Source organism: Ixodes scapularis, unplaced genomic scaffold (assembly GCF_016920785.2).
Source record: "Ixodes scapularis isolate PalLabHiFi unplaced genomic scaffold, ASM1692078v2 PGA_scaffold0__279_contigs__length_252992795, whole genome shotgun sequence".
In the NCBI taxonomy this organism is placed as follows: domain Eukaryota; kingdom Metazoa; phylum Arthropoda; class Arachnida; order Ixodida; family Ixodidae; genus Ixodes; species Ixodes scapularis.
Genome location: NW_024609835.1, coordinates 182,032,787 through 182,104,875, shown reverse-complemented (window position 1 = coordinate 182,104,875; position 72,089 = coordinate 182,032,787). Strand labels below are relative to the sequence as shown.

General features: G+C 43.7%; 2 protein-coding genes across 2 annotated transcripts in view; both read right to left on the bottom strand.

Moving 5' to 3' along the window:
* LOC121837821 (alpha-tocopherol transfer protein-like) overlaps window positions 1–9,818 on the bottom strand; it is a 19,785-nt gene extending 9,967 nt beyond the window's left edge. The window contains exons 1-2 of the mRNA XM_042293647.1: window positions 9,707–9,818; window positions 2,647–2,886 (exon numbers count right to left, since the gene is read on the bottom strand). Coding sequence (XP_042149581.1) covers window positions 2,647–2,886; window positions 9,707–9,818 — 352 coding nt within the window. The remainder of the gene's footprint in view (window positions 1–2,646; window positions 2,887–9,706) is intronic.
* Window positions 9,819–29,247: 19,429 nt separating this feature from the next.
* Window positions 29,248–63,988, bottom strand: LOC121837819 (alpha-tocopherol transfer protein-like). The gene is made up of 5 exons (XM_042293645.1): window positions 63,874–63,988; window positions 60,401–60,640; window positions 37,993–38,186; window positions 36,824–36,934; window positions 29,248–29,460 (listed from the first exon to the last, which is right to left on the bottom strand). Exons 1-5 carry the CDS (start codon window positions 63,986–63,988, stop codon window positions 29,248–29,250), a joined length of 873 nt encoding a protein of 290 aa, XP_042149579.1.
* Between the last annotated feature and the right edge of the window lie 8,101 nt (window positions 63,989–72,089).

The window sequence follows — 72,089 nt, the reverse complement described above, 5'->3', positions numbered from 1 at the left end:
AAATGAAGCGAGCACTTTCTTAGACATCACGCAATATTCGCTGTAATCTTCCTTCTATACTAGACGTTCACCCTCAAGCTGAGGCTAAAAGTTCCGCCTTCAGCACGAGCTCGCTGGCTTCCGCAGTGCTTTGGTTGCGCGTGCCTGCACGTTTACACTTGTGTTAGCAAGGGCAGAAGCTCGCGCTGAAGGCGGAGCTTGTAGTCTCAACTTAAGGGTGAATGGAGTAAAAGAGCGCTAATATCTCGGGCAGTAGTTAGCGTCACAACGCTAATTCGCTATATCGGAATTATGACGAAAGATGTCCCATTTACACCACAGGCTTGTGCTGAATTGGGGTTTGTAATGAATCAAAATAAGTAAAATTATTAGGCTTTAGTTTGATTTTACACGAAACTCTCGCCCACTTCTTATCCATTGTCATATTTGAATCTGTTTTTTTCTTTGAGTGCGCGCAGAAATTTAATTGACACTTTTTTTGACAGCAATAGCTACTATGGGCTCTTCCCCTTACCCGAAGAGATGGCGTAGGAAGTACGTCGTTGATATCGCGAAATGTTTAAAAAATTTAATCTCCAAAACCGCCGCGGTTTTCACAAGATCTGCCCCCGGTTCGGCTTATTGTGTAAAGAGAGCGCGAAACCTCGAAGCCACGCCAGCTGCTTCGACGTGCCGTGTAAGCAACCACATGTGTTGGCGGGAGCTGTACATATTAATCTCGCTAAGTGCCCGCTAGATGGCCGCAGTTACAATTAAGTCGCATCACGCAATCTGTATCTCCTGGTGCATCCATTAGAGTGCTTCTGTGCTGAAGAAATAGATAAACGTATCACTTTCCAAGCAGACGTTAGAAAGGACCCATCCAGGTAAGGTGCCGACCCCGACATAAGAATATATTAGGGTCCGATACTTTGTCGCAGCTATCGCTATGACTGCCTAGTGGATTCGCACAGGATTGATTACTTTGAAATTAGCGTTTTTAAGTTCGAACACATGTGCCGTATTCAATGGAAAGTAAGACTTTACAGTTAACATTTAACAGGACGTTCACTATCTCATCAGGTCTTTCTCTAACGCATACTTCTTAAGGGGGCACACACCCTAGGAGGGTCAACTTTTGAATCCTTGGCTTAACATTGATGAAATTTACAGGATAGGCTTGCGGTCATCCTAGAGGGTGCATAACAAAATTTCATGTCTATCGGTTAAGTGGGGAAGGAAATTGGGGCAGCTTTCATCAGCAACACGCCTACATTGTTTAGTTAATCTATCGTCGGAAAACTATGACGATATTCAAGATATTTATTCGCTAGATATGTAGCAGAATGTCTAGGAGGTGCGGCTATGGAATGCTTTTTGTAAAAAGTCATTTATTTCTATCAATTTTCTCTTCTGCGAAATTGGTCAACTTTTTGGTGTTCTGTTTTTACAGGCGTCTGTAAAGTGACAAAAACATTCCATAGCCGCATTCCTTATTAAATTTATGTCAGGAAAAGTGAAGAACGAGCCTTCCCTGTATTGCCATTATCAAACGATAGGTTGACTAAAATAGAATTTATACCAAAAAGTGGAACGAAGAAAAATTTGTTCAAAGTGCTCCAAACCCTATTTTTTCTTTAGCTTCGTTGGACAGAAAATAATTTATAAAAAATTAACTATGCAGTGTAAGCTAGTGAAAATTTCTGGGAATACTTTCTGAATGTAGATGGATGTAAATATGTAATTTTTCAAACTCGAAGTTTTTTGCAGAATTTTTTTTTTCTGGGTAGTGTCCCCCCTTAAATATTTTTATTTAGTTTTATTAGTGGCTATGACGCATCGGTAGGCCTTCTTTAGTTATTGTAAATTAGTTAAGGTTTGAATGAATGAAAGACGTTTACAAATATCTGTAATCCAAAACATAGAGCGCAGCTCTTGAGGAGGACGAGGCGAGGGTGCGGAGGGGAAGGGAGGCACATCCTCTTCCTCCATACCCTGCTCTCCTACTCCTCCCTTCCTCGTCCTCCTCTTCTCCCTCCTCCTCTTCGCCTTGTCTCTCCTCCTCCAGCTGAATTTGCTCACTTAATGGGTGACCTGACACGAAGTCGTAACGCCATTTTCCCCGCTAAATTTAGCGGGGAAATAATTCAACGCGCGGGGTTACGCCGACACCGACTGCGACGCCAACACCGCTCAACCCAGAAACGGGCGCCTAAGAGCTGCGCTCTAAAAGACGTGCGAGTAAGCATGACAACATTGTATTGTTCCTTGCTGACAAGTTCTCTCTTTTCCACTGAAATAAATTCCACAACCTTCCACGATGCCATATCTTAGTTTTACAAAAGTCCAGCTTGGCTGGACGTCGGCTCATAGAGCAATATTGTTTGTTTGTTTTGTATTTTGATTCAGGTAGCGTGGTTATCTCAAACTTTCGCATTCTAACACCACCCGTAGCGTCACATTCTCACTAACGCTCAGCCTTCTGCTATGAGTACTTTATTTATTCGTCGGAAAAACGGCGTTTCGTATTCTCTGACAGACCCAGTAGATTTTGACAAAAACCTCGGGTGTATGTACAAGTACCGCCTCGAATAAGAACACTTGTATGAAGGATACTTGAAGCGGCGGGGACACAAGTTTTAAAGTTACCGGGACACGAGAACTCACCTGCTTTTAACAGTACCACCGGCCGGCCGTGAATATCTGGTTGGGGGAACACCATCATCATATTTCTGACATCGAGTTTGACATTTGATGGTACAAAGTTCTCGAAGACACAGGGGAAGTTTTTTCGGGTCTTATAATACTCCTTGACTTTCTTCTGTGCTGTATCGACGTTATACTTGCGAACGCGAAGAAAGCGAAGCAGGAATTCGTCATCCCTTCTTGAGTGGAGATCAGGCTCCTCTGAAATAAGAAGAATAAATATAATCATAGGTTGGGAGATTGTGGCAACCTATATAACATATTCGTACAACGCCAAATATTTATGTGAACGCCTGTCTTCTACTAGCAAACATAATAATTTTGGAAGGTAAATCTCAGCCGTTCCATTCCTCTGGTAAAAGTTGCAGGTGTAGCTGAATTCGAAACAGATGTGATTCATCTTTAATACACTACGACTAATCTTAATATGAATAAATTGGCTATAAAATTTCTCAAACGCAAAGTGATGTTTTCAATTTTAGCGGTATAAAAATCCGACAGCTCCAGCGTACCTTTAAGAAAAGACTACCCTTACTGCATCTATACAGGATTTTATGCAGGTTGCTTCTGGATAAATCAGCTTTGAGACCCGTTATTGTGATATGTGTTGTGTAGGCTGATATTTTTGAACTCGAGCTTATTTGTTTGGCTCTTGCGTATCGACAACGTGATATGTACGCCGCAATAAAAATAAGAGCATTTCATCTTACAGAATTATTTCGGCAAATCTAGAGAAATTTGAAAGCTGGGTGATAATACAATAAGATGCTGAACAAGATAAAATTTCGCTCAAATATAAATAAAGAAAGAAGTCAATGACTTCAATGATTACAAGCCTTTCCTCGAATAATTATTTTTGAGCCTTCTGGCTTTATAAAGAAGCTCAATCCGGGGTCAGTTTTGCTCGAACTCCATCCAGAATATTATTCATTAGAAAAGCTCGGCCTTCGTCTTAGTGCTTAAGTATATATATATATGTATGAGTGTGGGGCAGAGTAGTTTGAGAACGATGGACCGGGAAAATGTAATAAGTCAGAGATGCTCACTTGCGGAGTTGCTATGCTAGGAGAGCATTCTATGTGTTACGACAGTTTCGCCGAGAGGCTTGGCTTCGACAGGATATATATATATATATATATTACATTTATTTTTTTTTCAAAGCTTTTGCTGACATACGATAAAATTATTTGATTTTGCCAAGTAGCTTAAAACAGAAGCCTGCAACCGATTCCCTTCCAAACCGACATATCTTATCGAGCCTACGCTACCATGTGTGTATAATTTTGCGTCGCGAACGGAGTACTCAAAACTCCTTAAATCTCATTCAGTGTTTTCTCTGAAAAGAATCCACCAGAATCACACTTCGGGTATCTTTTTCCTTAATAAACTACACAACCACCATAACCCTCTGCCATTACGGTTAGGAAACAAATATTATCTGTAAATACCTGGTCTGTAAACCGTTTACCATAGCTTTATCCCTCAACACAACGAAACTCCGAGAAATTGAATTCTCCAAATTGTAAAGAAAAAAATTACATTACGCGTGGTTCGCTTTCTAACTTGTTCTTTGAATACTGCTTCGCAGAAGTGTAATTAATAATATTGTAGTGTTTTAAGATTCCATTGCAGGACGCTTAGATTTGGCCTTTAAGATAGCCAATCAGGGTTCAATCAAGGTACGACGCGTGTCCCACAAACAAGATTTACACCTGCTGCATGAAGAGGGCCCACATTGACAGCCCTCCTCGGCGACCCACGGTGAGTCAGCTGAGCCAAATTGGTGTCACACAAGAGCAGTCATGGGTAAGTTACTTTTAAAAAGTAATTCGTTACAGTTACAGTTACTTTCACAAAAAAGTAACGAAGTTACCGTTACAGTTACCGCAACAAAAAAGTAACTCGTTACAGTTACAGTTACTTTCAAAAAGTAACGACGTTACTTTTCAGTTACTTTTCTATAACACAAAAATTAAGGAAAAACTAATGTTTGAAAGAAAAAAAATATACGAATTAGTCGGGCTTTCACCATAGCGGAAAATTCAAACTTATTAATTTAGCTGGAAAATTAGTCAATATTATGAAAAGAATAAAGACAAAAATTTAACTGGATGTGTTTTCTCAGATTTGAACACGAAGACTTGTTGTCGGAGTACTCCTTGTTGCAAAGTTTGCATACTGCGGTCAAATATTTAGCAACCAACTTCAGCACAGAAAAATACTCTGTACGCCGGCCATGCTTGTTCTTTGTTCTGTTCTCATCAATATCCCTATCCTTGTAGCACTAGCACATTGCTGGCTCGTTGACGGTTGCGCTGTGTTCGTGGACTCCTTTGATATATTTCAGTTTGTACCCGGCAAACCAGAAACAAGCCCTGCGCAAACAACAGTAAGTTTTGCATCCACCCTTGAAACCACGCCGGAGTAGTGGCGCAAATCAAAATACGAAACATGGGCAGTGCGGAGTAGTGGCGCTAATCAAAATACGAAACATACGAAGTTCCCTCCGCGTGTATTGTTGTTTCACGGTTGATTCACCCGATTAAAATGCGTGCGCCGAAAAGAAAAAACCGCAACAGAGGTAGTGCTTCAATATACTAAGATGTAAGTGTTCAGTCCCAAAGTACAAGCAAGTGCGTAAAGATAACTACATTCTTCTTTTTTTTTCTTCATCAAATCTACACGTGGCTATATTCGGATAGTGACTCGCGAGAAAGAACGTATTCTCAAGTTTGTGCAAGGCCAACTGACACTCAAAATGACGGAACAGACACTTTGGAAAGTGCGAGGAATAGCAAGATTATACTCGTTTAATGATATATTATTCACAAAGAACTGAAAAGTAACGATAAAAGTAACTTCATTACTTTCATCGTTACCTCAGAAAAAAGTAATAGAACTACAGTTACAAGTTACATTCTTAAAAAGTAACTCGTTACAGTTACAAGTTACCGAAAAAGTAACGAAGTTACAGTAACGCGTTACTAGTAACGCGTTACTACCCAAGACTGCACAAGAGCCCCTAATCAGGCACCCAAGAAGGGCCGCCCTTCTGATAGCTTGGGGGGCGTTCCTTCTCATGAGAATCACATGCCCACAGCAGACCACGTGTATAGGAAGCCAAGCACCTCTTCGCATTACCACCTTGAGGAAGTGAGCGCGCTGGGATAAAAATGACCACGGAAAGTGAAACTTCGTTTCAGTCGTGTGTGCGCTCAATTGTGTAGAAACCTATTACTTGCCAAGCAAATGAATATCATTGTCCAGAGGGTCGTACCATGCCAACGAGCCCGCCAATCCGGAATGGCATATATTTTTCAACTGGTGGTGCTCCCAACATTAAATTAGCCATTTTTAACGACAGTGTCCAAAATTGTGATTCGTTCCGATTCAAAACCGGTAGTGATCTTAAAAAGAAACGCACATGGTCCACTACGTATAAATGCATCACTATCATCGGCGCTGAGAAAAGTCCAATGACTATGATGCGTGTGCGAAAATCCAAACGTGTTTTCTTTTTTTCTTTTTAAATCACCATTGTGTGAAAATTTCTTCAAGAATATTGAGTTCAACAAGGTATACCACCTAAAGGTTTCGGTAGTTATATACCCAGGCGAGTTTGTGGACTTAATCGCTGGAGATAATTTGTATGTTTTTAAACATCTCAAGTTATACGTTATCATTTCTGTCTCGGGAGTCGATGCCGGAATCCAGCTCAAAATTGCTTTTTCGTCTGGCACAGCTCGGGTATATTCGTCTCGGAAAAACAAGGCGCTGTTCCTCTCGCTATATCAAACTCGATATAAAGTAATAACTTTTTTTTTCCGCCCTGCCTCATTAGAGTGTGCCAGAAATACGTATTGTACTTATGCATCTGCACTGCGACACTCTTCCCTATAGTTACTCTCAGCTTAAGAAATGCAGGATATGAGGTTTTGTATTGACGCGTCGTGGTCTCTTTCTTCGCCGATCTTCTCAGCTATTGCCGCGATTTCATTGGCAGCGAGGCGGTAATAAAATGCTCTAAAATCTCCACGCTCTGCGTTTTCTATACGGAGCGCAAGTTCGTCTGCTTCTTGCAAACGGGTTGCGATGATATCAGAACGCCGAGTTCTTATTGACTGATTTAACAAAATAGTGGGTAGACCTCAAGGTATCCAGCATTGAGGTCTACCGACTATCCTTCCAATCGAAGCCAATCAGAAATCGGCGTCGTTCTGATGTCACAGCAACCGTTGCGCAAGAAACAGACGACTTGCTCTTCGCGTTCTTAAGTTGTCAGTGAATACAGATTCTCTTACAGAACGACATCGACCCAATCCAACTCAGGAATAAGATAAGAACATGTGTAATCACCACCCGGTAAATTACCAATCTGAAGGCGAATATTGAGCGCGCGTTTGTGGCCAATGATTGCGAGAGGAAAACGCCGAGCTCTAAGAAGGTTCAGAGCCCACCACGCACACTGACTACCGCTAGCCGAGGCACATGTTCGGATTAAACAAAGGCGGAAGATGCCAGTGAAAGCCCAGCTAACAGCCTTATCTATGCCATGAATTGGGGAGGTTACGATTTCTCGATTTTCCCTGGTGTTTCTTTGTGTCAGTTTTCATGGCCCGGGGATGTAAACTAGAGCGGTGAAGGTCGGGGGTTAAGTAGAGAAGCCACTTAAGAATCAAATAACAAAGTCTGTTTCAAGAATGAACCTAACGTGTCACAATTTATCAAAAATGGAGCTCATCACCTTTAACTGCGTAAAAAGAGTGGCCTTTCCTCATGCTTCCCAGGTCTGGCCCGTGAAGAATTAAAGTATCTCAAAGAGTAACCAACATTTTACTCCTAAAACTAAATTGATCGAAGATGGGATAAAGGTCAGTATAAGCCTAACTTTTCCAATTCATGCAAACACTGTTTTTTTTTTTATGTTGCGTGATCTGCTAGCTTTTAACTATAAGCCGTTTCACCTTACGTCCGGATGCAGCGGACGCTACGAGCTATCCTTGCCAATCGCGCTCTATTAGCCCGTGATACGCTTTCCGCGCTTGGCTGTGTCCCCTCTCCAAGGTCACGTGACACTCACACGGCCCTGGATTGGCTCCGATGGCTCGTAGCATCCGCTGCGCCCAGACGTAAGGTGAAACGGAGTATAAAACCGAACTAAGATGGATTGTTAAATGCACCGCATCTCTTTTTTTTTTTTTTTTTTTTGTATGACAAGAGTGCGAGGATTAGGATAAGGAAGTTTAATAAAACATTTAAGGAATAAATGTGTAACCTGACGAAATCATGTTTCTTTTTTTTTTTCGGAGAGGGTCCGAAAGAAGTTTCAGAGGCTACTAAGCCTGACAAGCACTTCTTTCTTGCGAAAGAAGGGCTTGGTAGCCTTCAACGTTGCTAAAACACTCAGTTGGGAAACTCTCATAGAGAAAGCTTTCAAAAAGTGGCCCCAATCTGTCTCCGAGCACCGAGTTAATGACGAACACAACGCCACCATTTCTTTCGCAGCGGCCACTCGAGGAACTGCACGTAACTTCTATTTTGGCTTTAAGAACAGATACAGCGGAAGAGGTTACAGGGGTGCCACTCCCGTCTCCCCGGCGGACGCGCCGCGTCGAACTATTGAAGTTAAAATGCACCTAGGTCGGGACGCGCTACCTGAAAGGACCGCTGAGGCATGGTTCTATAAAAACATTATTAATTGTGCCGCAAAACCCTGCAAACTAAAGATTTTAAAATCATAACGCGCCCCTCTTTTTGTACTAAACTCCAATAAATTTCATACAAAAAGAGTATTTTCCGTTTGTTTTTACGCAAAAACAGGCTTTCAAGAACCTTAAGGTTACCACAATACAGACAAATGATAAAGAGTGGCGCTGTTGTCGCATTTAGCTCGGTCTCGGTGGACGCCAGCGGCCCAGGTTTCGACGGCGAGTTTCCCAACTGAGTGTTTTAGTAACGTTGGTAGCCTTGTTAATATAATATGTTATTTTGACGATGGTTTTATATATATATATATATATATATATATATATATATATATATATATATATATATATATATATATATATATATATCTTCAATGGTCAAATCATTACTCTGTGCTGCATTATCCGAAAACTTGTTTTTATTTAGGTTGTTTTTATGTAAAACACACGAATTAATATTTTTTCTTGAACTAAAAATTACACTCGTATTAGGCAGTGGTAACACCGTTGGTCACGAACCGGCCAATAGAAAATAAAATAAACTGTAAGCTATTGTTTGGTATTGTATGATTTTGTTGTTTTGTGTGCGATTTCTTGATTGGCGGATCTACAGCAATATTCCTTATCTAATTTCCTTTGATCCATTAGGGTTTAAAACATATTAAAATATTAATAAATAATTACAAATTTAATGATCTTTAAACCAATCGCTTTTAGAGGTCAAAGCACTAAACTTTAAAGAAGGAGTCGCCCGACTATTTGTGACTTTAATAAATACCATTAACCGAATTCAGCATTCACAAATAGATGCTAATTAAGGTGAACAAGCATTGAAGCAGCATTTAACACAACTTTTAAACATGCATCCACACATTTTCGATATAGCAATAAAATCAAGATCTGCATATACATTTAAAGAAAGAATAAGGGACGATATCTTTGAGCAAATATGAAATACTGTGCAGAAATGCAGACAGTCATTTCATTTCATTGTATTAAAAATGTTTAACTTTGTTGGGTTTTTTTAATGTTTTATTTTAGTATATACTGCGTTTCCCATGCAAGAGCTGCACCGCTTTTAAACGTGTATGGCTTTGGGACCTGGATCATATGTCGTACAGGGGTACTGGACATGCGCTTTTTTCCCTTTCACCCGAACATAAAATTGCAAATAAATAGAGCACAACACAAATCCGTGAAAGCGCATTTAAAATGAGGTGATTGAAGTCGCCATTACGCACCGTATATTACAGTCTGTTCAATGTACGGAGTCAAAAGAAGAACCACGAACCGCAAAAGAGCTTAGGGACACTTACCATCCAACAGCTGATTAAGCTTGTCCAACGACTCAATTTTCCCATCCTCCGTCTCTCGAAGTTCGGTTTCTGCGATCAGCTGAAGCTCCGGTGGTAGGCAGTTGCCTCTCATTTTATATGCCCGCACTTTCGAGTCAGGAATAGTCGGCTACGCTCGTCGTACGATGCGCCCAATCCGCACGAGTGTCGAATCCTGAGTGAACTTCTCGCAGTCAAACCGACCAGCAAGCACTAAGTGGAGTAATGCGACCTTGTTGATGCAAACCTAATTTGTAACGTTTTTTTTTTTTACATAAACACGTCATGAAACGACAAGCAACGTAGGTAACATCTTTCCGAGCATCTCAGACGGCAAGCATCTTTCCGAGCATCTCAGACGGCAAACCGGTTACATGCGCAAGCAAAGCGGTCGACCTTTCACTTTCTTTGAAGGGTTATCGCGCCTTGAGATGGCCCAGCCAACCAATGGGTATTTTTGGTCTCCCTGCCTCGAGAAGTAATGCGGGAGAACTGAGAGAGAGAGCCATTTTTTTTCTCCATTTTTGTGCATTCTTTTTTCTTTTCCTTTTTTTGCTCTTTCGAATCAGTTAATGACGTCAGAGAGGCAACCTTGAATTGTTGTTTGGCGTTCCTATGTTTTGGGGGCACGCATCGCAAGGGAGGCTCCGCCCAGATTGAAACGAGAAGCGGCTGGGTTATGAAAGTGAGTGCGAACACCACGGGGCTTCGCCCAAACGGTCCACTGTAATCAAGGCCTTCGATATACCGCCGACGAGCAAAGTCCCCTCGGGAGCTTCATATTTGTTTTTTTTTCTTTAGCATGTGTAATTGTCGTTCATTAAGCAGCTCTGTTGTCTCGCGCGTTCTCGGTTCTGTTTTGTTAAAGACATATAGAACTTCCAGAATGAGACGCTACCGCCTAAAACAATTGGGGCGAAAATAAAATGTAACCACCTTGCGCAAGAAATATAGCACTATCCTTAATAAACAATAAATAAAATTGCGACATTTTGCCGCGTGCGAATAGCTGAGTGAGCATTGTGCTCGACTTCCACGCCACTGGCTGGGGTTTGATCCCCGCCAGCGATTGTCCTTTGTATCTCTCTAGTTTGAATGACTGGAATGTTCCAGAGGTGTCGAGAATTTTGTTGCTTGCTCGAGCTAATAAACTCCTAGATACCCACGTCCTTACCGAAGGAGCTCCGCAAGGCTGCTTGAGTCAGTCGTCCTTCAGTCGCCGTCAAAGTATGTATACTGTCTTTGTTACTTTATGTTTTTCGGCACAAGTTCGCCGCATTCAACATTAATTAAAGTTTCACTAACCAAGTTTGTTTTAATTACTGTCATTTCCTGTGCGGGGTAACGCAATTTATGCCCACGATGCGTTCCAGCTCTGAACAAGATAACTCCGAAAACGACGACCGTGAAGGCGACGTCCCCGAAAACATCCGAGGATAACTCCAAATGTGACATCAACGACGACCTCAACTATGGACTTGAAAGCGACCCAGACTGTGGACTCGACAAACCCTGGCTGCGACGTCGAGCGAACCCTACTACGGCCTCGACGACAAACCATGTCTTCGGCACTGACGTTGAGACTGACGACGACACTGACGACGCCACAGGCGACGACTCGAACGACGACATCGACGACGATCCCGACTATGACTCTGACGGCAACCCTGACAACGACTTTGACGGCGACCCAAAGACGACCCGGACGATGACTTCAACGACAATTCCGACTGCAACCTTGCCGACAAACCCGATGACGATACCGACGACGAGTGGGATGTCGACCACAAAAACGAACAGACGACGACGCTCTGCTCGTCACTCAACGATAGGAGGAAGTTCGCCAGTTCGGCAGCATTTTGATTCAAACCGCACAACTTGCTGACGATAACCGGTACTATCTTTGTCGCCACGACGCCCAGTTCCAGCCCGGCTACCAGGTGTGGATCCGAACACCAATTCAACGTAGCAGCGAGGAACTGTTAAAAAGGTGCTTCAGCCTCAACGTTATTCGCTGCCTGAGCTGCCAGCCGCTGCCCGGCGGAACATGAACATTGTCACGCCACCCTCTGCGACCCGACAGTACGATTCACGTCGTCCGACTCGAACTGAACTATCCTCGATACGGCCGCGAAAATCTGCGCTTCAGGTGACTCTGTAGTTTGCCCTTCTCTTGATTTGAGTTGTCAATTTCATTTTGTGTTGCATCGGGACAATGCGTTTTTGACAAGAGGGGAGTAAAACTGCGTGCAATAATAGCTGAGTCAGCATCGTATTCGAGTCCCACGCCGCTGGCTGGAGTTCGATCCAAGCCAGCGCTTGTCCTTTTTATATATCTTGTGTTTGCATGACTGGGATGTTCCAGATGACTCAGAAGTATTGTTCTTTGTTCGAACTCGAAATCTTTTAGATACTCAAGGGCTAGCAAAAGGAGCTTCGCGTGGCTGCCTGAGTCAGTCGTCCTTACGTCGCCGTCAAAGTACGTGTTTCTCGGGACAAGTTCGCCGCATTAAACGTTCCTTTTCAGTGTTATTATTAAAGTTTATGTTTTTATTCGTTACAATTTTCAGTAGGACAATTCAAACAAACTATAGAATTAACCTCAGCGTTTAGGGTTTTCATTAAAAAAAAAAAAAAAAAAGTCGGCGTTATTTATTTTTTTTTTTTAGAAAGAAAGGTTCAGTTTTTTTGGGGGTGTATACACGTATAATTAAAAGTTATCCTGTTTCTTAAAAAAAAATTGGTACAGGTGATTGTGCGGTGTGTCCATTCAACCTAAAATGATGTATCGTAGTTGTTTTGTTCATCTTTATGTAAGCACTTGATCAACAGCACTATGGGGAGGAGATCAAACAGTCGCTCCTCTAGCGGTACACTTCAGCTGTGGGGACAATAAACCGTATTTTATAGTTTGTTTCCGACCCGCAGAATCGACGATGACGATTTGAAGGCCGCTCCTAGTGCTACCTACACACTGGTCAGAAGGAAGCGCTCGTGCCCAGACCGTGCTAGGCGAAGATCAATTTCTTTGTTGTGCCGTGTTAGTAAACACCGGGCTGTGGGGACAACAAGTGGAGTGCCTTCATACACACGCGCGCTTTTGCTCGAGTGGTGACATCTCAGGCATATTTCCGCCCAATAGCTTTTTATGCATTTTGAAGTGCGCGCAATCCGGTGTCACTCAGCTCGAGCGCGTAGATTTGGCTAATGCATAGACACCATTTTACCGCCCAAGTCACGCACCGAGTGCGTGGAAGCGTCACTCACTGGCATATTCAGGGCAACAATGAATGTATTCACCCTCAGACAGACAGACATGTAGGCATCCTAACAACAAGCTCGATAAAGCGCCCCTTATAGTTCCATATCCTGCCCAACATCCGCTTGAATGGTCCGCAATTGCTAAATGAAAAAGTGACGACCCTAAAAACTGTTTGATAACAAAAAAAAAAGATAAATTAATAAATATTTTTATCTGTCGAAGTGGCATTAGTGGCACCCATTAGTGGCACCCATTAAAGTTGCACCAATTAAAATAGCGACGAAACAGGCATGGGCAAATCAGGCATATTTCTACTGGCCCTACCTTGCGTGCACTTCTCTCTAGAAATAAGCAAGAACCTTCGAATTCAGTGGCTATCTATATCGCATTTATTTTATACATTTCTATTGCATAACCTGCTGTTTTCAAGGCTTTCGATATTAAAACTTGTGTGTGTGTGTGTGGTTTTCACAGCGCAGCTCTTAGGGGCCCGTTTCCAACTTGAGCGGCGTCACCGTCGGCGTCAACGTAACCGCGAAAAGTCACGTGAGCCCCCCCCCCCCCCCCCCCCCGAGGTCACGTGACCCCCCTGAGTCCACGTGGTCACGTGACCCAACCGAGGTCACGTAACCCCCTGATGTCACGCGACCCCCCGAGGTCACGGGACCCTCCCGACGTCACATGACCCCCCCCCCCCCCCCCCCCCTGAGGTCACGTCACCTCAAGGAGTCACCTATCCCTCAGTACGCTTCCATCCTCCTCAAGAGCTGCGCTCTAATCGGGTGTCACAGGGAATTGTAAACGGCTTTCATTGTTTATTATTTTCCTGTCTAGAACTGTCTGTTTATAAAACGTCATTTTTTCATGCACCACACTACGCAATTGCCTTTCGTACGAGCGGCCGTGCATTTACACCGAAAAGAAGAGAGCTGTTGAATGAAGTACAACAGCAGCTAAAGCTGGCCAATCAATCGAATACGGTCGCCACTATGCAACCCGTATCAACCTTTCGAACACTCCATGCTTCATGTACGCGTGAAACTGTAACTGCAACGAATGAATCTCGCCACTGGTGCTGATAGAATCTGAAAATTCTCCATACAATAAAATTATGGGAAACATTTCCCACAGTGAAATCAATCCAGACCCATCCTCAAAGGACAGTGAACTTGACAGACGTAATTACGAACCTCGGGAGCATTGCAATATTTAGTCAAGAAAAGCCGAAATTTATATTTTGTCAATGTGGTCCTAAATATTCAATGCAGACTTTACGCCTCTAAAAGTTTCACGTGAGGCGAAACTTCTGCGGATGAGCGGTGACGACAGCAGTGCCACCGCAAAGACGTGACTTCAGGGAGTAGCGTGCGTGTATAGGGAGTATTCACTGGCGGCCATATCCACGTGCGCTGCTGCTGGGCGCGCGCTGACGGCGAGCCTCCGCTGTCCTTTTGGAGCGTGCATTTAGCACCATCAAGGTTGCCGGTCTTAGCAGGCTATTAATGTGAGCTTGTTGTGAGCATGCGCTCTAAACATTGCCCTCAAATATGGCGTCCAGTGAATACCTCCTATACCAACATTCCACACTAATGGAAAAAAAAAAAAAAACAGACACCACAATTGTTGCATTAAAATCTATCAGTGATAATCGCCATGTGCAGAAATTACTGCCCTCACATCGAAGAGCGAGAGATATTCTTGGCAACACGGGGAAAGGGCCCAACTAAGATACCATCTGCCGTTAAAGGCAATTGGATGACAAAAAAATGCATCGCGAAGACGATGCCCCGATGGCAAAAATAACCTTCGGAATGCCGGTGAAAAAAAAAAAAATAAGTCGCGCTGAAATACGTTAAGAATCAAGAAAACGTTTTTATGGGTGTATTTATTTATCTACTCCTTTAGGGCAGCAAGGTGTTGCGTATATGACAGATAGAGACGCCAATCAATCCTCAATTGCGTCACGAATTCGAGTAAACTAAATAAAAATAGAAACAGCGCTTCTCAAGTTGACCTTATGATACCTGTCAGATGACGAAACGTCGTACAGGAAGTTTGAACTCAATGGCCAAATAAGCTGTGTCCTTGTCGTCTTGCTGAAAGGCTATATTAGGAGGTCATTGCTCTGCGCAAGACTGCTGAGAACATGCTGATGGCGAACTTCCACAGTTCTTTTGCAACGTCCATTCCACACCATCAAGATTGCCGCTCTTAGCAGCCTATTAAAGGGAAGCTACGGAGCTTCTTGAAAAAAATGAGTTAGAAGTGAATTCTAGTGTATTCTTACCTCGTGAACCCGAATACCAAAACCATTTGCCGCGCAAGTATTGTTAAACGCGAGAAAAACGCGAAAGACAGTCGCTGTCCGTGACGTCATCGACGGATCTTTTGGCTTGCCAAGGCTAGGGAGGCGGGGCTTCAGCACTATTTTCAAATTGCTCTTATGGCTCTCCGGCGCGTCGCATTGAAACATAATTGTGATATCTGTTATTCTGAAGGTCAAATGAACGCAATTCAAGCGTTTTTTCTCAAATGTAGAAGTGCCCCATCTTCCCTTTAATATCAGCTCATTCTGAGAATGCGCTCCACACTCTAAAAAAAGCCCCTGCTTCTGCTTTCCCGCACAAGCCAATCACCGCAACTTAGGCAGACAACTCAGCTAATGACGATGCCAAAAACATATGTTTAGACCAAACAATGCAGTCTGAGTTGTGACATTAAGCAATGCAAAACGTCACGCTTGCAATTGCTTAATGTCATAACTCAGACTGCGTTTTTTGGTCTAAACATACACTTCGGCATAGTCATTCGCTGAGCTGTCTCCGTAAGGTGCGGTGATTGGCTCTTCTAGTGTTGTGCTGGAACTAGACGCACGGGAGTGAAACAGCTTCCCGAAATATGGCGCCCAGTGAATCCCCTGTATACAAGTTATATGTTACGAAAGTTACTATTCACGATGTATTTAGAGTAATCACCAAACTCGTACCGCACACACCAACTGTGTATTTTTTTATGGGGGATAGAGTCAAACCGTCAGATATAAAATAAATCAATAAATAATGTCGTAAATGATAGGCCTGTTTTCCATGTGAGCGGTCCGTCGCGACTGGCCCCGTTACCTGTATCGCCACCTCACAAAACAGAAAACAATAAAGCTAACTAACCTCTTCTAAAAATACCGTCTATAAAAGAAGAGGAATGCGCTATACCGATGGCACGATGAAATTATCCGACAGTTAGAAGCAGTGAAGAATCCACGAGACAAATTTACAAATACCCTAAAATAGTTCCAGACGGATCCCTATATCCTTCGAACCGTTTATAAATCAGCGTACGTTATTCGCAGATGTGTGCTGATTACATTGCATAAAAGTAAAAACAAAAAAATAAACTTTGCTGGTCAAATAACTTTGCTATGGTTGACTTTCGTTACTTGAGCTTAAAATCGCATCGTTAGTTACCTGCCACTATAATAGTAATAAAAATACTTTTATTTATTGTGCCCAGTAACAGCCGAAGCCTGAGTGGTGCACTCGTTCGTAGTAAACAAGAATGCAAATAATAGAGAATAAGAAATGCAAACAACCAATAGAACCAAATAATCAGCAGTGACTACGTATATACATCAACGACATGCATGGCACAAGGACTATTCTGCACTCTGGAAGAAGTAAATGAGCAAATATTCGATTTGCTGCTTTCCAGCGGTACATATGATGATCCCAAAAATTTGTATAGCCTAAGTTGGCATCAGCAGGATCTGCAGACTATTACTAACACAAATGTTAATAACGCGTTGTTGTTGTTGTTTTTACCAAGCAAAGTTAGTTTGTTACTTATTTTGGTAGCGTGCATAGCACTGCCGCCTATGTATACATCTTTCCAAAAGAAGCTCCTAGATCGCCGCCATGTTGCTGATGATGATGCACCTGACGTGACCCTCGCTTCTCCTATTAGCTGGTCATTTTATGCCACTCTCTTGGATTGTTGAAACATGCTCAGTGCGATTCTCCGTCTCTGTTTCTCGGTTTGGCATTCCAAGTTTTCCGGCCTCTCTCGAAAGTCTTACTTTTATTTTCCTTATCCAAGCTGCGTATCCTTTTCCTGTTATCTTTCACTGTGAGAAATAAGTTCCAAAAATAACAAGGAAAAAATAAACACAATAAGTTGAAAAATAAAACAGTGAAATTGTATGTAGACAACATTTTCTTACAGCTTATACCTACCAAAAACCAAAAAGGCTGTAGTTAACCTAAATGATTTCAATGTAGAGAAAAAACGCACCACTGACAAAATTGAAAAAAAAACTTTTTTTTCATTTTAACCTAAATAATTTTTTTAGAAACAAAATAAAGCACAAAAACGAAGACTAGAAAATAAAAATAGGGTAATATTTTGTTCCTTGGGCTTCACAAAGTACCATAAAGTTATCCTATATAAAAAAAAGCAGAACACAAATAAAATACACGCCTTTGATCAAGCCCGCTTTCTCAGCTAGGGTATCACTTTAACTATTTAGTTTTTTTTTTTTCTTCCTTTCAATCGGTTTTTAATTTCAGAATAGTAACATTTCGTAGATTTGACAACTATTTTTCTTTTTTATTTCAAATTGGGTTTAAAGCGGTTCTGCTTTCCCAGACGGGAAGGCACAACCTATAGAAGTATAATATTTTTATTTGGTTTTTCGTCCTCACCCTAACTTATCTGAGAAATTAGGCTGTCATGTGCGTGCCATTCAAGTGTTTCTGCTCGGTAAATCACGGGAAACGAAGGAGGAGAAGAACTTCGAACGGCCCTTGACGTGATTTCGCGAACAATGATAACTGTTTTCCCCACTCCCAGAGATAATTCGTGCAGTGACCTTCGCAGTCATAGCCAAAAATAGCTGCTCGGGTCGGGGTAGGGAAATAAGCAATCGGAATCGATCTTTTGCCTTGGCGCTGGTGTTGGGAAGAAAGGAAGCTGCCTCTATTTCCTTTTTAACTACATAGCCACAATCAACAAAAAAGGAAGCTCTCCCTAACATGCGCTCCAAAATGAGGTCCTTTTATCTTCTGTCCAATCGTCAAGATGTGACTGTCGTCGACACTCTTGTGCAGCGTTATACGATTTTTAAATATTTATCATTCTTCGATGACACAGCACAGTGTGGTGCGTACAATATATTGCTCAAATCTTGGCACTTGCCAAACTTCATGTCCGAGTCCTCTCGTGTAGATCTGTAATCACGTTATTTGTGCGCGTGCGATATGCATGCCTTTCGGCCATATTGTGTAGTAAATTATTTCCGAAAGCTATGCGCTTTGTCGATTGACACGGTTGAGTGGGGGACACCGTTAGGACTTCTCATCAAATAAAATGAACAATATAGTGGCAATCGCCCTGTCACACCCCCCCCCCCCCCCCCCCTCGAAAAAAAAAATTTATTTTGTTTAATTTTTCTTCTAACTGCGATACAGTGCGTTTTTAATTTCCTCCGGAATATGCATAGATCATGACGCGCAAACGAAAAGCTGGAAAGGGCAAGAATTTAACCACCAGTGGTGTCTGAAATGGCGCCTATTGAAATCAACGGTCCATTCGGTTAGGGTTGGCAGGGACGCCGGTGATAGACTGAACTTCGTTTCAGCTTTAGTCCAGACGCAGCCGACGCTACGAGATAATGGAACCAATCAAAACAGCGTGAAATACGCAAGTCATTGGGCTTTTTCTGTTTATGATTGGTTCAGCAACTATAGAATACGCACACAAACATGACGAACACCACGATGGTGCCCTTTTGACGTTGTCTGCTTGGCCCCATCAGCTCGTAGCGTCGGCTGAGTCTGGACTTGAGGTTAAAGGAAGTATAGCCTCAAACCCAGTGAGTGGGCTAAAAAAGGCTATCTTGTCCCTGGGGCCGAATGTTTCTTGAAAAGATGTATACTCAAAGCTCACCTCACGTCTCTACGAATCAGCTTGCGATCCAGACAACATTTGTCGCGCGTGGAACGCGCTGTGCCAGGTGTGGCGCGCGTTTATTGACCGATTGAGGTATGACTTGAACAGTAAAATAGAACCTCCGTCCAAGCTTTCCGAAACTTTAATTAAAACAAAACCAATAAAATATCAACATAACAAAAAGCTTTTTTTGTGTGTTGTTGTTATCATCGTAACATAACGTAACTGTATTTTCGTGGTCGTTGTGTCACCCAAGGTGGATTTGTTTACTCGATACATTGTTCTAAAATGCGCCGTGAAAAAAATCGGTTGCGTCCAGTAGGCTGTAATCAGTGACACCAATCAAGTGATTTCTATTTGTCTTCACTAAGTCATTGTAAGTACAATCAGCTACGTCCTTCTAGTAACCTGTGCAGTCCTTCTTTAAAATAAGTATTGACGAAAATATTACACAGAAATCTTGATGCGCAATGATAGCTCACTGGGTGCGAGGCATGCTGCCAGCATGTGGATTCCTTGTCGGTAGTTGCATACCCCTGCCGAAGTGCGCAGAACACGACTTTTTATGCACAACTCCATCCCCGAGTGGATATTCTTTCTTCGATGTTCCCCCACGAGGGGCAGCAGCTGTCCTTTGTTGATTCTAAAAAACAAGCCAAACACGTTTTATTCTTAGCAAATACCCCGAAAGAATTTCGGTACTTTTTTAGGCTCAAACATCAACTACGCATTGCCGAATGCTCCGTTTCTGCCAAAATGTACCTCGAACGGCCCGGACCAGATTCTCTAGTTTGTGGGATTTCCCTTGCTGCTACCCGTCTCGGGGAATGACACAGCCACACCGGTTCAACAACACGTAAACATTTAATGACCGCTATATCCTGTACCGCGATCCCTACAGCCCCCGCGCATCCGCTGCGACGGCCTTTCATCAGCCGCGGAGCGCCGCTCGCGTGGCCAGTTGCCCTCGGCCCCCTCGTGGTCAAGATGACCACTTATGACTGTCGGAGGGGCAGCCTGGGCCAACCGCTTGGAATCTCCAGGTTGCCCACAAGTTTCAGAGGGGACCATTAACTTCTTCAAAGTTAAAAGCGAATTTTTTAAAACTTTTCTTTGGAAACTTTGGAAATTGCTGCCCGTCACCGATAGTTTGCGTCAATCAGCCCGATATTCATGCGCCTTGTCAACCATCATTTTGCAACTTTTTTTTCGGCTAAACTCCTTTAAAATTTTTGAATAAGAGAACGGATAGCTATCAAACCTTGCTACCTAGTCCGGACCGCAAGAACTACATTTTCTTAGAGACTAAACGATTGCCGACACGTAGTTTATGTTTGTGCTGAGAAAACACAATTTTTTTTTTCTCGGGGACACGCTGTACATTGTAGTTTACCGTTTGGCTACATCGTTACTGTTTAGGTACGTGTTAGAGTACAAAAAACTTCTTCAATATTTCGAGCTAAATGTATACTTTTCCTGTGAGGCTCGTCAAATCATATCAGCCGCTGGTGGAAATCCGGGATTTGTGTTGATTTCTTATGCCTAATTCTTTTTGTTCACATTCCAACAATTCAAAATGCACGCGAAAGCACCCAGCTATACGCACCTGATCTCGCAATCCCGTCGTCTCTTTCTGCACGATGAAGGCCGCCTGCTATGGTCAGCGCCTATAGTTATTATAATTAGAGGTTTAGCTGGCGCTAGTATGCTGTTTCAAATTGGAGCAGGCAACAACCAGTTGAAAACTGACACCGGGTAATCCATTCTTTTTTCCACGCTTGTTTATAAGAGGAAATAGTATCAATAATTCTAACGTCATGAGTAGCTTGGAACGTTTTTAGTCCCTTAAATCTAACAATTGGTCAGTTACGGTGTTTTTGTTTTGTTTTTTCTCGTTCATTGCAATGCATTAAACACAGCGGTAAAAAAGCTTCATGCATTCATCTATGTGCGCTGTTGGACAGCGCAAACACGGTGTCGGCGCTTTTCTGGAGGGGGGATTTACGTGTCAAACCAGCGAAGGGCATCTGGAGAATCAAGAGAGACGGCAAAATACACGGTGTAACACTTGATCAGGAGCTCCATGTACGTATAGGTGATAAAAATAAAGTGAAGGCCAAGTAAGTATAGCCCGATATTCAGTAAACGAGTTTCACTTTATTCTCTCTGCTCATGCATATGCGCGAGGTTGTTTGTTGCGTTAAAACACCATCCGCACACTCGAACTATTTGGAAAAATAAGGTGAGGCCAGACAACTGGTGCTCCATAAAGGCTGTGGGGATTATTAAACACCAAAAATATACTTTTCATAGCTCACTACTTTATTATTTACGTTTTCGGTGTTTTTAACCACTCGTCAAATTGCACGACGAGGTGCAACTTGACGAGTGGTTTTCGTGTAGTAACAGGAGCTGGGCATATTAGCAATACACTGGAGTCATCGGAACGTCGGCACACCTTCAACATAATCTACATTCCCTTCAATTGTTATTTGTTTACATTTGTCGCTTGTCTTTTCATACCTGCTGTGGAACACAGGTTTGCGCCGGAAATACAGCGAAAGTTAACATATAGTTCACTGGTCAAAATGATACCGTGACTAAAGCAGTTACAATTTTTTCAATGAGGTGCATACTATAAGCTGCAACCAAAATAAAAAAGGTGACTCCCGTCACTCTCTGACGAAAAGACAAAATGCACGCGCGTGTTCCCATAGGAATGCGCAGGAGCACAGTAAAAGTAAACTGGTTGCTCTCTGCTTCTATTATGGTGCCTGGTGCGCGTTTTCAAATGGTGCACCATTTGAAAACGCGCACCAGGCACGATAGGACGCTGAACACATATGTGTTCAGCGTCCTATCTCGCCCATACTTTAAAAGTGGCCCCGAAGTGGTAGCAAATGACGTCATAAAAGCCGGAGTTCCATGCTGTTGGATGTCCCAATTTTGGCGGTTGGTCGTAGAGGGCCGGCGAAAAGCACGAGCGAACGCGAGTGTGGCTGTAGTCGCGGCGTCTCAACTTCTGGCTGCCAAAGCTTCCGTGTACTGTCAAACCAGAGAGCGACCTGTAGCAGAACAGGCGTCTGCCACATCCAGCACCGCTGCTGGGACACCGCCAGGATCACGGCCGGCGACAGCACGGCACTTCTATGACGTCATCGGGTGGAGATCGAGGGTCCATTTTTCTCTTGGACGCGGTAAACACACCAGTCGGAGACGCGATCCAGGCGCCATACTTATATCAGCATCCCGGAAATAACGTAAACAGGAAAAGCCAAAACACATATAATGATGTTCGGAAGGTGCTTCACACCAAATGTACCTTTTCAAAACGCTATATAGTTTTTTTTTTTTCACAATATGTGTAATAATTTTGCTACACCTATTGACAGTGTGAGAGAGGTTTTGTTACACCTTTTGCCGGCTTCAGAAAGGTGTTAAAATATTACACATTTTACAAAGGAGGAGTCTCCTCCTGAAAACACTTTTTTTTTTCTTGTAAGTTCGCGGGACAGATTATTGAAATATTAGGCCGGTACGTGCCATACTGGACTCTGCGGATGTTACAAGTTTTTGGGAACGCTGGGTGAGAGGGGGGGGGGGGGGGGGGGGGGGAGACGAATCGGCTAATCCAACCAGAAAGCTACCATTTTTCAAAGCTTCGGTTTGGGCCTCTAAACCGCGGAGACACCCTATCGTTATCGCTATGAACAAGAAGACATGGCGGTTGTCGAACGGGCAGATAGATAAAAGTGCAGAAGTGCGTCATCTGTCAGTAAAGAAAAGTCGTTTTTTTTTTTTTTTTTTTTTTTTTCAGGTTTCTGAAGGATGTATACGACTTGGAAATGTTAATAGGTACCATGTCAGAACTTGCGATCTTTGTGCCACAGTTTTGTAATCGTAACCGTACTAGAATGCTGACTACAAACATATTTCTTTTTGAAGTGGCCGATAAATGGAACTGCCAGTCATATACTGTATATTAGGAATATAAAAATGATGGATTTCGCTTGGTAAATTGGGTGTCGTTATTCGCGATATTTCAGTCAGTGATTCCTCAAGACGTCAGTAAGAACTCGTTCGCGTTTCAGTAATGAGGCTGTGCTGGTGCTTTTGTTTACGGTTAAAACCCAAAGTATTCGAATTAGAGAAGACAGTGGCGTTTCATTTCAATTTCAATTTAGTTAATTTTCCAGAGACTGGAGGGACTCTCAAACAAAAAGCTGTGACGGGGTCTGAAATCCCGTTACAGAGGTAACAGCGTCGACAAGTCTGTTTACAGTTCATACGGAATACAATAAAAGTAGTAAGAAACAAAGGAGTAGCTATCTTAAAACATACAAAAAATACAGCAGAGGAGTATCTGATATAGCAACCAAAAGGTGTCTAACTACGCAATATACAAAATTCAAGTAGTTCAACACGTGAAATGCTCGCGTAGATCAGCTTTTGAGAGTGCAGATATATCGCAGTTATTATGAGGTCATTTATTTAGCACTGTCGGGAGGTTATAATGAAGTGATTGTGAATTCTAATTCTTACGGCTTCAGGGGGCCATTCATCTCTCCGGGTGACGAGTACTGATAATACATTCATACCTTATTATTTCGAACATAGTAGACAAGAAATTTATGAATGGCTCAGATGAAAAACAAATGGAATAATGTAACCAATATTTATACTTGTTTTGGATGTGAATTGCTTTATATTTACGAAAATAAAGGTTCTGAAGAGTAATTTTACGGGAAGTCTGCAATAAAACTCAAAACCTTCTTTTGAAGCAAAGAATTTTTATGTAAGCTTGTTTTAGTAGTGGTTCCACAAAACGAAATGGCAGTAGTTTAGCTCAGAGTTTAACGGGGCGCACTCTACCTTCAGTTTAATATTGGTTGGTACGAAATTGCGGAACCTGACGATCACACCAACTACCTGAAACAACGTTTTAATATAAATAGTTAATATGAACATTTAGCTACGTTACGTCGAGATACGACGTCGTTACTGGGACATTTGTGCTTCGTATGCCGCGTCCCGAGCCGCTCGTTCAATTGATTGCCTCGCGTAGTATACCAAGCACGAGTGTATCGCTCTTGCCTACCAAATCTCAAAAAAAAAAAAAACGCTATTACGTTTGGCGGTAGTTATACTAGCGCCTCCTCAAACCCTAACGCTTCTAAATTTATTAACATTCATAAGCCTCCCCTACTGGCATTAATGCCCTTTAGACGCTGCGAGGTAACCCGAATAAATAAACAAATAAATACAAATATGCGTCTCGAAGAAATGCTTAAAGAGCGGAACAATTCTATTGAAGGCTGATTCAGTCTCAGCATGCGGCATAGAGATAAATGGTGTTGGCTGCAGGAAAAGGGTCCCATTTGCTCATTATAAATTTATTAATAACTCTTAAACCTTTTGGACTAAATAACAGCAAGCTTTGTAACTGGCATCTCGTCCAAACCGCCAAGAAGGAGCGTTTAGCGACGCAAAGTTTGTTTTTCAAGTTGAAGAAAAATCGCAATATTTCTCAGAGACACATGAGACATATTTGTTTGCAGTTCAGTTGTGCGAAAGACACATAAGTATGGTACTTTTGTTTTTTGCAAATTACTTAGTCAATTAGTATTTTATCTGCAAAAACTTTCAGCTTTTCCACTTTGGTGAAGAAAAAAAAGCAGGGAAGCTGTAGCTTCTGTTCTCGGCGGTGGCTTTCCAGGCGAGCAATCTGCTCTTCTCTCGCAAGGAAATCGGAAGCGCTGGACGCAGTGTAACTTTAGGCGATAGCGCGGCCTTGCGGAGGTTACAAAACCATTCGCGCTGCTGCGCCACGCCTCTCATTCCGTTCCCGCCCTTCTTTTCCCGAAGAAATGTTGCCGCGATCTATGAGCGACGACGGCAAGCGGACAACCGGCAAACACAACACTCTGGACAGCTACCGTCATCTATGAGCAACGGCGGCAACCAGAGATTTGTTTCGACATTTCTTTGCGGGGGACACGATCCTGGGGAAACTAGCCCTTAAAGGGGCGGTGCAACGATTTTATGATTAAAAGGATTTGCATCTCGTCACTTTTACGTTGTTTATCGTGTCCCAGAGGATAGAGAAAACACTTCCTTCATTAAAAATGTCGCGATTCCGCTGCATAATTGCAAAGCAAAAGTCGAGCTTTTTCCCCCACCTGCAGCCCCAAGTGGCAGCCGAAGGAACTACGGCGAAAAGATTACGTGACCTCGCTCGGCTCTAAGCTGCAGCCTAGCGCCCGCTAATGTACGCAGAGAGAGGGAGGGGAAGCGTCCTCCGAGATAGCACACGGGAAGCTACACGGCACTCCGAATGACGTCACTGGGAGTGCGACCAGGTGTGACCCTGAAGACTGGGAGTGAGTTGAGGGGTGCCCGAAATGCCAGTCTTTATCTTTTTTTTTACGCAACAACTAGGACACGCAGGCGAAATCAGTTTTCTGTTCTTTACTTCAGAAGTGTCAGGGGGCAACTTCCAGAAATCTTTGACCGAAGTCCGAAAATCGTTGCACCGCCCCTTTAACAGCTCCGCTGTAAAAGGCAAGCTGTTCATAGTGGGACAACTTCTCGCAGTTGAAAGTCAAAACCACTCGTGCATTTTGAAGTGAAATCTACTGAGGCATTAGCTTATAAATTATGCTTCACTTTCAGAATGCCACATTTTGATAAAGTTCTAATTGTAGTTGCGCAAATGTCAAAACTGCATTTCATTTCTGACGTCCCAGTTATTGTTATTTATGACTCTTTCCTGCTTGTACTACAGAGTGAAGACGCACTCCATGCGGCCTGCCTTGTGTTGTGTTCCATGGAGAAGGACTACAACTTTCCGAGCAGCTGTTCGTCCATGCAGAGTCAACCGAACTCTTTAGACCGATTAACATCACTGAAGACCTAGCACCTCTGATGGCAGCCTTCTGGATGTTCAATATCAAGTATGCTGAAGGGTGCGTCAATACAGCATCTGCCTTCGAAAGGTTGTTTTTCAGACTTAATCTAACGAAGCTGAAGTCTCCTGCGGTCATGTTCATTAACTAGCACAATGATTGTGTATTACAAACGTTGTTGCCAGTTTAGCGGTTTTCCCTCGAGCTTTAGCTGTGTTGAAAGTTTTCTAAAAAGTAACTTTTTTTTTTTGCAGACGGCTGGTTTTTATTTCTTTTTTTGCCATTTTTCTAATCTCTGTTTGTCTATAATGTTTTTAAAGCGGAGCTGTTAAGGGCTTGTTTCCCCAGGATCGTGTCCGACAGGAAATAAATGTCGACACAACCCCTCGAACAGCTACCGCCATCTACGAGCGACGGAGGCAACCAGACAACCGCCTAACCGGTGGTCTGGTTGCCGCCATCGTTCATAGATGGTGGCAACCTTTCCAGTCTTTCCACTCTGGCTTGCCGACTTGCGGCCGGCCGTTATTTCATTCTCATCATAGTACAGCTTCGCTGGTCTTCCTCTTCACCAGAGTAAGAAGGCTGAAAGATTTTTTTTTTAATTTTTCTATTATGATTGCCCTAAGTCTGTGTAAGGCTAAGCCATCGGTTAAAGTCACGTTCGGTTACTCTTAGCAATACAAAAAAAAACATGTTACCACTGATTTCGGGGGCGTTACCATGCCTGCCGACGTAATGCACATGTTTTGCAGAAAGTTCTGTTTTGAAATAGCTGCATCTGGGTCGTCTGGTGGTAAATCCGACTTTCAGTAAGCGAGTCACAACGTTCTGGGTTATATAGCCCCTTTTTTTCTGACGTGTCCAAAGGACCCGAGACTTAGAGACATGACTGGTGGAAATTACAAGTGCTGTCAGACGACGCAGCCACCGCTACTGCAGAGCAGAACTATGTGCAAAACATGAGGATAATTTCTGGATGGTATGGCAGCATACCTAGAATCAGAAGTAACGGATGACTCGGATGTTTATTGCTGACACCTATCGTGATAGAGCGGGTGACACCATTATTGAGCAGACATGGTCTTCCGAAAAGGGAGAACGAGTGCAGGCAAGCTGGTTAATCATTTTATGTTACAGCCGAGACCGTGGTTAGGAAAAAAGTAAGAAGTGATACATAGGGCAAGGTCTGTAGAAGGAAAGAAAACCGGAGGCGTTATTGGTGACATGAGCGACCAAAAGTGTCGTTTCGGTCGGCATTTAAAAGTTTCCCAAGAACTCATTAAAGTGATGTCTGTATTTTGTACAATTCTATTTTCATCCATAAAAATAATAACAATGTCAGACTGTCAACTTCCATGGTGTTATTTTAGAATGCGATGACTCCAAGTTTCCATTGTTCTTTTTACACGCGCGCCATCGAAATTCGTCTGAAACTGATATTAACTAACCAAGACTACAACTTCTGACGTCACAGCAAAGCAAATCGTGGTCGTGAAGTCAAGAACAGAAGCCATAGGAAGGCGCCACCGGAAAATTTCGGTGCTAATAATCTGTCAAAGAAAAACGCAGCCAAGGATCTCAAAAATTAAGTTTCGCAACAACGGTACCCGAAAAACGTCGCAAAGACCTTAGACTATGTCTCTCCGCCAAGGAAGGAGGGTTTGTGGTTGTGGATTCGGGGGCGTTTGGAGAAAAAGCCCGACAAGCGATGGCGAAAAATGTCATCCCAGTCGATCCAAAACAAAGTATATCAGCAAAAAGACCCATCCTCAAAATACTCGGCGAGGAGCAATGTGGAAGTCTTGTGACAAAAATAAAAGGAACGAAACAAGGTGACCTATGTGTATTTTTTCGGCCAAAACACACAAGGACGAGGTTCCCTTTCGCGCCATTGTTTCAGAAAATCACACCTGTCCAGGCCATCTCTCAACCGTTTTGGCACAAAATACTATCCCAAGTTCAGATAAACGACCCTTTCAGAATTCCCAACTCTCAGAGAGTAATCTGCTTTCTTCAGGAAAAGGGGTGCGACGTTGTTTCAGGCTTTTCCTTCGATATAAAAGACATGTATTATTCCATTCCCCATGCCACTCTTCTACAGATACTTCGTACAACAATCGAAGAGCAAGGCGTCCAAAGCTTCCAAAACACAGCTGGGATGAACCTCGACAGCTTCCTGGAGCTCCTAAGGATCTACCTTACGGCAACTGTTGTGTCTCACGAGGGCCAGAAATATGTACAGAAATCTGGCGTTTGCATAGATTCCCGAGTTGCCCCATATTTCTGCGATATATATCTTGCAGCATCCAGGAAGACCATCCAAGATAATCTGAAAGATCATCGCATCGAGGCCATCTTTCGATACGTAGATTACTTTCTTGTACTGTGCAACTCTGAAGTCGACGAGCGGAGTGATGGGTGTTTAGAAGTAGCCATGCGCAGCTTTGACCAAAGCTGCCCTGGACTTTCCTTCACCCATGAACTTCCTGTAAACCAGTGTATTCGGTTTCTCGATCTCTCCTTAAAGTTCACAAGCACACAGGTATGCTGGATGTACCAAGTTAGATCCTGTAAAGGATTTCTTCCGAGTGATTCCGAACATTCAAGAACTCTTGAACGAGGATTGGCTACTACAGCTCTTGTCGCGGCACTACAGAAAGCTTGCCCCCATATGCTCGAGCGCAGTTTCCAAACACAGATCTCTATGCTTCAAAACTCCGGATACACGAGCACACTTCGGATACACGAAGTGTGCTCGTGTATCCGAAGTGATACACTCAAAACTCCGGATACACGAGTACCTTTTTGTGAAAGCATTTGCAAGCAAGTTGCCGATTACACCTATGTAGGAGTTTTGAACTATACTGTATAGACACCAGCGCCAGTTGAACCTCTAGCATACATTATAATAACTCCATGGGTCAGCGTCCCCAAGTGTCTTTTTTATAGACGAATATACAAACGCAGTCTGAAGCCAGGAACGGCAGATGTCATCTTCGGAGTGCATCCTGCTAAATTGAACGCGGCAACGCTAGCTGAAGTCGGACGCGCCATTGTGCAGGTCGCCTCCGCGGTGGAAGAAGGGATACGCATCTGCACGGCGCTGCCTCGCCACAGAGCAAGTGCGTCGAAGATTCGTTGCCACTTCTGAGAAACGCTGTAAGATGGCGCAGCTTGTCAGGAACCCAAAGGAAATGTTTTTATTGTTGTTGTTGTTTTTACCGTGAAAACATTTGGCTTGTCATGTCTTGAAACTTCCTTGCTTCTTGACACCCTCGATCATCGCAAAATATCGCAAACAATTTAGTTTGAGGTTGTCTATTTATTTTTCTCTATTGTTTTTATGTTGTGGTTATTCTTCCTGAAGAGTGGTATAACGTTTCGCTATTTCTGTTTTAACACACGACATCCTTCTAAAAAGCTGTCACTTCGATATCTTTGCTACAGTCTTCATTCCCGGTGTATCCATAGCGTTTGTTCTCGACGAAGGAGGCCTCCGCTAGGTCTAGACCGCTCCAGTAGGCTTTGAAGTCCAGGTCGGGACCCATTCCTCCATATTCCTTGGGAAGCATGCTCACGGGCATGTCATTATAGAGACCCTCAAACTTCTCTCCGTGGAAATGAACCTGTAAAAGTAATAGACACACCGTCATGTCTCGTAAATACGAACCCCGTTCTGTGCTATTTCAGTATTTTTGGATGAAACTGGCTACAAGTAGCTATTACTGGCTATAAGCATTTAGATGGACTTAAAATTGCTGCAAATAGCTAGTAGTGACTAGTGTTCTTATTTATAAGCAGGTTTTATGTTTGCTAACTGGAATGGCTTTTAGTGTCTATTGTTGGCTATTAGCATCTCTTTCTGGCCAGATTCGCCTCAAATGGCTTGCAATGGCTCTTAGTGAGTATAATTGACAATTATGTGCTATTTCAGTGTTTTTGAATGAAACTGGCTACAAGTGGCTATTACTGGCTATAAGCATTTAGATTGGCTTAAAATTGGTACAAATGGCTAGTAGTGACTAGTGTTGATATTTATAAGCAGGTTTCATGTTTACTAACTGGAATGGCTTTTATCGGCTATTGCTGGCTATTAGCATCTATTTCTGGCCAGATTCGCCTCAAATGGCTTGCAATCGCTAATAGTGAGTATAATTGACAATTCTGTGGTATTTCACTGTTTATGGACGAAACTGCCTTCAAGTGGCTATCATTGACTATAAGCATTTATTCTTTATCGAAATGGCTTGAAATAGCTACAAATGGCAATTAGTGGCTAGTCTTGATAGTTATGAGCAATTTTAGTGTTTACTAAACGGACTTGCTTTTAGTAGCCGTTGTTGTCTATTATCATTTATTTTTAACCAGATTGACTTCAATGGGCTAGCAATGGCTATAGATAGTATAATTGTGGATATTCATGAATAGCCATTCATAGCCATTCAATGGATATTCATGAATAGCCATTCATAGCCATTGAATATATATTCACGAATAGCCATTCATAACCATTTGAAGCCAGCCTGCTAAAAAATAGGTGGTAATAGCCAAAACTAGCCACATGAAGCCATTTCAGTTTGTAGACAAAGAAATAGTTGCTAATTATAAATACTAGTCACTTTAAGCCATTTGTAGCCAATTCAAACCGCCCAAGTAAGGAACAGATGATTATAGCCAATAGCTCATCCAAGCAACCAAGTCAAGAATAGATGCATATAGCCAATAATATCCATTTGAAGTCATTCAAATCTATACACACTCCGATTGCATAAATTGTAAATAATAGTTGCTGACAGCCATGTATAGCCATTTCAAGCCAATCTAGTAAAAATAGATGCTAATAGCCAATAATAGCCATTTGAAGTCATTTTCCATTATAATCACCGAAATAGCAAGAATTGTCAACTATATTCACGAATAGCCATTTGAAGCCAGTCTGGTAAAAAAATAGATGGTAATAGCCAAAACTAGCCGCATGAAGCCATTTCAGTTCGTAGACAAAGAAATAGTTGCTAATTATAAATACTAGTCACTTAAGCCATTTGTACCCAATTCAAACCGCCCAAGTAATGAACAGATGATTATAGCCAATAATAGCCAATCCAAGCCAACCAAGTCAAGATAGATGCCTATAGCCAATATTATCCAGTTGAAGTCATTCGAATCTATATAGACTCCAAATGCATAAACTGTAAATAATAGTTGCTGATAGCCATGTATAGCCATTTTAAGCCAATCTAACAAAAATACATGCTAATAGCCAATAATAGCCATGTGAAGTCATTTTCAATCATAATCACTGAAATAGCATAGAATTGTCAACTATATCCACGAATAGCCATTCATAGCCATTTGAAGCCAGTCTGGTAAAAAATATATGGTAATAGCCAAAACTATCCTCATGAAGCCATTTCAATTTGTAGACAAAGAAATAACTGCTAAGTATAAATACTAGTCACTTTAAGCCATTTGTAGCCAATTGAAGCCACCCAAGTCAGGAACAGATGATTATAGCCAATAATAGCCAATCCAAGCCAACCAAGTCAAGAATAGATACCTATAGCCAATACTATCCTGTTGAAGTCATTCAAATCTATACACACTCCAATTGCATAAATTGCCAATAATAGTCGCTGATAGATATATATAGCCATTTCAAGCCGATTTGGCCAAGAACTGCCCGTATCCAATAATAGTAGACACTTGAATCCATTCATATTCAAAACATCATGAATACTATGTCACTAAATGTCACTAATGTTCATTCTGAAGCGATTTAAGGTGGTATTGTTAAAGGGACCCTGCAATGACTTTTTGGCTGGTTTTAATTTGCACCGAACCTGAGCGCACTGAACGTAGTAACTTAATCAAACTTTTCTCAAATTTCGCTTTATTTTAAAAGTTATAGGCGAATTAGAATTACAAAAACAAGCAAAAAATAACCTCCTTCATGACGTAGTAGGTCCTGGCTTGAGCGGCCATGAACTAGAGGAGGGGTAGTGAGCTCATCGAGCGTTCACGGTTGCCGCACTCTGGGCCAACGGCTCGAGAGGGCGCCACTAAAGCATATATTGGATAGGCTCTATGAAGCGGGCGGCCGGGGCGGCTCGCATTGCATTTGCTGCGCGATTAAAGACTATTTCGGCATGACACTTCATTCGCCAGAAACGACAGCAAACACGGGGTAAAGATCAGTTCAGAACAGGAGCCACTTCGCGCTGCCATGCCGCCAAATGGCCAAATCGCCAGCAGGGCCCGCGCCGAAGGCCTTCGGAACGCTCGGAACCGGTCGGATCGTTGAGCCGGTATACGACCGCAGCGCCGCCGCGTACCTCCGGGGCTTTTCTACGCTGGCCGTTCGTCGTAGCCTCATCCCACTAGTTCTTTCTAGTATGCGCCGTTTTTACCGCCGCTTGGTGGCGGGTATGTCGACGGGTCTTTTCTTGTTTCCGTACTTTATAAACTGCATTTGTTTCTTTTCTGATCTAAAATACTGAACAAAAACTTCTTTTATAAATAATTTAAACGGTTCGCGCCACGTATATTTTGTATTTCGACTACGAACAAGCTTTTAACGGCTCTGACCAGTAGTAAGCCTAGGACCAAACACGTCACATTTTGCGCGCTTTCGGTACCGCGGGTCGCCCTCGTCGGTGGAGGTGGTTTCCGCGTCGTCCGGTTAAAATATGACGTACTGATATTTAGTTACTCTCTCCGTGCCCGCTGGCTTGTCCGGACCCCAAGAGACGCGGAAGCCGCAAAAAGGTAGACGCTTAAATATGATTGCAGGGCCCCTTTAAGATGATATGCTATTGCTAACAATAGCCACTTGAAGCCATTTTCATTCATAAGTATAGAATAGCAGAATATTGCGACCATAAGCACTAATAGCCATTTTTTGGCAATTCGAGCCAACCAGGTCAATAACAGATGCCTATAGCCAATATATCCATTGGAAGCCAACTCAGCCTACATAAAATCAAATAAGTCGAAATAGTGACTGATCATCATTGATAGTCACTAGAAGTCATTTGGACCCCAAATCCGCCATATAATTTATAAACATGATAATATAGCCAATAATAGCCATATGAAGCCAAATCAGTCTGCACACAATCAGGTAATTCGAAATAGTGACTAATAGCCATTGATAGTCTCTAGAAGTCACTTGGGCCCCGAATCTGCCATATAAATAAAAATATGATTGGATAGCCAATAGTAGCCATTGGAAGCCAACTGAGCCTGCCTAAAATCAAATAAATCGAATTAGTGACTGATAGTGATTGATAGTCACTAGAAGTCATTTGGACCCGAGCCCACCTTATAATTTACAAACATAATCATATAGCCAATAATAGCCATATCAGGCCAATTCAGTCTGCACACAATCAGGTAAGTCGAAATAGTGACTAATAGCCATTGATAGTCACAAGAAGTCATTTGAACCACGAATCTGCCATATAAATAAAAAAATATATTGTATAGGCAATAATAGTCATTGGAAGCCAAATCAGCCCGCACACAAAATTAATAACTCAAAATTGTGACCAATAGTCATTAATAGTCAGTATAACTCCGAATCTGCCATATAATTTATAAATATAATCATATAGTCAATAATAGCCATATGAAGCCAACTCAGTCTTCACACAATCAAATAACTCGAAATAGGGACTGATAATCATAGGCAATCACTAGAAGTCCATTTGGACCTTAAATCTTCCATATAATAATAAATATGTATTGTGGGGATTTCGGACACTGAGAATTTCGGCGACGATGCGGACGGAGCGGGAGAAACGAGCGCGGGGTCAAAGCACGGGGCGCGAGGCGCGTGACGGGGGGACAGGACAGTTGAGCCATGGCGGCGCAAGCCACCGAACACCGGGCTCGAAGAATAAACATGTCTCCATCATGACTTGGCCCCTTCCTCCGGACAAGCGGTGAGCGAGAATACCACAAATGGCGCAGCAACGTGGGGCTCGCTGCTTGTCTGGGGCCGGGTAAAACAAAGCCACGATGGACGAGATTAACATCATCCGCGATGGACGCCTGCTTGGATGCCGCTGCCAGGCCAAGGCAAGTCCTGGGGGACCCTGCTGGAAAGGCCTACTCCAGGTACTCGGGCTGCTGCGAGCAGCAGCCGTTGTACAGCCAGTCGAACGCCCTGCCAGACTTCGCAAGAGGAGCAGCGAATATCTTCGAGCTGTCCACGGGCGGCTGCGCGAGGGACCCCCGACTGCGAGCGCCGCGATCTCCAAAATTATGGTCCCGGCGGACGTTCACTTTCTGTTGTGCTTCGCCATCTCGGTGGAGCACTCTTAACAGCAACACTGAATAGATCAGAGACAAAAAGGAGAGGCTTCGAGAGAGGCAAGAACCAGTAGGAAAACATTGAGACGATCACGGGAGGCGTCAATTATCCGCTATGAGATTAAGCTGTCCGGTTCTCCCGCTTTGCTCTTCCTGTATTGCTTTTGGCACATCAGTCAAGGAGGTTGGAAAGGCTATAGAATGCAGGGCTTATCGCTGGATTTTAATTTATTTTAAAGCAACAGGGCTGGCGTTTGCGTAAGTTCTCCCTTTTCCCCCGACCTAGTCGTAGTGCAAGCTGGAAGACTTTTTAAGTTAAGCGGCGCTAGTGATGATGCTCGGTTGGGGGAAGGGAGACTGGTCAGAAAACAGAAAAACCGTTTGTTATTCTCTCTTTTCCCCTTAATTTTATATCAGTGTTTATTGAAAAGCGAAAGTGACGGCTTTGACATACGTTCTTTCTCTTCACGCGAGCTAGTCGGGGTGTGAGCTGGAAGACTTTTTAAAGTTAAGCGGCGCTACTGACGATGCTCGTTTGGGGAGAGACCGGCAGGAAAGCAGACCGATACTTTGTTATTGTCCCATTTTCTTAATTTTAAGATGTGGACCCGGTTATTGGCTAGATGAAGTTAATCATATTTGTGAGGTGTTCTGCCCCGCGAAGTAGGGTTGGTGCAAACGTCTGAAGTAATGAACTGCGTGCTGATTTTGTGATACATGAGCAATCCAGAAAGGGGGGAAGATGTGGGGATTTCGGACACTGAGAATTTCGGCGACGATGCGGACGGAGCGGGAGAAACGAGCGCGGGGTCAAAGCACGGGGCGCGAGGCGCGTGACGGGGGGACAGGACAGTTGAGCCATGGCGGCGCAAGCCACCGAACACCGGGCTCGAAGAATAAACATGTCTCCATCATGACTTGGCCCCTTCCTCCGGACAAGCGGTGAGCGAGAATACCACAGTATGTATAGCCAATAGTAGCCATTGGAAGCCAACTTAGTCTGCACACAACAAATAAGTTGAAATAGTGACCGATAGTGACTGATATTCACGGAAGTAATTTGGACCCCAAATCTGCCATATAATTTATAAACATGATCACATAGCCAATAATAGCCATATAAAGCCAGCTCAGTCTGCACACAATAAAAAAAAAAACTCAAAATAGTGGCCAAAAGTCATTAAAAGTAACTAGAAGTCATTTGAACTACATATCTATCATGTCAAATTTTGAAAAAAAAGCCAAAATTAGCCATTGAAAGCCAACTCAGTCCGCGCGCAATCAAATAACTCAAAATAGTTACAAAAAGTCGTTGATTTTCATTACAAGTCATTTGGAACCGAAATCCGCCATATAATTAGGAAATGAAATCAAATATCCAATAATAGTCATTCAAATCCCAATCTGAGACATAACATTACAAATATCACGAAATGGTCACTATTGGTCATTAAAGTCTATCACAAATAGAACTACCTAATAAACAGCTACTTGGGCTATATGCCCCGAAATAGCTTAGGATGTTGGCCCAGAGCCATTAATAGCCCTTGGAAGGCAATATAGTTTATACTCGTTCAAATAACTCAGAAATACAATCCAATAGTAATTGCAGTCATTAGAGGCTAACCAGGCCCCCAAAACGATAGGTAATACTGAACCGGACACCATTTCTACTCTCTTATAAATACTGACTCTTCGTTAAACAGCCAATGCAGCAATTAATGGCTGTAATTACTACGTCGTGTAGCATTTCCATCCTCATTGGAAGTGAGTCTCAAATAATTTAAAATAATGACCCATGGAGCAATTACATATTTGAACTGCTGTGCTTTATTTCTAACTGCAAAGAGCCAGTCACTACAGCTAGTAACAGTCATAGCCTTTAGAGTGGTCCATAAACTGTCCATTTACTAGAAAGTCACTAATTGCCAGTAGGCCATTTGTACCAGGTGTAATACATAGGTCTATATTATCTAAATACTTAGTGCTGACATGAAGCGCACCTCATTATGAGAAATACCGTGTATCAGCTCTTGCTCAATTGAAATCGGCACACCGATTTGCCATATATTCAGAATTCCTGATAGTGTGAAGAGAAAAAATATTGTAGTGAATGACTGTTATCCTTTTAATTTCGAGCGCATAGTTTACCATCCCACACCGGGAGATGGCAGCACTTCTGTGTCTCCCGACAACCCCATGTATTTTGGCTCGAGTTTCCAGTATTGGTAATCAATGGTATTTGGTTTCTCTTTCATTTCAGACTGTCGTTTTCGGTATTCAGTAGATTGTCTGAAAATGAAGTCCTACACATACAGCCAGTCGCCCAAAACGCGTCCCTTCGCATATGAAAGCGGGGTCGACTCTTCGCGCCTTTGCGAAGTGACGCAGAAAGGTAAGAGAGATCAGGTGTGTTTCGAATATCCGCCTGGACGTTGAGTTTTTCCTTGGTTTTTCCTGAAATCACTCAACAATTTGTACACTCTCCATGCGAATATTATATCACTGCATAAACTGAATCCGTTTAGGGGACAGTTTTATTTCAGCGCCCTTGCGAAAGTAAAAATCTGATTTGGAAACTCTGTTCACATTTTAGTCGACTCTCATATAAGTAAACGCGGCCAAAGGTTCAGTTTTCGTTTTAGTTTTTTAAGGCGCTGTGAATTTGCTACTTACCCTGTCTGCTATCTTCTTGTTGATGAAAGGTCGAATCACAGCGTAAGCCATGTTGAAGACATAAGACTCCCTCACGATGTGAATCGCTTTTATACGAACCGGTGAGCAGTCCTGTGAAGTTAGAATAGAGGTACTGTTGAGCTTATAGAGAAAAAACAAGATGCGATATTTAGTTTCGCTATCAAAGTATATATGCACCTATGCACTTTGTAGTATGTAACTTACTGCATCCCCCTTTTGGCACCAATAATAAAACAGAAAGGCGCAAGCAGAAGTGGTGAGGCTCTAAGTTAATTTAAATTACGAACTAAAGTAAATGAACACTATGCAGCCGTCTGCTTACACCTGCACGTGTCACCTTCAATCTTAAATATATTGAAAGTGACTCTATTTTTTCATTCGCAACATTTTCAGATTCGGCGAGAAAAAAAAATGATGATGCTTCGGAGTTTTCAGTGTTTAGTTCAATCGCTGGTTTGGATTATGTGACGTGTCATGTAGTTCACGATATCTCCAAGTTTACTCTAAATATGTTTGTGCAATATTTAGAATAACAAAAAAACACACTAAATGCGTAGCATGAATTTAGTTTGCACAAGCCAGATGCGCGTGGGAAAAACTGTTTAAATCGAAAACAGAAACAAAATCCACATCTTAAGTCCTGAGCAGATTCAAACATACATAAAAGAAGTCGTGTAGATGCAGCTTTCCGTTGGTCTCGGTACTGGTGGACCTGGATCAGGTGCAGGTCAGGATACTGATATCCGAGCAAAGCTCTACGTTCCATTTCATATTAAGTTCAACCGCCGAAAACGCTACAATTTTTTTTAGTTTTCTGTCACCCATTGCATGTATCCCCCAGAGAAAAAAAAAAGCTAAGGATCACGCCGCATTCACTGCCGCGTTATTGATGGAGCCGCTTGATTCGCCACATCGGATCGTAGCGTCTGGCTGTGGTTGGAATCATTGTACAACGGAGCATGTCCATAAGTACAACCAGTGAAATAGTAAAAGCAAAAAGTACAATCGCTTGGTGTGATCTGTGCGTAAAAAGTGAACAAAAAGATTAATATGATGTCTCCTCCATGTGTTGTCTTTCTGCAATAAGCAAGAAAAAAAAAAGCGTTTGGAGTGGCGTGCGCCTTTGGTAGTGAGTAAAGTGTGCGAACCAAAAGTATTCTGGTGAAGGTCTTGAGCAGCCCAAAGTTGACGTAAACCATCTTATCCAAAGTAAGTCCGCCATTGTCCTGGATAAAGGAAATGCCGATCGTCTGTGCCACTGGGTCCGCTGTCAGATATTCCACGACAAGGGCAAATGCTTGTATAACTTCACTGTGCGCCGCAGTCTGGGGATCCCAGTCACCTGAAAACAAAACGAGTCATTTCGTAAATATATGGTGCCATATTTAAGATGTCTTCCGTCTAAAGTCACGAGATCTCGGAAAGTAGCATTCACTTTAAACAACTGGCATTCTCCTATGTGCATTGAGCATGATTTTAATCGATGCATCCTTAAAAGGATACTGAACTGAAATTTGGATTTCGCAAAGTAAGTCTGCAGAAGTGTTGAACCGGACGCTACGAACTCCAAAACATCACTCGTACATCGGTATCTTAAACGGATGGCCGTACTTTTGGAAAAGAAGGGCGCGATCAAGCGAGTTTTTTGACGTAACTCTCCTCCGGGAGAATTTGAGAATTAGGAGAAGCGGCCTCGCATCTCTCCTCCTCCCTTCGGTTCACCAGCTTGACAGGGCGTAGCGAGGAGGAGAGAGAATAGAAATCGTGACGCGCTTTGTCTAGTCAGCCTCGTCGGCCGGGTTCAATCGCGCACTTATTTTCCAAAAAATACGGCGATCCGTTAGATATATCGCCGTATGAGTGATATTTTTTGGTTTTGCAGCTGCCCGCCAATCCGCCCGGCCTTGTTTAGTCAGCTCGAAATTTCGGTTCAGTTTAAGGGAGAAACCGCTGCATGGTTACCTTCTTCAGTCTAAATCGATCGAGCCGGCGGAATATTTGATTTTATTTCCTATCTTTCTCGCGGGACCAAGACATTACAATCAGGAGTGTGTTTATTTTACAATAAATACATAAATAGAAGAATGAAGAAGACGCAAACAGTAGTAAACGCCGTTTAAGCGATTGATCATTGCAATTTAAATACTGGCAGTGCCGGTATTTACGTTTTAATGTGCATGAACACAATTTAAAAATGAGGTAGTACCCGCGTCTAACGTTTATCGCGAACAAAAGTGGTAAAGTACGTTGCTGGGGCAGTTGCCACCCTTTTTAGGCAGAAATAAAGTAGCCCAAATGGGAAAAAGACCAATCCTGGGTTACTTACTTGCCCTTTTCCCATCGGCACTATTTTATTTGTACCGAAAAACTCAGGTGTGCTGCTCACAACGCCATAAGAACAACTTTGCGTATTTTATTGGGAAGAGATCACTCAAGTTTTGTACACTGCATCTTGTGCTGCATATGGTAAAGGCAAACCACAATCTCACAAAGGCGGTCATATTTATTAAATAAAGTTTTGTTGTGGTGAACGTAGTTAGCAAAAAGGGAGCGACATAGATCTAACCAGCGAACGGGTATGTTTCGTTTTGCATTCTTTTTTGCTTAGAGCTAAAATGTACAACATCCTCAGCCAAAGCCGGAAACCTCATCAGGGAGAGAGTTCTTCAAAGTTCTAAAGAAAGGGGACAAAAACAACACATCACTGTTGTTCCTGTTTTCCTTCAACCGTTTATGTAAATTACGCGCAATTACATCGCCCAGTGTCTCTTATCAAATGTCTAGATTACTCCTGGCCTCAAGGGCGTCGAATGGACATACCCAACCGCATTGTTTCTTTAAATTATGTTAATAAATTTCCCACAGTCATTAGTACTTCTCACCTATATCTAATAACTAGATTACAGTGTGTTTAATATTGAAGTCTTGTCGTGCTGAATGTTTATAAATAGTGTATATGCTCATTACTTTGTATAATGCTCACGAGAGCTTTAAAAAATAGATGAATCATGATCACGCTCTTAGACTCTGCGATATAGAATCCGTAAAAGAACGCTGAAATTAAAAATAAAATTGTAAAAAGCTTAGATGGGCACAGCTCTTTAAAAACACTTACAAAAAAAGCATTTTAGAAATATTTTTGCTGTTAGACGCATTTGAAGTGGAGACATAGAGGCTGCACGCCAAGCTGCATCTCGTGCTTACACCGTGCTTCTTATTGACTGAAGATATGATTGATCTGTAAAATATTGGGTGTGAAATTTTATCTCTGTGTCGTAGTAGTTTCTTAATATACAGTATTTTGTTTTCTTCTTCAGAAAGAAATGATCTAGATGGAGTCCTTCTTGCACAAAATTGAAAGAGTAAAACAAAGAGGACAAGCACGGGACAACCACGTGTTGCCTTGTCCTCCTTGTTTTATTCTTTCAATTTTGTGTATTCATGTTCAACTCGCTCGCCTTTACGAGTCATTCTTGTTTTCAAAATTATCCCAATATCGCCCTTTTTTGCATTTGTGTGAAAGGATAACAAACATGGCTGCTGAATAGCTCAGCGAGCGCAGCTCGTCGAGCTGGTTAATTTCTGCGAGTGCGAGTCGGTTTGCGCTCACCGATGTGTTTAGAGGAAGATCTCCACGACCGACGTAGTTTGAAACAAACAACTATGGCAAGTAAGCGCCTTCAAAAGCGTTCTGCGAGTGCACGTTCTTTGTTTTCTTTTTTAGCGAGACTGGAGTAAGTTTTGCGTCCCACATCAGCTATAAGGTGTCCGAAATGCCTAGGCTCGATCTAAAATGGGCCATAAAAATCGGTGCACGCACGTCGCAATCTAAACTGTACGTCAAAGGTGTATTTCACAAGTGGATATTTCACAGGTAGGGGCATGGTAATATTACAAGGCGTAGCTCCCTTTTCGTGAAAAGTAGGGCCGGAAAACTTGTCAGCATCAACGGTGGACGGCGACGCAGACGACCGACTAGAGCGGCGGGGAGCGTTTGGCGCACGTATTGATAGATGCGCTGCCTCCTTCCCAGTATATAAAGGCTTTAGTTCCAGTTTGCTTTTAAAAGAATGATCGAGACTGACGGCGACGACCGTGGTCTGTTAAAAATAACATAATCTTTTTGTAAAGTATCTTTGGTTTAAAAATGAATGCGGAAAATGACCGCAAAATTTGAAGAAACAAAAATAAGTAAAACGCGGTTGCGTAATGACGGCACTCTTGCTGCCGACAGATTTCGTCTGCACGTCGTCTGCTTTCTTTCGCTGGTCGGCTACACGTTGCAACGCTGCTCCCGACACCATTCAACCAATGTGTGTGCCATACGCGCCCGCCTCTCGACTCGGTCATCCGTTTCGCCGTCCGCCGTTGACACTGGCAAGTTTTTTTGGCCCTATTTTTAACGGAAAGAGAGCTAGGCCTTGGAAACTTCCAAGGTAAAACCCACCTGTGAAATACAGGTACTTCTGACGAAAGGTTCAGAATGCTACGAGCCGGCGCCAATTTATACGGCCCATTTAAGATCAAGCCTCGGCATTTAGACACCCTACATGCTGCTGAATTAGTCTTGATTTGTTCGTTTGCGCTTGTTGATGTTGAATGAAGATGTTGGTTCCCGTAAAAGCGGCCACATGTCTCTGTACATCGTGCAACCGTCGTGATTGCATCCGAGGTTTCAATGCCGAGAAGGTAGCTACACAGGAAACCATTTGCGAGACATTTGGCTTCAGGCAATCGGGCGTTTAGCTTGCATCAAGCTTGTCCAACTGTGTTCCCGTCATATACAGTAGTGAACAAAAATATATATTTCGTTTCTTTTACAGAAGTATAGCTCGACGTCCAGTGAATAGCCAATAATATTTTGTTATTATATGGTACACCATAATGCAGCCTTTTTAGCCACCAGGGGTTGCTTGTTGCGACACCGGTATACCGGTGTCGCAATTATTCATTTATTATTTATTTTTCAAATTGTGCCTTCTCCTTCGTCACCTCGTGGCCGTTCACAGTAACCTACGTTTTCCATTTGTAAGAAAAGAATAATGAATTCGTATCGTTTTTATAGTGGGTTATTTTTAATATACGCATATTTAGCAGGCAATGAGAAGAGTACGCGGTACAAAGATATCGATTACAAATATTAATAAATCAACACATTTTTGTAATCGATAATTATAGATTGCAAAATATTTATTCATATTTAAGTAAGAATCAGTTTCTACTCTATAAATACGTTAATGTAGTGTTTCATTACAATTTTTATATCTATATCACAGTTCGAAGAAAAGCTATCCGCGTAAAACCGAAATATATATTTTTGTTCACTATACTGTAGCTTCGAAAGGCAAGTAACTCTCCAGCTTTGCAGTGCGCCTGGCCTGCGAAAACAAATATTTTAAGATAACGTTTTAATTGTGCGTCATTACGTTGACTCACCTTGCTCTCGAAAGACATGCGAAAAAAATGAAAGCCGTTTACAACTCCCTGTAACGCCGAAATAGAGCGCAGCTCTTGAGGAGGAGGAGGGAAGGGTACTGGGGGGGTGGGTCAAGTGACCTCGGGTGGCGGGGGTCCTGTGACCTTGGGGTGTCACGTGACGTCGGGGGGTCACGTGACCTGGGGGTCACGTGACGATGCCGATGACGTCATCAAAGACGTCACTGATGGCGTCATCAGTGACGATGACGATGCCGATACCAATGACATCATGAGTGACGTCACTGAGGATGTCATCAGTGATGATGACGATGACGATGCGGATGCCGGTGACGTCATCTGTGACGTCACTGACACAATCAGTGATGATGAAGATGACGATGCGAATGCCGGTGACGTCATCAGTGATGATGATAACGATGCAGATGTCGATGACGTCATCAGTGACGACACTGATGACGTCATCAGTGATGATGATGATGATGCGGATGCCGGTGACGTCATCAGTGACGTCACTGATGACGTCATCAGTGGCAATGACGTGAACGGGAGTCACGTTACCTCGGGGGGAGGGGGTCACGTGACCTCGGGAAGGGCGGGGGGTCACGTGACTTGGGTAACCATCATGACCCTCGTGAGGGTAACCCTAGTAACCCTTGTGAGGGTAACTCTCATAACCCTCGTGACCCTCGTGAGGGTAACCGTTCTGACGGTAACTATACTTCGTTTCAGCTTCGGTCCGAGCGCGGCCGATGTTATGAGCCGAAGGGCCAATTAAACAGCGAAAGAGGCACAACGTCATGGCGTGCTCTCTGCAGTTGATAGGACCAGCCGGTATTCGCCGTCTCTCTGTGCGTGCTCCGGCGTGCTCCTCCGCCGGCTAGTCTTATCAAGCGCAGAGAGCACGCCATGACGCTGCGCGATTTGCGGTGTTTGATTGGCCCTTCGGCTCATAACATCAGCCGCGCTCGGACCGAAGCTGAAACGAAGTATAGGATGGTAGTCTCGCAGTGAGTGTCGCTTCACTACCAGCAGCTAATAAATTGCTAGCGACCACTTCTGTCATGGGATTCGAAGTAAAACCATCCACGCCGAAGTCATATTCAGAGAAAATGGGGAAAATTAAAGGAGTTCCACTACAGTACACAGACAACGATCTTCTGGAGCATTTACATGATGCAGGTGTTACGTACACGGTTAGCAAAAATAACACGCCCAAACGTGTAAACCGTTGTCCCATAGCGTACACGTCGAAACGTGTTCGTTTTACACGCAGCTATCTGTGTTTTTCGTCTACACATGAGGTGCTGTGTAAACTTCACACGCTACACCGTGTCTGCCTTCAGCAAAACACGTTTCGAGCGTGTTCCTTATGAAACATGGCGGCCAGCGGCCGAGAACAGGCGAGAGACGAGCCCAGCGAGCCGCGCGCCTTTCACCCGAATTGAAAGCACACAGGGCGCGTTAGTTCTCGTTCGATGCCTTTTATGCACAGTAAAGTCTTCAAGCGGCGGACGTACCTACGTGCAAAGGTACGTACTGTACGTGCGTCGTCGGCGGTCGGCAGCTTCAACGAGCCGCTGGACAAAAAAACGAATGCCGAACTCACATGGATAAATAACTTGAGCAAACTATTTAAAATCGGGCGGTAACTTGCGCCACCTATCAAGATTTCTAGCAGCCTGTATTTAAAAAAAAGACGACTCTGTTAACACTGCGAACGACCACGACTAGAGAGCAACCCTACATACATCGCAGGCAAACCAGTACCACATGCTACACAGCACCGACATGTACACATACACAACAACGACACTACGCCCGACACTTCCTACTCGATATCCACTTCTCCCCGCATCGTATATAAGCTTGACATGTGCGGGTGAGCTCTTTGGTCGCTGACCATTACAGATTTATAGAAGAATACACAAAACATGGCGCATTGGACAGCCGTGTGTTAGAACTGTTTGCATTTAAGATGTATGGAGGCAAAATCTATAATGTTAGTCCGTTGCAATAAATAACGATACGTTAACAAAAAATCTTAAACCGGTCATGAAAAAGTTCAAATTTTTGTTATTTTCTTGCATGACCAGTGTTATGAGCATTCCGACTAGCTTGAATCAGATAGGAAAACAAATTATTGGGATTTTGTCATTACGTATACAATAATAAATGAATGATCCTTCCGCAAAGCATTTTTTATATATTTTTGTGAAGGACATCCGCCCAACACTTCACTTCCGCTAGTTGTAGTACGCGTACGGGAGCAGACGCCTTCACTTTTGGGGCGTTTTGATGCAGTTTGTTGTCGTATGTCGTGTCGGTGTCGAGTGGAGCGGTGGGGCTCGGGAGTTTGTGACCGGTGTTATTCGTAAACACTGGTGTGAGGCGCTGATGCGTCTTCTTTTTTATACTGCCACCACCCCGAACTTTGAAGATACACGGGCCCGTAGCACTGCATTAGGCTGAATCGCGAGCTCCTTCTCTGTTGACGTCGCTTTCCTGGTACCATTCGTGGATACTGCAAGTGTTTAAACAGTGTGCGCCGTCTCGCCTACATTCCCGGTGACGTACTCGACCTGTTGAAACTTATTGCTTCCGTCATTTTGGAGTACGCAAGGCAGTTATCTCGTTGGTGTGGTTTCGGTTATAAAAGCAAGGCAAAACGCTCGTAGTTCCCGCCCTCAGTACACGTTGGACATCTTCCACACTTTGACACCGGATAACTGAATGAATGAGGATTTACATTCACTTCCGAGGTTACTCTCGCCCTTCCTCACCGTTGAGCAGAAGGATGAGCTGGCGACAAGCCGCGGATGAAAGGCTTGAGCATCAACAGCCCAAGCGCACTCGGTGCCGATGCGGGCGACGCGGGTTTCTGTCAATTGGGAGGCCAGCACAAACCGTTACCGTTTCAGCTCTTCGTCATGACACGGTGTTGCAGAGAGCAGGACAAAATACAGCTACACCGATCACCGAAGCAAACGCACTGCTATCGTAAATCTTAACTTGTGATTGCGCCTTTGTAGTAGATCCTTTTATTTGTTTTGCTGGAGAGACGCAAACGACGGGCATAACAAAATCGCTTGCATATTTGGCATACCTCACAAAAGCATTTACCCCGTCACCTTGGGAAAAGCGCGAAACACGGAGTCCGCACCGTCCTAAGCTTCCTGTTTTTTAACTGCTTTAGAGCAGTTTGTACCTGCTAGTAGATATGCCTACTGAAACTGAAACAGGGCAGTAAAAGAGAGAAAGAGACAAAGTTGGGAAAGCTTGCTCGCTCTCCAATTTCTCAACTCTCAAGTGATTGTACCATAATAAATGCACCAACGCCTCTTCCCAAAATAAAGAAAAAGCACTACGTTCACTACGTAAAAAATGGTCTCAGTACATGCATCTGTGGGCAGGTAGGAAACCTTGCCCTAATTTATTCACGCCGCATGATTGGCGGAACAAACTCGTTGCAGGACCGAATCATCTTCTCGAGCCGTGTACGTCGCAGTGCAAACGCAGTCCAACACGAAGCATAAAAACGGCAGATTTAAGACAACAATCCGGAGTCCATTATTCAATTAAAACGACGTAATTGTGTTGAAAACGCCCGCTGCTTCTTACTCACGGTATGTGTCGGGATATCTTCACAGTTTGAAACGGAACGAAGGAAGATTTACTTTTAAAACCGCTCGCTGCGTCCTCCCGGACCAGCTGGACCGGACCAGCTGACGACGACGGGACAGTACCCGTTGAACCTCCACTCCGCAACAAACAATTTGCGCTCCGTGTTAAAAGCGCGGTTCAAACAGACCCGGAATACAAAACACCGCACCACACACGACGAACGTTTCAGCTCTTTTTCGCATCGCCCTGTTGCACCAAACCAGAACGAGATCGCCGAAGTCAACGCCGCGCTGTCGTGAACCTTGGCTTGTGGTTGCGCAATCGTGGACCCTCTGACTCCCTTCGCTTTCAAAGCACACACGACGATTACGAATGGTACTTTCCGTCTTCCGGGAACATCACAGGGGCACTTCTCCGGTCACGTCTTCACTATATGCTCGCAAACTGCAAAGCTCTATGCGAAGCTTCTCGCGTCCCGTCAAACCAAAACAATAGCGGCGCCACGCGTACTTGCCATACTTGCCAGATTTTCTCCGATCAAACAAAAACAACGAAAGCCAGCCGGCTCTTGCTTCCAGCGTACATCGGCGTTGCGCTTGCGCCGTGGCCAGATCGCTTGCAGTTGAAGCAAAAACGAAACCAAGTGCAATGTCACGTGTTCACATCGAGGACACGCTTTTTATATATATTTTAACTGTTTGGAACGAATAATTAGACCCATGACTTTATTTGTGGTGTGTAAGAAACTATTATCAAGACCCCTAAGCTAAATACAAACATAGGCGACATGAGGGAAGCCGCATTGACATCGACCAGAAGATGGCGGCGAGCACATGTAAGCGCGGGTTTCGCCAACGTCCTGCGACATGGCGCAATTGCTTTTGGTGCATATCTGTCTCCCAGACATGTTTCTTTCCGCGGCATTTGTCTCGACGGTCCTTTCTAGGTGTGTCCCCAAGCATTCCGGTGCTTCGACAGCCGGCAATGCCGCGGTCGTCGCCGGGGGCGATGCGTGTTATCGAGGTCGGCTACACGGTTATGCGTGTATGACCGAACCAAAACACGTTTTTTACAACCTCGCATGATTTCTGAACGAATTATCCGTTACTGATCGTGTAAAATTATGGTAATTTGTGTAAATAGCGTGTTTTTCACCCCAAATACTCGCAAAATACACGGGACTTGCTAACAGTGTACGTCCAAAGGCAGGTCGCATACAGGAGACAAGTGGACGGTAACTCAACGCCTCACCCCAAGGACAGCGTGATTCTTCGTTTTATACAAGACCGTCCGATGCCAAATCATGTGTACTTAGGTTTCACGAGCCACCCTGTGAATGAATACTTTGGCGCCCCAATTCAATGCTACCAATGCCAACGGTTTGGACACATCGCACAAAGTGCCGGAGCGCCGCAAGACGTTGCAAGATCTGTGCCGGTCCACACCACCACAAGGACTGCAACTACCGCTCTGAACCTACCTGCGCAAACTGCGGATGCTCTCATGCAGCAACATATGCCGGATGCTCCAGCAAGAAAGCTGCCACCGCGCCGAGGAAACAGGAAATACTGAACGGTCGCGCCCCCAATCGTAGATCGCCACCTTTGAATCCAGAGACTGTACACCAGCCTGAAACACCAAGTCAAAGAGAAACATCAACGCCTAAGAAAGACCGGACGTACTCACGCGTTTTGCAACGACCGTCGAAGAAACAGGCAAATACCACAAGTGATTCAGCTCAGTGTGATCCAAAGACCTCTGCACCACTTTCACAGAGGACATCTCAACCGTCAGGATCACCGGTGCCTACTGCATCTGTCACCGGCGGAGATTCAAGACCCTCAACTTCCCATGCAAAAACGTCGACCACTTGTGACACAGACATCAGCGGTGCAGGCACATCGGCCACCGCACCATATTAAGGGATCTATCAGCAATTGCTTCTCCAACTGGTCTCTCTGGCAGTGAAGGCAATCATCAAATCACTTTCCGATGCACTGAACATCTCCGAGGTAAAAACACTTCTAGCTATGGAGCCTCTTTTACTGGCTTCGAATAGGTCGATATAGATGAATGAAGAATATCATCGAACAACAATATTTCAGTGGAACGCCAATTCTGTTCGCATAATAATGGTTGACTTCCGTAAGCTCGTCGCCGAATTTAATTTTCCTGTTATTACAATATCTGAAGGACACACGGATGACCAATTCAGACTAGCTGGATATGTCTCATACTTTTCTAAACGTTCACGTGGTCCAAGTCGAGCCCTGATTTGTGTGAACAAACAATACGATTCGACCTTTTTATGCACATCTTCATCTGATGGACCAGAATATGTTGCATGCAAAGCCAGGTTTGGCGAGAATGTATTGAGCGTAATTAGCATTTATATTGAACCAGCCATAGCTATTACGGAAAAAGATATCACGTCAATCTTAGATTGACGTGATATCTTTTTATCTCTTAGATTGACGTGATATCGTAACCGTCGCTCGCGCATAATGGAACGCTAGAACGTAGCTTTTAAGGTCGAGACTTCCGTGCTTAGTAGAAGTTTGTAGACGGAGGAGGCAGAGCAGACGGACGAAGGCAAAGACGGACGCTGACGCGCAGCTTTCATTTCCGCGTCTTACAGCCATTGCAGACGACGATAGACGGCGGTGAAATAGCAAAAAATGCCGGAGGCTGCAGCGCGTCTGCTCGCACGACTAGCAGGTGGGGTCAGACGCCAGACGAACGTTATGCGGAGCGCGAGTTCGTCTGCTTTTTGCACAAGGGTTGCGATGATATCAGAACGCCGAGCTGTTATTGGTTGATTGAAAAAAATAAAGGCATCTAGCATTGAGGCCTGCCCACTATCCTTCCAATAAAAGTCAATCAGAGCTCGGTGTCGTTCTGATGACACCGCAACTCCTTCGCTAGAAGCGGACGGCTTTCTCTGCGCATTACATTAGCTCAGTTACGTAACTACTCATAGACGCTGCTTGCACGAACAGTACCCTCACCCCCCCCCCCCCCCCCCCCCCCCTCATCTTACCACGGCACGTTTCCCGTCGTTGGACGCGCCGGCAACTACTAAGGTCAATGCAGTCTATTCTATGGAATACGTACGTTTTAGAGAACAGTGTGGCGTTTCACCGTACCCTGGGGAACACACAGTTTTGAAAAAAGTAATCTAGAATGCGCTACAAAGAACAGGGTCGAACTGAAGTGAGAGGTACCCCCTTCCGCGGGAGTTCCTCAATTGAGGTAAAGTAGTAACGTCGCGCCAGAGTAGACGCACAGGATGTAGCGAAAGTGAGACCAAATACGCTATAGCTTCGCCAATACTGGAAACTCCCCTGAAAACCCATAGGAGGGGCGGGGAACGTGACAGTGGCGCCTCTAGCGGACTCGGAGTCTACGGAAACAGTCGACGCAATGGAAAAGTATAGGCTCCGCAACGTCCTCGAGCTTTACGAGCCCCGTTTCGTCAACCTAACAGCAGAAACAATTTATGTGCGATTTTAACGCACATAATACACTGTGGGGAGGTATGCAGTGTGACAAACGCGGTAAAATAATAAAAGACATAATTTAGAAAAAAAATCTATGTGTGTTAAACGATGGCTCACAAACCTTCATTCGAGGATGCAGTTATTCAAGCGTTCTGGACCTAACAATTTGCTCACAAGATACTTTTTCTGATATGGTTTGGCACATAGACGTCGAAACGCACGGGAGTGACCACCTTCCCATTCTTATACAGTATTCAAAAGCAAAGTCTTTAAACCGGGAACAAAGAAAGATCAATACGACAAATTGGCGTAGATTCCGGCTCCTGAATACAATGCACTGCAAAATATGGATACGTTAGAAGAGTTTACCTGGATTGTGAAGGCAAATTTGATGGTGTAACTCGATCAATATCTGCCCCCGAAGGGTATGCGGGAATAGATGCATCATATGAAAAACTTAGGGCGATACGTCGTAGAGCAGAAAGAAAATATCAAAGGTCGGGGATGATAGAGGAATATAGAAAAGCTCAGCACGTCCACGACCTTATCCGCCGCAAGCTGAAACAGCTATCCAGGCATCGATGGCGACAACTCTGTGCCAAGATGGCAGCTGTCAGAGACCTGACAAGGCAATGGAACATAGTCAAAACACTCCGTTCACCAGTAATACAGAGGTGTCCTCTTCGCGCAATGGCGTTATCAAGAGGAGTATCAGAATTGGTACTCGCAGAGCAATTTTGTGAATTACTGGTAAACTCTAGCAATGCAGCTCAGACTTTAAGGTACCATGCATCGTGTGTAATAGCCCAAAACGCCATTGACTGCGATTTACATGGCTCCGATACACAAATGGATCGCCCTTTGCTGCTTCGAGAAATGCAATGCGCCCTACAATCAACTCGCAAACGGAAGTCACCCGGTCCCGACTTGATAACATGGGAAATACTGGCGAATCTCGGTCCGACTGCAACTAGCAACCTTCTCAAAATGTTTAACTCTATCTGGATTGGCGAAGCTGTGCCTGAACAGTGGAGGACAGCCAAAGTCACGGCTCTTCTGAAACCAGAAAAGACCCCGATGGAACTAACTCCGTTCCGGCCAATCAGCCTCACTAGCTGCGTTGGTAAACTGTTTGAAAAAATAATTAATCAACGCTTACAATGGTGGCTTGAAACTACCAAAAGCCTTCCCGATTCATTAGCCGGGTTTCGTTCAGAACGCTGCACAATGGACTGCATTCTAGACTTAGTCACTTCGGTGAAACACGAACGTAAGCTTGGAAAAATTACAGTTGCCGTATTTTTAGATATTAAGCGAGCATACGACACTGTTAGTCATGTACACGTTATACACAGTCTTCTGAAGCTCAGAGTTAGAGGCCGTATTTTACGATGGATTCAAAACTTCATTACAAATAGGACTATATTTATGCAGACAACAGATGGAGAGACCACAAGACACGCTCTCAAACACGGTGTTCCGCAGGGAAGTGTTCTCAGTCCAACATTATTTAATACAGTCATGGCTGAATTACCAAGTCGTCTTCCATCACCGATTAACGTCACAATATATGCAGATGATATTTGTATATGGATTTCAGATAGTTGTGTCGAAACATTGCGAAGACAACTTCAAACTGGACTGAACATCATTGAGCAATACTTAAATGAACGAGGAATGGACATAGCCCCTACCAAATCAGTGGTGCTCCCTTTCACCAGGAAACACCTTAAAGGACTTCAAGTCTCAATGAAGGGGCAGACACTTGAGCGTGTAAAATGCCACCGATTCCTTGGTGTAATCATCGATCAATATCTTACATGGGTCAAATATGTGGACATGTTGGTCGACAAAATAGAAAGAACAATAAACATCATTCGACATTTTGCTGGGCAAAACTGGGGAGGCTCAACAGAGTCCCAGTTAATTTTACACTCAGCTCTGGTACGACAAACAATTGCTTACTTAATCCCAGCACTATCTGGTTTATCAGTTACACAAGAGAATAGACTACATTTCATGCTGGCTCGAAGTTTGCGAGTTTGTCTCGGCGTACCGCGTCCGACGTCGGGAACCCTTCTATTAGCAAAGGCCAAGCAATTACCAGTATCATCATTACGTGAACGGGAACTACTGCGTAATTTCCTACGAGTATTGACGCAGCACTGTAACCACCCACTTGCTGACGCATTATTGACTCGAAGCGAATCCTGCACTAGCTATGCGCTTGCAACCTCAACTTTTCATCTACCCGACTACACGGTGTGGATGCAACAACCTAACAAACCACCCTGAATATACCAGACTCCAGAAATCAAAATAGATCTACCAGACTTCAAATCAAAAGCAACAACGACCGCATTGGTCATTGCTCAAAGCGCCCTTACATATATAGAGGAAGCATATCCTGATCATACACATGTATACACCGATGGATCCACAAAGGAAAACGGATCAACAGCGGCATATATCATACCAACACTTCTAGTCCAAAACTCATACCGACTCTCCCACAGAACATCATCAACAACGGCAGAGCTACACGCTATCCTCTCTTCAGTAGAGCATATAAGAGACAAGGGGTTCAAACAAATGGCTCATATGTACAGATTAACAGGCAGCACTTAAAACTATCAATGCAATGAACCCTCAAAGCCCAAACTCATCACTCGTTTATAGAATTATAGAAGCTATCAATGACTGCCTAAATTCTGGACAAACAATAAAGTTACAATGGATTCCAGGCCATAGCGGCATCCAAGGAAATTTGGAGGCGGACATGCTTGCTACAAACGCCCACACTTGTGACAGGGTCCAAGTGATACCTTATGAAAGTACCGACATAAACTCTATGATAGAGAATCACCCCAAAGAGATATCATGGGATATATGGTTTAATGATCGAGGTAGAAACTCTATAAAATATCAAGTAGACCCAAATATTCTCTTTCCAGTTCAAAATGGCTTTCCAAGGAAGATCGAAACGTTAATACACCGTTTACGTTTGGGAGTAGCATACACGAATGAATTTTTGTATAAAATTAATCGAATAAATGACCCTAGCTGTGATTGTGGGCACGCGACAGAAACAATAGAACATCTTTTCATCGATTGCCCTTGGTTCGACCAGAATCGATCACGACTGAAGGTACGACTGGACATCATTGACAACCGACCATTTTCTCTCAACAAAGTACTAGGACCGTGGCCTAACCATAGATCAGAGAAACAAGCATTTTCGGCAATCAGACAATTCCTGGAAGAGACTGATATTGTAAATAATTACTAATGTTGGATGTATTATATAATGGAATACATATGTATATCTGTTCAAGTGATAGATATTAAATAACTTTCCATGCTCGTTGAAAATTGTGGCGTGATAAGAAATGTGACATGTAAAAAACCGAACTTGTTTGACTGATCTTGTGACATTTCAAGTGGACTCAATTTAACCAAATAATTGACTGCTTTAACACTTGTGTGTGTGTGTGTGGGGGGGGGGGGGGGGGGGGGAGGGGGGAGGATGTATACGGTGTCATGTGGGATGTTCTAATTTTTTTCTTACCAAGTAACTGAATCTGGAGTAGCCGGCCATGCCTTCACGGCAGCCAACATCTCCAATTTTTTTTTTTTTTTGTCATTTAATAAAGAAAGAAAGAAAGAGGGTAACTAACTCTTGTAACCCTCGTGAGGGTTACGAGGGTTAGTAGCCCTCGTAATCCTCGTGAGGGTAACCGTTGTGAAAGTAACCCTCGTAACCCTCGTAACCCTCACGAGGGTTACGAGGGTTACTCGCGGTTACGGCGACGGCGACGCCGCTCAAGCCAGGAACGGGCGCCTAAGAGCTGCGCTCTAAAGATAACACAAAGAAAATAAAAGCTGCAAAGACTGCATTAATACTTTGTTGCTTTTTTTAGACTTCTTGTTCGCTTTTTAGCGCATATCGACGGAAGCTGACAGACACTTGTATTGAACCGTCGCTCGCGCATAATGGAACGCTAGAACGTAGCTTTTAAGGTCGAGACTTCCGTGCTTAGTAGAAGTTTGTAGACGGAGGTGGAAGAGCAGACGGACGAAGGCAAAGACGGACGCTGACACGCAGCTTTCATTTCCGCGTCTTACAGTCATTGCAGACGACGATAGACGGCGGTGAAATAGCAAAAAATGCCGGAGGCTGCAGCGCGTCTGCTCGCACGACTAGCAGGTGGGGTCAGACGCCAGACGAACGTTATGCGGAGCGCGAGTTCGTCTGCTTTTTGCACAAGGGTTGCGATGATGTCAGAACGCCGAGCTGTTATTGGTTGATTGAAAAAAATAAAGCCATCTAGCATTGAGGCCTGCCCACTATCCTTCCAATAAAAGTCAATCAGAGCTCGGTGTCGGTCTGATGACACCGCAACTCCTTCGCTAGAAGCGGACGGCTTTCTCTGCGCATTACATTAGCTCAGTTACGTAACTACTCATAGACGCTGCTTGCACGAACAGTACCCTCACCCCCCCCCCCCCCCCCCCTCTCATCTTACCACGGCACGTTTCCCGTCGTTGGACGCGCCGGCAACTACTAAGGTCAATGCAGTCTATTCTATGGAATACGTACGTTTTAGAGAACAGTGTGGCGTTTCACCGTACCCTGGGGAACACACAGTTTTGAAAAAAGTAATCTAGAATGCGCTACAAAGAACAGGGGCGAACTGAAGTGAGAGGTACCCCCTTCCGCGGGAGTTCCTCAATTGAGGTAAACTAGTAACGTCGCGCCAGAGTAGACGCACCGGATGTAGCGAAAGTGAGACCAAATACGATATAGCTTCGCCAATACTGGAAACTCCTCTGAAAACCCATAGGAGGGGCGGGGAACGTGACAGTGGCGCCTCTAGCGGACTCGGAGTCTACGGAAACAGTCGACGCAATGCAAAAGTATAGGCTCCGCGACGTCCTCGAGCTTTACGAGCCCCGTTTCGTCACCCTAACAGCAGAAACAATTTATTACGGTCAGTCCGCTTGCAAAGCGGAATCCACTGATCGCAACTGCAACGACAATCGAATAACAACGCGCGCATAAACGAAGATAGAGCAGTTTATTTCGCGGTCTCAAACGCCTCTCAGGGGATCACACGCGTTTGAAACGCGTCTGGGAAGCGGAAAAAAGGCGTTTAGCTACTCGAACTACGTCGTAATCATTAAAACATGCAAAAACGACATGTTAATATTACTAGAGCAAGCGCACGAGCTGCTGGAGCATAAAAACAAAACAAAAAGTAAGGATAAAAATGACCGTGGAAACACTTACCGAACTTTGCAGAAAATATGGTGTCGCCATTCCCGACGAATACAAAAAGAAACGGGAAAGAGGCGAACAACGGCGAATAAAACAAAGAAGCTAGCAAAGAACTATTTCAACGACGACGATCGTTGCGGCGCTTATAGAAAAAAGGAAAGAAAAATGGAAAGCAGCAAATGAATAGCTGGTGGCCGGCACCGGTGTTGAGCTCACTACAAACAAAGCGGAAGCAACAGACGAAACTAATGAAAAAAGAAGAAAGCGTCCCTTTTTTTTTTCAACTGCTTGTACGTTTGTTTATTTGCTTTTGCGGCGTAGGTACGAACTAAAAACAAAGCAGGGGAAATAAATAACGTAGTGCAGATCACACTGCCCGGTAAAAAAGAGTCGCAGAAATGTTTTGGTCGCAGGCAGCAATCTTCTATATGTGCTAGCAGTGAGTAACCTTTTTTTGCTTTCGAATTTCTTTTTCCAGTGACTTTGGCGGGTTTTTCGTTCGGTCGCTTGACGAAGCAGTTTAAAAGTACATTCAAGTACTTGTTGACGTACGTGTCCGTAGGTTGACGTAGGAAGCAGAAGAAAGATTTTCCACCACATCGCACAAACTTGTTCTTGCAATAGTAGGCAGCACATAGCATGCCTGCCATCTCTAAGTATGCTCTGGTGTATGCTCGAATGCAGCCAGTTGATCAACAAACGATGACCCGTAGCAGACGTGCCGGTCGGAGTACACAAATAAAATTCGAATAAAAATGGGTAACGAGCTTACACTTCTTAATATATTTGATAAATATCAAAAAGCACTTATGACGATTTTGCATTAGAAACTCAATCGAAGGCGAAAATAGGAGGTTATCGCAGACGACAGTGGAAGAAAACAACAACAACAGCAAAGTTGCAGACGGCCTTCAAAATGCCCGGGCCTACACTCCGCGACAACTTTTCTTGGCAATGCAGTGGAAGGTACAGGGCCGCGTCCCCTCTGCCATCTTGAATGTACGCAGGCTCTCCTCCTCCCCCATTTCCGGGGAGAAGAGGAGAGCCCGCGCACACTCAAAATGGAGAGAGGGGACGCGGGCCTGTACCTTCCACTGCATTGCCAAGAAAAGTTGTCGCGGAGTGTAGCGTAGCAGACGAAGTAAGCGCCGAAGCGAAGGAGAGGGAGTAAAAACTAAGCCAAACAAAGCAAGGATACGCAATGGATTACACGTCGGGCAAAAAAAAAAGAACAAAAAGAAAACAAAAAATATACACACCAACATATAAGCAGGAGGAAGAAAGAACGCGGCAGAGTGGCGTCGCCTTAAAAATATTAAAGAAAGAAGACTCAAAAATGGAAAGAGTGGAGACGGTTCAACGGGGTGTCGGCCTTTATCGTAGAAGTAAAGAAGCAGCGAAGCAGGAGATGTTGGTCGTCCCCGCGCTAACAATCGGAATTTGTGCACTGTAAATAACGTGACTGAAATCACCTTTTTTCGCGGGGCTACTACGCTCTCCCCTTCTTTCTTTGCAAGCGCGAGAAGTCTGCTTTTTTCGTAACTCCGCTTTTGTTAATCTATAATCGCGTCAGATTTGCATATGCACAACGACCTCTTTGGGAGCATACTGACATCGCCGTAACGTACGTGGTTCGAAATTGACTTCTGCTTCTTCATCCGGAGACGATCTTAACGGGATTAGCTAGCTCGCGTGTTCGACGAAACGGTTATAAGCAAGACATTCATGAGAAATGGGAATTGTAACAACAAAACGAATTGACTGATAAGAACAATAAAAGTTGAAACGAAGCTATGTTCTGAAATGTTTGTACATTGCCCCTTTTCACGAAACAGCGCGAAGGCATACATTCGTGTTTTGCTTATTTTACACAAGTTGTGACAGAATGTTTTCTTCGGGAGAACTTCGAAATTGCACCCAGAAAGCTGCAACATCTTTCCCACTCGAAGAGAATGTCATTCACTCATGAGCTGGCACCGATTTTTTAACTTTCAAAGCAGCGAATGTCCGTGACAATTTTTTTTTCGTTGGTCACCTCGCACGGAGATAGGCAAAACCAATGCATTTTGAAGAATTTTTCTGCTAGCGGAGACTCCGAGCTCGTAAGGGGCGCTGCAATCACTTTTCGCCCGTTTTCCGCGGGAGTTGCCAGTATTGGCTTCCACGGTATTTGGTGAGACACTGGGCCTCCGAGCGTCTTCGGCTGAGCAGCCAAGCCAATCCAGTTGTAATGGCGCGGCCACTTATCTGTGGGCGGTGCTTAGAGCGGGCCGTGATTGCTACCTAAATACGTCCACCGGCGTAAATACTGCGCGAAAAAATTTTCTTTCCCCAGAAAAGCTGGAAAAAGCACGTGTTTCACTGTGCTTTAAAAAAAAATATATATATATATCTTTCATTTAAGTGTTTTTTAAGCGGACTGGAAATCTTGTGACGAATTTTCTGATAGTATTCAGACTATGTTGATAACGGATCATAATTAAGACAAATAAATTGTAAGAACGCTTAGGCTGCGGAAAAAGAATTGCGACGAACTACAGCTGGGAAACTAAATTTGTGTCACGTGACGTCATTTTCCCCGCTAAATTTAGGGGAAAAAATGATTTTGTGTATCGGTCACGTGACGTGAAGTCATGAGACCTCCTTTTCCCCACTAAATTTAGTGGGGAAATTTTATACGTGTTGAAGTCATGTCACGTAAATTCTACCGCCTAAATATAACGTGAAAACTGAATGTACGTATAGTTCACATGACCTAAAGTCATGCACCCTCATTTTCGCCACGAAATTTTGCGGGGAAACTGGATTGATGTTGAGGTCACGTGACGTAAGTGTTCCCGCTTAATCTAGCTGTTGAAAACTGAATTCCTGTATTTGCGCCTCCAGCTTGTTGCTCGCCCTCCCGCGGCGGAAAAGGGAAGCGCTTTAGTGGGGGTCCCCAGTTCTCCTGCCCAGCGAGCACAACGGAACTTGTCATGATTATGGCTTGCGAAGAGTCAGTTCTGAATGCAAACAACACTCTTCACTGACCCGATGGAGGGCTGCAGCCGACATGGGAGTCTGCCTTACTAAAGAGTTCTAATATTACGTAAAGAAGCAAACGCAACTGCTGCGCGTTTGCGTTAGAGTTGCGTGCTCCACACTGCACATGCGCGTCGTTGCCATGCGCCAATCCAAGCCCACTATTTAGGGCTCCGCGCACGCGCAATGTGGAACGCACAACGCTAAGGCAAAACAAAGCGCTTGCGTTTGCTCTTATAACCAATACTGCACCTCCCATGTTTCACTGGTTTTTCAACGCCAACGAAAGATACTGCAGTGAGCAGACGTGCACGCTGGTGGCAGCTCCTTCGAGCGAGAAATGCTGAGGTTGACAAACGGCGGTGCGTAGAAATTAAAGAAAATAAAGGTTCTGGGTAGCTTTGTAATTTAAACAATACGGTATCAAATTTTTTTTTTCGTATTTCGGAGCATTTGTTTTAGAAGGATTGGCGGCGAGTTTGTAAGTTTTTCTTATTGTCAAAACTTGCCACATTGACATTATCATGTGCTTTATCAACATTTAATGTCATTTTACGTGAATTTATCAGACTAGCTAGAATGGTCAGATTATGTTTGTTTCTTAACTTGTTAATTTAGAATGATGCAATTTGCACCAGTGATGATCATTTGCCACCTTTGGACTACAATAGTTTTTCGCGAATTTGACATTGGACCATAAGTAAAATTATATTAGAGTTTTAAAAATTATGTATTAAAATATCTTTATTGCATTAATATTAATACAAAGTGCTGTAACATAGGCCGCAAAAAACGCCGCAATCACATAAACACGCCTTTTAATTATACTAGTCTTTACAGAAAGGCCTCATTTTGATTTCTTTTCAGCACATGAAAACCTTTGATTTCGTTATCGAGATAGACATAAATAATTTAAGTAATACAAAGTTCTATGCGTCACGCATTTCCTTAAAAAGCACACACTTCTGTTGTCTAACTGGGATTTTTTTTTTTTTTTTAGTGAGAACAGCGTTTCTTAATTTATATTTTTTGTAAACATATTCAAAACTAATCACCCGTAGAGATAATTTGTAAAATTTTGATTGATTTTATTATTTTTGTGCTGGGAATAATTTTGAAGCAATTAATAATCTAAATGCCCAAAAACTCATTAAAGAGCCTGCAGGTCAATATTTCACATGACGTTTATTCGAGTAAAAAAAACTCCAAAAGCACAGAAATACCAACGCTGATTTTTTTTTTTCAACAAATACAATATTCTGTTACCTCTAAGGTGTAAGAAAGACCTTGTTTTTAAAGGGACACTGAACTCTCAAAATAGTTTGAAGTTCCTGGCATGCACGTCACAAAATAAAGTTTCCGTGAACAATTTCTTTCGCATACTAATTACACTGTGAGGCACATCTTGAGGTATGAGAGAAACCAAAATGATCATCAATATTGAGAAATTAAATCCAAAAAAGGAGTTAGTTTCCGTTCCGTTCCTGAATTAAAACCTTCATCCCTGCGTAAATATTGCACTAAACACCGCTTTTGTTTTCAAATGAAAAGGTGACCTACGGCCATAAGACCCTAGCTTCCTCGGATAAGCGGGAATGATTTGTGTCGCTCAGTGAAGCCAGTGAACTACACAGGGCTCAGCAACTGGTATACCAGCACGCATCTCCGACCCTCATTATAACTGCCATGCTGGAGAACGAGTGGTGCCAACTACAGACAGTTGGATTCGCGAATAGGCTACGTGACATCGTGTCACGTGACATAAATATTTTCGCGTAATTTAGCGGGAAACTCAAGTTTTGTATAGGTCTCGTGACATGAAGTCCTGTGACATCATTTTCCCACTAAATTTAGCGGGGAACCTGAATTGGTGTTTGTCACGTGATGTCGATGTTTTAGCTAAATCTAGCGGGGAAACGAATGTGTCCATTGGTGACGTGACATAAAGTTATGTGACGTCATATTTCGGCTATATTTAGATAAGCGTACCTCAAAGGGGCCTGACGATCCTAAGAAAGCTAATCGCCTAAAAAAGATAATTCCAACAATTGGACGCTTAGTAGAGCATCGCACGTCTGAAAAAAAAAAAGAATATTTAACGATAAATACGGATATCTAATTATGTGTCCTGATTAAAGAGTATATGACTAATAGTTCACGCGCTGAGAAACAAAGAGAGAGTAGGAGAGAAGAGCGCGCGGAGTCGTCCGAACGCCGAGCTCTGGTTTAAATGATTAATGGGTCGACGTAAATCTAGCGGACTTTCTCTCCACTGCACTTGTCAAAAAGGTTAAAACGCAGAACGCCAGTGACCATAGCCTGGCTTTCACATTCGAACGCGTTTGACGAGTACAGTGCAGGCAAAAGCAGCTAGTTAGATGTCTACCCACTAAACATTCGAACCAGAGCTCGATCTTCTGAAGCACCTGCGCACTCTTGTCTCTCCCTCTCCCTCAGTTCCTCGGCGCATAGAGCCCTGCACCTCTCGTAGCGATGCCACTTGAAACTTGGGCGCGTGCAATTAATTTGAAGACTCCTAAACCTAAGTTCATTCCTTCGCCCTCTATTCCCCTCTTCAAGACTCGAAGTCCTGCCTCGAGCTTACAAGCAAGACGTCAGCTCTAACGCGCAATAAGACGTCTACCTCTGCCACCAGGCCACCAAACCGTATAGGATGCCAAAAACTCGAGGGCTCACCTGATTTCAGCAGTAACACCGGCCGGCCATGAACGTCTCGCTGGGGAAGCACCATCACCACGCTTCTGGCAGCGGGTTTGGCTCTCGAAGGTACAAAATCCCCAAAGACAGAGGAGCATTCTTTGCGGATCTTGTAATAATCCTTAATATTCTTGAGTGCTTCATCAACGTTGTACTTGCGCAAGCGGAGAAAGCGAAGCAAAAATTCGTTTTCTCTGCTTGAGTGGAGCTCAGTTTCTTCTGAAAATGAAATATATATTAAGCAATTATCTAAGGTGTGAATGTGAAGTCGCCGTCACCAAATGATTTGTACGGCGCCGAATATTCCGCGAATGCAACGTCCTCCCTTTTCAAGCTGAACTGTTTCACTCGAAGACTAAAGGAATCGACGTCACAGGCGTGTTTCGGCAGGTTAATTTCGCTTCGAAGTCTTGTACAAAGATGGCATTTTTTGTCGAATAGTGTACAATAGGAATGTTTAATAAAACTTTCCTATCACGGTTAGACTATAAAGAGTTCGAGTGTCAGTTCCTCAACTATATTCTGCAGCAAACATGAAAACTTTTAAAAAGTTAGTCAAGACTTCCTTTATTTTAAATAATTAACCAATTTCACCTCCTTTCTAGTGACTCCATGGCCCCCAACTTAGCCCCATGTTATAAAATACACTAATGCAAGTTTATATTAATAAATATGCCTGGTCTCTCTCAAGACTTAACCCCGGGTGTATCAGCGAAGACTTTAAAAAATCCCTAAGGATAGGGTCTAAAAAAAAATTCACTCCTTATAAGAACACTAGTCATGGCAGACGACAGAATTTGCAAAAAAAAAAAACAAAAAAACATTCTATGTAGTTGAGCAATTAACCAAATTGTACTAATTAGCACTTAAAGATAATAAAAATAAATTTATAATTTTAATTAGAAGCTTGGGCTCATCAAGAACAACTAAATCAACTCATTTTAAAAGGCCTTATAAGTCACGTTCGGCATTCTGTGGTGTTCCAATAGAGCGGTCGATTCGAACACCTTTCTGGGTTTCGGTTTTATCTCTTTCCTCCGGTGGTCAAACCAAATTAAATTTTCAAGGTTACAGAATTTTCCCAACCGTGTAAGATCATTCAAATCTACAGTAACCTTATTATTTTACTCACAATCTGCAAATGTATAGGAAGGTTAGTAGCCTGTCAGTTCTTTAGTTCCTCGAAAAAAATGGAAAACGGAAAATTAGAAAAAGGAAGAAGAAAAAAATAGCAAAGATTAGTTTTTCACCTTTGGTATAACCGTCCTCAGTAAGCAAATTTAGGTTGCAATAATGTTTAAGAAGCCTGGACTCATCATGAGAAAACAAGTTACACCGACTTTACACAACACACATTAAACCAGACGATCGAAATGTTTACTTATAGTTTTATTACCACAGAATACGTTTATGGGCTGGGTCTAATGCCAGAAATGGCGCAATACTGTGGTACGAGAAAGCGTCACACGCAGGCCAAGGTAACATAAAGCATGCATGTATGTAAACGGTTTACTTAGTCATGCGGAGAGCCAAATTTTCGGAGGGGTAACCCCAGACCATCCGATTCAAACACTGACATCTTTATTCGACGCCACTGGTAGGACGTGAAAATTGCTCAACTAAGTATGCCGTGCCACCGACAATCACCTGCGGTAGCACGCGACTTTCCGCAGCGAGTGATACCTGGTCCGCCATACTTCGTCCGCAGACGACCGTCGCCGGCGTGCCATGATTAGTCCAGCAGAATTGGCCCGCAGGTGACCGTCGGGGTCGAGTCATACATTGTCGTGCATAATTATTTTGCAGGCAATTGTTGGCGGTGAGTCATATATAGGGTGGTCCAAGTCACCAGGCTCGATCGAAAACGGACCGTAAAAAATCGACGCCTGCACTAGTAATTGAAACTTTTCGTCAAAGGTGTATTTCGCAGGTTGGTTTTTTCTTGTAAAATTACAAAGCGTAGTTCTTTTTAGGGCAAAGAAACTTGCCAGGGTCTACGGCAGGCGACGACCCAGACGACCAAGTCCAGTAGCGGGGTGTGTTTGGAATTTATATTGATAGATGGCGTCGGGAGCAGCGTCCGAAAGTGCAGCCGACCAGCAAAAGAAAGCAGACGACACGCAGACGAAATCCGTTGGCAGCTAAAGGGCCGTCGTTTTGCAGACACGTTTTTTTTTACTTTAAGTTTTGCTTTTATTCTCCGCATATTTTTTAACCAAAGGTACATTTGAAAAATATTATGTTCATTTCAATAAACCACGGTAGATAGCGCCACCTTTCAATACGAACGCCAAACACACCCCGCTGCTGGACCCCCGTCGTCTGCGTCGCTGCCCGCCGTAGACCCTGGAAAGTCTTTTGGCCTTATATTTTACAGAAAGAGAGCTACGTTTCCTAAATTTGCAAAAAAAAAAAAAAACGACCTATGAAATACGCATTTGACGAACATTTTAAATTGCTACGTGCAGGTGTCGATTTTTACGGTCCAATTTAGATCGAGCCTGGTGAATTGGACCACCCTATACTTAGTCCAATACACTTTTCTGCAGGCAACCGTCGGTGCGCGCAGCTGGCGCTCGCATGACGTGGGTAGACTTCAATGTATTTAGCGCAAAGGTCTACCCACTATCCTCTCAATTGAAGCCAATCAGAGCACGATGTTGTTTTGACGTCACCGCATCTCCTGCGCCAGAAGCCGATTACTTGCTCTCCGTATAGATAAAAGGCCCGATAAACTTTCTCCTATCGCCATTGCTTTAGTCACCCCCCCCCCCCCCCCCCCAAGGGGTTCCTCGCAATCCTAGAGCACTACGAATGCAAGGCCCTACATTCACACGCAAGAGAAGCAGAACCCAAGAAAAAGGTCTAATAGAAGCTTGCTCGTTACACACTCGAATCCTGAATAAATATAAACTCGTCTTAGTAACTCTCGTAAACCTAGAAAACACAAGCGTGTGTGGTGTATGGTGTGCTCAGCGCGTCCGAAACTCCCCAAAGCTCTCCGTAAGCAATGGTTGCAAATCACAGTTCCTAATGCATGAATAATGCCCGCACGAGAGATTTTGTAATCCCCGGCTTTATCAGAATGGTGAAGACCACTTGATATTGTTTTATTTTATCAAGTCGGTGTCGTTTGTTTTACCGTCTAACTTTAAGCTGAGGGCCTTCAGTGTTCAAAACAGAAATGTGAGATGGAGAAGTCACTCGCCTCTTTCTTACCACCACAAATGCGATTAATGACATCTGCTGATAAAAATACAAAGCTCTAGAAACAATGAAAAAGAACGGTGCTTTCTCTTTATTCCTGTAACTCACCAGCGCATCCCGATTCGTCGAGTTGAAACAAGTTTCAGAACATACACTTAATGTCGCGAATATTCAGACACTCCACAGAGTCGGTGTGCTCAAAATGCCATAGGAAAAAAAATTTCATCCCGCTATTAGGAACTTACCATCCAGCAGATGATTGAGTTTCTCCAGAGCTTCACATTTTCCCTGGTCAGTCTCTCGAAGTTCAGTTTCACCGATCAGCTGGAGCTCAGGCTGGAGGCAATCGCTTGTTGTCATGTTTTAATGCACTTGCGTTTAGATAATAGTTCCCTTGGCTTGTAGTAAAAGTGCCAAGACTGACAGGCAGTGTTAAATACTGGGCGAAAATCTCGCGCTTCGCGACAGTTGCGCACTGAAGGGAATAACGTGGACACCTACTTAGTTTTCCGGCACTGGTCCGTAAACACGTCACGCGTGAGAACGTCAAGAAGGCATAGTCTTTCTTTGCAACTCCCATCGCGAACCGGTTATGCGAGTAACCAAATTTACTAACTTTGAATTTCTGAGCAAAGGAAAGTCGCACCGCTGTAGCGGCCATCCGACAAACAAGCTTCTTGACTTCCTCAAAGCGTAATACGAGAGAGTCGAGAAAGGGTTGTTATTCTGTAGACGTTTTCTAAGCTTACGCAAAGCAGCTAGTCGATCTTAGGAAAACAGAGTGTAATGCTCTGGGCAGGCACGTAGCAGCCAGGATTTTGTTTCGAGGGGGGGGAGGGGGGGGGGGGCGCCGATGAAAAAATGCTATATGAGGCGGAGGGGGGAGAGGAGGCCCCAGCAAAACAAAAGTTTTCGGCTCCCCCCCCCCCCTTCCCCCCCTGGATACTTGCCTGGCTCTGGGTGGACCTATCCTTCGATATTGCATCTCGCTATGTTGCAAGTAATATCACCAAGAGAACGATTTACGACGGTGTTGAAAAATGTGCAAAAGTCCGTATCCTTGGGATATAATTATAAAATGGTTGTATTAGTATGTCATTTTAATAAAACATTAGCTATAAAAAAAGAGCGAGTTAAACAAAATCGCGAACTTTAAGCCGTATTGAGACTTTTATTCTTCCAAAAGCATGTAATAAATTAGGGGAAAATATATAGATGTTATTATGTTCCACATTATTTTAATAAGTTACCGGAAGCACTGAGCCAAATAGATTCACTGAAGCGAGCAAAATACTGGTGTATCCAGTTGAGCTTATGATAACATGTACGTTAATCTTAATTTCTGAAGTTTGCTTTTTATTCTTATTACCTTGTTTGTTTCATTGGTTGCATGCTACCAGTCATGCTTGGAAATTATGTTAATGCAGCATGTTGTCACAAAGCCCGATATACAGGCACTACCGTGCTTTCTCGGGCCAAATATTGTACCATACAAATGTTTAAAAAAGTTATAATTGCAAAAGAAATTGCTTTGACATGCTGCATTACCATAATGCAGCCTGCACGCCACGTGCACCGCCGTTACGTGTATTCGCGACTCCAGCAAAACGGACGCCACCAAGCGGGAAAACCGGGAACCAGCCGGTCCAGGTCGCTCCGCGCCCCTCCGCGTCTCTCCAGTGGTGGCTTTCGCGGAGACCTGTAGTCGGCGCGGTGGCGAGCAATGTAATTTGACGAAGGTCCGATTATTTCTTAAGTTTGCCTGAGTGATCATTAGTGTGGTGAAGCCTCAGTAGATTTTTTTTTTTTTTTTTGAAAGCCCGTTTACTCCACAACACACGGTCACGTGCTTTCGATTTGATGGGAAGGAATCACGGAAAAAACGTTTTGATTTCTTGTCTGTCTTGAATCACATTCAAAGTGACGACTAGTTGGTAACTGATAAGTGGTTTCTTTATAAGGATGTAGAACAGGACTGAGGACGACAGACGGGGCTTTTCACTGGAGGGAACATCAATGTTGCAGTCAAGTGAATGGGAAGGCTCGATAGTTGCTTTTCTTGAGTTTGGTTGTGTTCCTTAGTTTCAAGTTTGAGCCACCCACGCCGGTCGGTGCGTTGGCTATTCATCTTGGCTGCTTTCCGCCGAAAAAGCCTCTGGACCACACTGAAGGAGTTGGGCTGATTTCGCAATCACTTGATTCAGGAAAACCTGCTCGCTGCTAATGATGGATGAGGGAAATTATCTGTTTTCAAAAGGTGGGGGACGAGTCTCGAAACGTTAGATGTCACGGCATTTTGACCTATCGCGCCTCCAATATTTATATTACGAGGACGTCGAAGCCAGCAGCAAAATACGTCTACATTGGTCAGGTTGACCGGCCATAAAAAATGCTCATTTTCTTTGTTCAGGATTCGAAGCAAAGTTCAATGCAGAGAGGTTCTGCGTGAATGTTCGATGAAGACTCTCTTCAGTTTGTCTCCGTGCTGCCGGCTATAGAACCATTCGGCTAAGTTTAATTAATACCTCTCTGTCTGTAAAACATACTTTTATTCAGCAGCTCACCTAATAGCTAGTCAACTAAGCTCATATTTTAACCCGAAGGATATACTAATATCGCCTTAGTGGGACATAGTACGTAATATAATACACAACCCGCTCGTCGAAATGACTTCTCGATTGCTACTAAAACCTGAATTGAAATACGAGTACCTGCTGCTTTGTGGGGCGCCAGCGGGTTAACATTGTCCTTGGCTCAAGGAGCACTTGCTTATTTTTTGTAATTTTCCTGCAGCCTGTGTTGTTGACCGAGCAGACGACTGGTGCTGTTTCTTAAACGCGGATACGCACAAAAGCTCGATTTCGCGGACAGATAAGTCGCATGGTCGAGGCATGCGAGTTAGCTGAAAAGTTACTCACTGTGGAACAATTCTGTAGTCCTCGCCGCTTTCCTTAGATGATCAAAACTGATTAGTACGTTACCGCCTCTCCGGAGCCCAACTGATTACTAAATTACCGCCCCTCAGGAGCCCATAGTTTCGCTTTTGAACGAAATCTCCGAAACGAAAGTTTCACATGAAAAGAACAAAACCACCGGCAAAACAAAACTATGCTTTGCAAGTTTATCTGCACCAGCTACACTTAACCGTCTCAGTTCAAATACCTATAAAATTGGGCATTAAACAGAAGAAAATCTGTTAAATTGAACGCGCCGCCTATTCAGGCGGCCCGGCCGAGCCGACGCGACCTGGACTCAGCCGCCATGTTTGTTTGGTGGTGGCGCCCCCTATAGGTCGCTGGAGTCGCGAATAGATATTCTCGACTCCCAGGTATCACTGGTGAGCAAAGCCCGTCTCTGGCCGCATGCCTAGATAAGAGATAGCATTCTGTGATGAAGTCTGCACAGCTTCTCCGATCAAGGCCAAGATTCCGAGACATTCGGGCTAGTTTCAAAACTTCCCACCACGCGGCGCTCAAAGACCAACCTGCAGAATATTTTTCAACCAGAAAAAAAGTTCCCCTCGCCACACTTCCCATTTCCTCCTCTCCCATAGTTAACTTGACGGCGGGGAGACTCCTTTTGTTGCGTCATCTCGGGGCCAGATAAGCCAAGCTAAGCGCATAATGGGCGATTTGCGACGGGAGGCACAGCGACCCCTTTCCTCCGGCGATACCAGAGAAGCGCCCGAAACCGAACTCTCCTTTCTGCAGCATTTCAGAGCCTAGCCTCTCGGGTTTGTCTCTGAATTTTTGTTTTGTTTTGCGATAACCATGCTTGGCTAGTCCGAGCATTTGACTGCTTCTGCCGTCCATGTAAAGTGACCCAAGGCCATGTGAGGATGGGCATAGCCCAAGAGCCATCGTCCAAAAACCCTAGAGTTCGAAGGAACTACCGTATTTTCCGGACTATAGCCCCCACCCGGTGCATAGTCCGCAGGGAAATATTTTGCGTCAAAAATAAAAGTGTTTTCTTAGATAGTCCGCACCCGGTACACAATCGGCACCCAGTGCAAAGCCCGCACTTAGCACCTAGTCCGAACGTAAAAAGTATCATACTCAGCAGATCTTGACAAACGCCTACTGTATTAGGTCACGATGAAGCTTTATCGTACGTAAATCAACATTAGTATAGTCCGTTACTCATAAAATCCTTCACGATTGTCATAGTGAAGGATCTAAAAAAATTAAATCATTGTATTGTCCGCACCTGTAGATATTCTGCATTGGGTGAATTTTCAACTTTTAAACTTGTATAGTCCGGAAAATACGGTACTACAGAGTGTATTGTGACCCTGGGTACTTGAAGAGGAAGCGGCGAGCCTTACAAAAAGTGTTTACGGGACGGGAACTCATGCCAGCGTGCGTACTCTAACATGTCCGGTGCTTTTACCCCAACCCACCTGGTGTTGCCTAAATGGGACACACGTTGAAATAAACAGTGCTGGGGGCTGTCAAACCGTTGTTTTTTTTCTGAAATTTGACCGAAACTCCAAATATTGAGATCTGCAAAAATCCATAATACGAAACAGCCTTTTTTTTCCGGTTCCTTGCATTTTTATATTGCGTTTTGAGATCCTACTAGTGACCAGTGCCGCGTTTAGACGTCATATTGCACGTGGCCACACCGGTGACTAGAACTCACCCTTCCGTAAGCAAAAGTTTAAAGTACAAGTTCACCCGTCAAATTTTGGAACTGTAATTACAATATTTCGTTAATTTTTCTCAAATCAATATCTCTTCTCGAAATGGTTAATCACTTTAGTACAGTCGCCCTCTTGAGATTTCTAGGCGAGAGATGGCAAAAGCACTTTCCGAAACTAACTGTTTTACATTACCGATTCCTTTCTTAAAAATCACTAAAATTTAATTATATCACATTACAAATTACTGATTACTAAAACTCTGGGCATTCTCTTCGTATTAGATTTAATTTTTGCAGGTAGAGTTTGCTTGTCGATAACGAAATATCAGTCTGCTGTTGCAAACAGTGCAATGTAGGCGCAATATCATATATTACTGTCATGCCGCGAGCTTGTTCAGGAAGCCGCCGATGACCAACGAGGTTTTACGATGCGCTAATAACTCCAAAGTATCTGAATCAGTGGTGTCGCCATGCTGTACTACAGCGCAACATATGAGATGAGACCATAACCGTGCTCTCGCAAGCTTGTTTTTAATAAAAAAGAAGATAATATTTTTTTTCTTTAAATCTCTACTTGTGCTTGTAAGTTGCAACACAGCAAGAGCTACTCAAGTCTATTGGAATGTATCACTGATATCCGATAAGCTGAGGTGGCGTAACCTGTGCAGCATAAAATGCTTTGACGGAATCGTTTGTTCTTAGGATCACGCGTGAGGTGCGAGCTAACCTATATACTTACAGCCAAGAATAAAGGCTCCGAGCATTCATTTGAATGCGACGGAAGCACTTCGACTTTCCGGACTGCCGTGACTATATCTGGAATGACTTCTCTAATCAAGGTGAACACACGCACACATATACCGGAGGCACTGTTGAAGTTTCAGGGGCTCGGGTTTGCGTAGAGATTATCATTTGCGCCGATACCCGGTTTTCGCTTTGCTAAAATATTTCAACAACTGCCAGTCTTGAACGGGTCAACGAAAGAACTGATCGTTTTCACGTAGTTGGGTTAAAACTATGTGGTTAGGCTACTGTATGGGTGCTATACTAAAACCAATTATAATGACATCTAAAGCGACAATCACTCTCATGTGTACTTTATCTCGTAAATAACACTTTTGCGATTGACATGTACTTTTGCGCGCGTGCACCGTCGGCAAAAGTCGCACCATTAAATGATCTCCCTTCTTTTTCTTTTCTTTTTTTTTGAGCGAGAAAAAAGGGGGAGGGGGAGAGAAGGTGGTTGAGGGTAAAAAATGTTGGAGATATGTGCTCTGATTGTCATGATTGTGCATTTTTGATCACCTAACCTTTACAGCTCCCACATGAACGCGACGTCCTATGATGTCAACCGCAGAAACAGTTTGATCACTACTCGTACATCAGCCTCTGCGTTCGGTTTTCAGGTTATTGTGTACCTTCGTGCGTGTGTGCGTGCGTGTAACTTTGATATTTGCATCTGATGTTTGCGAGTGCATATCTCGTAATATTTTCTAGATAAAGCGTTTAATTTTTTTTTGTATATTCTTTCCAGAACGGTAAATCATCTAAAAATATTTTTTTACTCGAGTTTATAACTGAAAATATTTACAACGCTTCAAACGTGCTTCAATGTGAAAAGTTCCCCAACTTCAGCGTGCAATTAAAAGAAAACTTCGTTTTTCTTTTTATCTCGAGGAAAATATTTTACACTATATCGCGTGGTGTTCCATTAACATGTTGCATTATTTTGTCTCCATGCAAAATGCAGCGCTTCGAAATACACGAACTAGGCCACTTTGAAATTTTTACCCAATATTTGTGAGTTGTTATCTGGCAATGTCTTCAAGATATAGCATTGAACTATTTCTAATATGCTCTTCCCAAGAGGGCCTATCACCTACATGAAAATCATTGCACTAACTAATAACTGGACAAATTTACAGTGCGGCAAACAGCTCCCAGGGCCGAACTCGGTCCCAAGCAATAACAAAAGTTGCAAGTACGAAAAGAAAAACGGTACTGACATTTTCAGTGGCTTTTATTTCTACGCCACATTGTTTTATTGTGTCCAGAGTTTGCGAGCTCAGGCTGAACTCAAGCAGGATTTACCAATGAACCACTCTAAGCGATCCATTATTCGCAAACACAAAGCAGCGTAGTCTGTTACGATCCGTTCTACCTTAAAATGGACCGCAGCGGACGCTACGAGTCATCGGAGCTAAATCAGTCCTGAGTGTGTGACACGTGACATGCGCTGAGTTTGGAAACACGCAGAGCACGAGACCAAATGAAGCGCTCGCAGCGCTGCATTGGCTGGAACGACTTGCAGCGTCCGGTGTGGTCCATCCCTGGGTATACAGAACATAATCTTGTACCAAAGCAGTATGTCTGACTTCCCGGATCACCCCGAAGACATCTCCAAGCAGCTCACAAAAGCGTCATTGTATATTGTGAGAATGTCGAACCGGACAAAACCATTATCACGGAGTACCTTCCGCACAGGACAAGGCGAGGCGTTAAGTGCTCGTTCAAGCGTTGTGAGAGCCAGTCCTTTGAAGACCCCAAATACTATAACGCCCACGTATCACAGGTGAGTCGTCGTATACGTAATAAAATAAGAGTCTGAGGCCAGCTGCTTTCAAAAGAAATATAATCATGCACAAAGGGTAATGTGGACCCCTTTTATTTACAAAACGCGTGTGCTCACTGCTCTGTGACCTAATCGGCGTTGCTAGCAACGCTTCTGAGGAATCGTCGAGCATCATTGCAGTCCCTGATCCCGGCTTCCCAAAAGACGCTACACGGGGGTGCAAGTTTATACATTGTGGTCGGAGGCGAGAAGACACATGCTCTAACGCCCGTGGGGCGGTGGTGTCTGCTAAAAACTCGAGCAGAAAGAGAAGATGACATTTTTTTATGAAGTTCGGGCAAACAATAATCGTAAAATAAGGACAAAAGCGACTCTTTGCGTCGCTTTGTGTTCCACGACCATGCAACAAAAACTCCGCACACCGAATATTTCGAGCACCGAAATGTCCTAGACTCTTCAGACTGCTAGATGAAGCCTAAAACAAATCATTGTACTATACATGGGCTGCACCTACGCCACAAAAGGACGTCGCACGCCGGTGTCGACCATGCTGGTGGTTGAGACGACCGCGATTTGCAACAGAGCTATGGAAGACGGTGGTGCGTTGGGCTGCAGCAAGCGCTCGCGCAACAAAAAAGAAGCGGAAACTACACGGCCAGCTTCTACCGTCCTCCGGCGATCTCAACGTGCACTGCGACGGAGATGCTGTCCAGAAAAAGAAGGCACGAATGGCATGCAGAGCCGGCTCAAGACAGACGTCGATGATGCGGCCGCTCATTATTGAGTTTGCGGGGCGCATTTATTTGTTAGCGGTGTGTGACGCACTTTCATAACGTGTTTGTGAATGCTGTCAGGGCCAATGCGACACCGACGCGCTAAGGTTAGTGGCCCCAGTGATGACTTTCCACTACACCATAAGTTTGTGTGGTAGAGAAAAACAGTCTAGTGAGGTGCACCTTGTGTTGTTGAGCAGCGCTTCGCAAACTTGGAACTCAGAAAATGTGGTTATGGTTGAGTATGAAGTCACTTCCTAATGTACACAACTTCACCATTCGACATAACATTCAATCTCGGCTCCTGCACCCAGCCGATCGTCAAGTGGTTCTGTGTGCTTTAAAGTGTTTGCGTACAATAAAGCAATTCTTTTTCGGACAAGGTAATCAATCTCGTGACATGCGCTCTGCTGGTCATGCGCTCTTGTGACGTGCACTCTAATGGCAAGCGCGCTCCTATCGCAGCGCTCTCGAG

Bases quoted from the DNA above. Each gene is read 5' to 3' on its own strand.
- LOC121837819 (XM_042293645.1), bottom strand. From the start codon at position 63,988: ATGACAACAAGCGATTGCCTCCAGCCTGAGCTCCAGCTGATCGGTGAA. The intron at 60,641-63,873 runs GTAAGTTCCTAA...TTTCATTTTCAG, and splicing joins ACTCAATCATCTGCTGGATG to AAGAAACTGAGCTCCACTCA. The intron at 29,461-36,823 runs GTAAGTAGCAAA...TTACTTTTACAG, and splicing joins ACAAGAAGATAGCAGACAGG to GTTCATTTCCACGGAGAGAA.